This window comes from Benincasa hispida, unplaced genomic scaffold (genome assembly GCF_009727055.1).
Source record: "Benincasa hispida cultivar B227 unplaced genomic scaffold, ASM972705v1 Contig557, whole genome shotgun sequence".
In the NCBI taxonomy this organism is placed as follows: domain Eukaryota; kingdom Viridiplantae; phylum Streptophyta; class Magnoliopsida; order Cucurbitales; family Cucurbitaceae; genus Benincasa; species Benincasa hispida.
In genome coordinates, this window is record NW_024064924.1 from 372,516 (window position 1) to 425,749 (window position 53,234).

General features: G+C 36.6%; 1 protein-coding gene and 1 pseudogene across 2 annotated transcripts; one reads left to right on the forward strand and one right to left on the reverse strand.

Annotated features, from left to right (window-relative positions):
- The first annotated feature begins 9,861 nt into the window (after nt 1–9,861).
- On the forward strand, nt 9,862–25,162 carry LOC120069714 (annotated as a pseudogene).
- LOC120069733 (protein REVEILLE 6-like) lies at nt 24,945–28,951 on the reverse strand. Of its 2 annotated transcripts, none has more exons than XM_039021523.1 (8): nt 28,719–28,951; nt 28,330–28,387; nt 27,356–27,479; nt 27,115–27,252; nt 26,637–26,741; nt 25,927–26,036; nt 25,746–25,805; nt 24,945–25,257 (listed from the first exon to the last, which is right to left on the reverse strand). In XM_039021523.1, the coding sequence occupies exons 1-8, from the start codon at nt 28,856–28,858 to the stop codon at nt 25,213–25,215; spliced, it is 780 nt and encodes a 259-aa protein (XP_038877451.1). In that variant the 5' UTR covers nt 28,859–28,951; the 3' UTR covers nt 24,945–25,212. The 2 variants fall into 2 exon arrangements, with proteins under 2 accessions (XP_038877451.1, XP_038877450.1); XM_039021522.1 differs by having other exon boundaries at nt 27,115–27,270; nt 28,719–28,949.
- Between the last annotated feature and the right edge of the window lie 24,283 nt (nt 28,952–53,234).

Genomic DNA, 53,234 nt, shown 5'->3' on the forward strand with positions numbered 1-53,234 from the left:
GTTTTTTTAACAGCATGACTAGCTCTTTAGTTCAACTATTAGCTTCTGAAGAACTTAACGGCGATAACTACTCAACATGGAAAACAAATCTGAATTCAACACTAGTAATAGATGACCTGAGATTTGTCTTAACTGAGGAATGTCCTCAGGCCCCTGCCTCGAAAGAAGCACGAGGTAAATATGATTTATTAATTGCTGAAAAATGTTTAGTGGAGTATGATACCTCAACCTAGATATTGGATTCAGGAGCCACTAATCATATTTGCTTCTCTTTTCAGGAAACTAGTTCCTGGAAAAAGCTTAAAGAAGGCAAGATCACCTCAAGTTTGGAACAGGAGAGGTTGTCTCGACCGAAGCAGTGGGAGATTTGAAGTTGTTTTTCAACGATAGATATATCATACTTAAAGATGTTTTGTATGCTCCTAAAATGAGACGGAATTTAAATTTGTTTTGCTATACTTGAAAACAACTTATATAAGTTAAGACCAACTAAAGCAAAATTTGTCTTAAATATTGAGATGTTTAGAACAGCCGAAACTTAGAATAAAAGACAAAAAGTTTCTTCTAATGCCTATCTATGGCACTTAAGACTTGGCCACATAAATCTCATAAGAATTGATAGATTGGTTAAGAATGGACTCCTAAATAAGTTAGAAGACAATTCTTTACCTCCAAGTGAGTCTTGTCTTGAAGGAAAAATGACTAAGAGATCTTTTACTGAAAGAGGTCTCAGGGCCACAATACCCTTAGAGCTCATACATTCAGACCTCTGTGGACCAATGAATGTCAAAGCTCGAGGTGGGTATGAATATTTCATTAGTTTTATTGATGATTATTCAAGGTATGGTCATATTTACCTAATGCATCACAAGTCTAATTCTTTTTAAAAGTTCAAAGAATATAAGGCTGAGGTTGAAAACTAGTTAGGTAAAACAATTAAGACACTACGATCAGATTGAAGTGGGGAGTACATAGACTTAAGATTCTAGGACTATATGATAGAACACGGAATTAAGTCACAACTCTCTGCACCTAATATGCCACAGCAGAATGGTGTATCTAAAAGAAGAAACAGAACCTTGTTTTACATGGTTCACTCAATGATGAGCTTTGCTAAGTTACCTGATTCCTTTTGAGGACATGCATTAGAGACTACTGTCTATATTTTGAATAACGTTCCCTCTAAAAGTGTTTCAAAACACCTTATGAGCTATGGAAAGGGCGTAAAGGAAGTTTACGTCACTTTAGGATTTGGGGATACCCAATACACGTGTTGGTGCAAAATCCTAAAAAATTAGAACGTCGTTTAAAACTATGCCTATTTGTAGGTTATCCAAAAGAAACAAAAGATGGTCTATTTTATGATCCTCAAGAGAATAAGGTATTTATATCGACAAATGCCACATTCTTAGAGAAAGACCACATAAGAAGTCATCAATCTCGCAGTAGACTAGTATTGAATGAAATTTCCAAAAACACTATAGATAGAGCTAGTTCATCTACTAAAGTAGTAGATAAAACTAGTACATCTAGTCAGTCACATCCTTCTCAAGAGTTGAGAATGCCTCGACGTAGTTGGAGGGTTGTTCATCAGCCTGATCGTTACTTGGGTTTAACAGAAACACAAGTCGTCATACCTGATGACGGCATAGAGGATCCCTCGACCTATAAACAGGCGATGAAAGATGTGGGCCATGATCAGTGGGTCAAAGCCATGGACCTCGAAATGGAGTCTATGTACTTCAATTCTATTTGGGAACTTGTAGATCAACCAAATGATGTAAAACCAATTGGTTGTAAGTGGATCTACAAAAGAAAACGAGACTAAGCCGGTAAAGTACAGACTTTTAAGACTCGACTTGTGGTAAAGGGTTATACTCAGAGAGAGGGAGTGGACTATGAAGAAACTTTCTCTCCCGTTGCCATACTTAAGTCGATTAGAATACTCTAATCCATTGCCACCTTTTATGACTATGAAATTTGGCAGATGGATGTCAAGACAGCCTTTCTAAACGGCGATCTTGAAGAGAGTATCTATATGACTCAACTAGAGGGGTTTATTGCATAGGGTCAAGAACAAAAGGTTTGTAAGCTTTAAAAATCCATTTATGGGTTAAAACAAGCTTCTAGATCTTGGATATAAGATTTGATACTGTGATAAAATCTTATGGCTTTGTACAGAATGTTGACGAGCCTTGTGTTTTACAAGAAGATCGTCAATTCTACTATAGGTTCTTAGTTTTATATGTTGACGATATTCTATTCATTGGGAATGGAATAGGTTACCTAACTGACATCAAGAAATGGCTAGCAACGTAGTTCCAAATGAAAGATTTAGGAAATGCATAGTATGTTCTCGGGATTCAGATTATTCAGAACCGCAAGAACAGAACACTAGCCATGCCTCAAGCAACTTATATAGACAAAATGTTGTCTAGGTATAAGATGCAGAATTTCAAAATAGGTCTGTTACCTTACAGATATGGAATTCATTTGTCAAAGGATCAATGTCCTAAGACACCTCAAGAGGTTGAGGATATGAGACGCATTCTCTATGCTTCCGCAGTAGGGAGCCTGATGTATGCAATGTTATGTACTAGACCTGACATATGCTACGCAGTAGGGATAGTCAGTAGGTATCAGTCCAATCCTGGATATGATCATTGGACTGCCTTTAAGAATATCCTCAAGTATCTTAGGAGAACGAGGAACTACATGCTCATGTATGGTACTAAGGATTTGATCCTTACTAGATACACTGACTCTGATTTTCAAAACGATAAAGATGCAAGAAAATCTACATCGGGATCGGTGTTCATTCTGAATGGAGGAGCAGTAGTGTGGAGAAGTGTGAAGCAAAACTGTATTGCGGACTCCACAATGGAAGCTAAATACGTAGCTGCATGTGAAGCAGCAAAGGAAGCAGTATGGTTGAGGAAATTCTTGACAGATTTGGAAGTCGTTCCAAATATGCATCTGCCTCTCACTCTATATTGTGATAATAGTGGTGCAGTTGCAAATTCAAGAGAACCAAGAAGCCACAAGCACGACAAGTATATTGAGCACAAATACCATTTGATCCGGGAGATTGTACATCATGGAGATGTTGTAGTGACCCAGATATCTTCTGAGCAAAACATTACTGATCCTTTTACAAAGGCCCTCACGACTAAAGTGTTTGAAGGTCACCTATAGAGTCTAGGTCTACGAAGTTTGTAAACTAGGACAAGTAGGAGAAATTTTGGGTGTATGCCCTAGTTTATTGTATTCATATGTTTATTGTACTTGATGCTTGATTTTATGAAATGAATTATGGATGATATGCGATGGTGAAATTGTATTGTGCACTCAAGTTTCCTCAGTAGAATCCAAGTGTAAATTCCACTGAGTTTCCCAGTAAGTCTAGGGTCGAACTCAGGGACTTGTGAAAACAGGTTGCATTGGTAATTTTTATGAAAACTCTACAGTAACCAGATAAATAAATAAATTGTTAGGATTTTTGTTTGCGTTAATAAAAAATAAACAAATGCGACGGAGTTTGAAAAGAGTTGATAAATGGGAAATGCGATGAGTATACGGTGAACAGGTTGAGAAAAGTTTCGGCTAACACATCCTAGGATGCATTCATGCTATGCGATCATGCAATATGCATACAACAGCAAACCACCTCTCGGTGCGAATGCCATGGCTTCTAAGGCTAGAACGCATGCGATATATGCGCTAAGTCTATAGGACCTACACATAAGCCTCTATTTTTATTTGTGCGATGACGAAATGACGCACACACAAATAAGGTGATCACATAATATCATTCCCATCTCTAGGATGCATGTGATGCAGGTTGATAAACAGAGCTTATCTCTAAGTCCCTATTTCTTGTTTATGTAGTTCTAATCTTGCTCTCTCGAGTCCAGATTCTAACCTAGCTCTCTCGAGTCATTAGGCTCTTTCTTTAGATTCTCTCTCAAGTAGCTCTAAAGGGTATTTGGCACAACATAAAACAAGACAATTGCAAGCAATGAACTTCCTAGGTCATGTTAGCTTAGTTCTTCTCAACCCATTCAACTAGTTTAGCTACTCAAGCGTGCTAAGAGAGTGAACAGGTGTAGAAATAGAATTTCTATTGTATAAATATAAAGATGAAGTACAAAATAATAATGCAAGTATAGAATAATGGGCCTGGTAGCAATCTCTTGCTGCCCAGGCTTTTACATTGTTTTTCTACTCGTGCTCAAAAGATAATCTCGCTCTTGCGAGATTCGGCCCGCTCTCTACTTCTACGCCTCAAGGTTGTCTCTCGAGTTGCCTTAAGCGATCTCTGGCATCACCACTCTTCTCTTGCTCCGCCTTAAAACGAAAGGAAAACTATGAACAAAGACGAGCTGAGGTCTCAAATTCATAAACTGGTGAACTGATTAACTGATCAACTGATCAACCCCTTTTTTGAAGGATGCCCTTGGTATTTATAAAGCATCCAGGGTGAAAGGCGGTTTCTCTCTCATGATTGTACAGATGGGACGACTTTAATTCCTGACTGATGCGCCAAATAATTGTCACCGAAAAGATTAATGTACTTGTGATCATCATCGGCTGTCAACTTAATTTGGATTTGACTGTCATCAGCTTTCTATCCCATCGCGATTAATTAGCCTTTCACCCAGATACGCCCACCATGTTGCGCTGACCAAGTTACGGCGATCCTTCTCAGGCGAATATTTGCAAACACGATCATCGCAAAGCCTTGCGGTAACGCTGCACTCGACCAATGATTTCCTAAGATCTCAATTTTTGCCTTGCGTCATCGCATATTCTACAAAAAAAATATAAAAATCAACTGTTCTAATGTGATGAACGAATACGACCGCATTATAATATACTTAATGCTTTTTGGACGCAATTTAACATGTTTTATCAAAGCAAGCCAACATTGTTTAAGAACTTAGCACTATGATAACGTGCATTTTTGCCTGTTATCAGTACTCATATATTCAACATTGTGATACTCTACTAGGAGTTTTAGTCCAAGTGGGATTTTTGCCTGTTATTAGTACTCATATATTCAACGCTACGGACGCGACCCGCTTTGTGGAATGGTCACAAGTATTGTGATTTGTCACAGATGATCTGATCCTGATCATTCGTGTTGGGGACATGCGAGCGGGGGCGTCCTATACAAAGAGTTTGTATAAGACCTGACCACGAAGTGTTAACGTCTCGTGATATAACCCCGTTCATGAAAGAGACTTCACTTCAATAGGATGACCATAGGTAACATGACCTCAGTCCTGAGTGAGTTGGGAACTCCTCCCATTGAGGGCGGTACTTTGATTTGAATGGGTGCGAGTGGCCAGGTCGCCGATTGAAACCTACCATTTTGGGGATTCTTCTAATTTGGGAGCTGGGAACTTAGCTACACATGATGGAATTCACTCCTTCCCTAAGGCAGGGGTAAGTAGATAGATAGCTCCCTTAAATGTTGATTTTGGGGCTTGAACGATGTGACGTCACACACCTTCTCTTGGCCCGAGAGGTGTTCACACATAGTAGGACTATATTGTATTGTTCATTAGAGGAATCGGTGATACTTAAGAAGTGAGATGTAACTACAGGGGCATAACAGTAATTTGGCCCAGCTGTACTTACGAGCATCTGTGAAGGGTCATTGCACTCATGATTGGTTATATTCGATGGACACAGAAATATATCTGTGGTAAGAAGAGTTCAGTTGTTGGTCTTTAGTGGAATGCCTAACAGTTAACGGATGGTGGATCCTGTGGCTAAAGAGTTTAGTCAGCTATTCATGTACCATTGGAGCTTCGAGCCACAGGTCCATTAGGTCCCCTGGGTAGCTTAGATAGAGTTGAGAACCAGTATTTGGGTTAATTTGAAATGTTCAAATTGATAAGAGGAGGTTCGGTTATATATGATATAATTGGACTGGTTAATTATATATGATATAATTGGCTAAATGCATGAGATACATTATTTTGGAGGAAATTAGATATAAATAAGATTTATATCAAGTAGAGGAGAAAATACTATAGTAGATATGTGATATCAAACTATAAAGTATAAATATAATATGATTTCATTAAATAATTAATTAATTGGTTAATTATAAGATATTATGCCAAAACTTTCGCATTTGGACGTGGGTTAGTGAGCAGCGTTGGTTATTATAACCGATGAGTTAAAATGAAAATAGTTTTCATTTTCGCATCGTTCGATCATTCGCCCAAGAGAATTCGTGGAGTGCACGTTGGTGAAAGAAAACGATCGATCGAGAGCCTATATGATAGTCTCTTCTCCGCCTAAACGATCGTCCATCTCGCGCTAAACGATCACATACTCTCGCCTACACAATCAGATAACTTCTCTAAACGATCGTATAGTGTGCCGATTTAACTAAACGATCGTACACCTTTTCCTAAACGATCGTTCAGTAAATCCAACACGATCGTGTAGCTCCTTTAGACGATAAGCATTTCTGCTATGTGATAGCGACCTTCACCCTCCCACTTGCTTATCACCTACACGATTCGTATTTCCTTTGTCCTCTACCAAACTCACCAGAGCCCACCCTTTTGGTTTTCACTCCGAGAATACTCGGGGCTCATTAGTGGTGGTGTCGTCCCCGTTGCGATCGTGAGTTCGCGTTGATTGTGCTGCTGCAGTCGACGTTTCCACCGGGCGTTGGTAGATCATTTGAAGGGTTTCCACTGCGTTGGAGTTTTGAAGTTTGAAGATAGTCTTCAGCTGGTATAAAACTCTTTCTCTTATGATTTTGTTGTTCATAGCATGCCGTTAATTAGAGTTTATTTGTATAACTGTATGTGTTGAATGTATAATGTTATATTTCGGTCACGGTGATATCAGAGCGATCTGAACGCGCTTCTGGAACTCTGCGTTATGAGATCCTTCACTAACTTATTGTTATTCGTCTATATCCATTAACAGAAAAATATATCTACAGTAAGAAGAGTGTAGTTATGGATCTTTAGTGGAGTGTACCCACAATTAACGGATATTGATTAATTTAATTAATGATTTTAGCCAATTAATCTCATATTATTGGAGTTTTTGATCTGTAGGTCCACCAGGTCCCCTTGTTAGCTCACTAAAGGATATTAAAGAAGAATGATTTGAATTGTTCAAATCAATTTGAGAAAATTGTATATTAATATGATTAATATGTAATTGATTGTGGATGTGATCTATAATTTAAATTAAGTTGGAAAGAAACATTTGAATACGATTCAAATAATTAATTCAAGTGAATTAGATTCACAAAGAATTAATTAGTTTATAGAGAGGTACTGCACATAAACATACGATATTTATGGTAATTAAATAGATACGTTAAATTGGATTTAATGTATAAAAGGTTATTTAATTCTTGTGCTAATTAATTAAATAAGTGTTATTTAATTAATTGTGCACAAGGGTAAACTGGGAAAGATTTGGAGAAGGGCCAACCCTTCTCCATATAAAGTCTTCCTTATGGCCCTTTTAGGTCAAGATTCATTTTGCAATTTTTACCCTAGCCACCAAAGAAATCTTCTTTACTCTCTTCGAAGAATTCTCTCCTCTTCACCCTCTTCTAATAGTTGGATACCACCTATCATTCTATTGGAATCCTAGAGAATAACAAGATTATTCTCGTGGTCGTATTTAATATTGTTCGAAGAGACATTTTGTGTTCGAGACCGTGTTTGTTGAAAAAGCAAAAGGATCGTTCTAGAAGCTCGGGAATATTCAAAGGTAAGAATGGTTCTTCCTTCTTATTTCCCTTCTTCTCATGCATACTTTTAACATGTTTATCTTTCTATATTCTATTTAGAACACCGTTTTTTTGTTTCTTTAAAAAATTAAATTTTGAGATGCAAGGTATTCATATGCTTCTGCTCGGGATTCGATCTCAACAATTGGTATTAGAGTAAATTTCTTGCATCTTTATTCTTCAAATTTTTTAAGCAAAAAATAGTTTAGAGATGGGTTATTTAAATCTGAATTTTGAATGAAAGTTTGTAAGATTGAATGTTTTCAATTTTGGCACTTAGTTTACTTTTAATGTGATTAAAATGTAAGGGCCCGTTGTATTTTTTGATCATTTATTTTTTTCTTCGAGTTTGTAAGTTTGTCCTGATCGAAAAAAAAAAAGTGTAAATGAAAGTGATCGGAAGGCGTAATGGAACCTTAATTTAATTAATTAATTTTGCATTAAGGTACCAAAATTAGTCCAATTTTTGTTGTTTAAATTAATTTAATTATGCATTGGATGATTCATATCACATATTGTATGTTATATAAATTAAAAAAATTCATGTCTTGGGATAAACATGTACATGCTTCATAATTAAATATAAGGGTTATATTTTATGGATGCATGATTAAATTAGCATGCTCATGCATCATGATATAAGTGCTATGTTATAATGATGCATCATGCTATATTATAATTGTTATAGTGAATGGTGGAATGATGTATGTGAATGCTTGATTTTCATGTATGATTTATATAAGTGTTATATTTATCAAATGGAAATGGAATTTGCATCGAGCATGACATTACTTAAATAAATATAATTGTTGTATTTAATCAATGTCATTAGATGCAAATTTATAAGTTTTATAAAGCATTAAAATATAAGTGTTATGTTTTTAATGAGATTGATTAAAATCTATAATCAAGAGTTGCATGCAAATATAGGCCCAAATTAATTTTAAATGGTTTAAAATTAATTCATCTAGACTTATGTTAGAAGTTTTTCTAATGAGATTAGGAACATGTTAGTCTTTTAATTTTTTTTTAATAGGATTAAAATGAATTCCGTTAAAGATTAAAATTATAAAATAATTACCCATAAGGCACCTTTGTCTAAGGAACATTATGTCAAGGTGGGGTTATTTAAGCTGACGAAAATGGAATACCTCCACCTGGGAACCGACTTGGAAGATGAATTGGACAAATATTTTATAAGTATGCAATAAAGGATTGATTATATTAAAGAGTTTAATAAATGAAATCAAGTATTGTTAAGTTATTCAATATAAATGTTATATTGAGCAAATTAGAAGGACTTAGATAAATTCATTAGCCGATTTTTAACTAAGTATAATAAAATCCTAAAAATATTAGAATACTTTAGTGGGAGGAAATTGGTATATGTGATATATCAAATTTCAGCTCTCACGTCCCTAAAAGTTCACATAGTGAGATCTATGCTCGGCTTCGTGGCGCCCTAGGCACGACCTCCCTTCGGAGAGCGTTTGCATGGGTCAATAGCAAGGTGAATGGGGAAAGTGTTCATAATAAGTGGGAGAGGGACGCGTGTCAACTATCCTATGGTATCCTCCATTAGGTTGCACTGTGAGGTTCCTATGGTCCTCCTGATGTCACCCTGGAGCGACCATCCATTCGGAGGGCCTAATCATAGGAATCGGAACAACGCAAACTCTAATAATGGTTACTGTTTCTTAGGTTAATCTTCAATAGTTGTCTTTCCTTATGGTAGCCTATTGAAGCGTACCTCTGGGATCCGAAAATAAGGGTCATACTTACGGAATGAATTAAGCTAGTTAATGAATCATTGACTGAAAAATGGTAGCTAAAAACTATAGAAATAAGAGTTATTCTCGTATTAGTGATTAGCTGAGATTGTCCCAATTCAGCGGAGGAGTAGCTGACAATTCTTCAGTGCCGGTTGCTCTAAACCTCTAAAGTATCATTGCAAAAACTAAATCAATAGTTTAATTAGGGTTCTATATTTACATGTGTTTTCCCTAAATTGATTGGATAATTAAGTAATGAGTTAAGATAAATATAACTAATACGGTCAATTTTTTGTCATTCGTTTTAGCATGATTTCCACAATCATTTCATTGTCTAAAAATGAAAAATTAACCGGTGAAAACTATGTGACATGGAAATCTAACCTGAATACGATTCTGATTATTGATGATCTGCAGTTCGTCTTGACAGAGGAATGTTCTCCAATCCCCACTCGCAATGCATCTCAAGCATTCAAGGATGCTTATGACCATTGGATGAAGGCCAATGATAAGGCCCGAGTCTACAATTTGGCAAGTCTGTATAACATTTTTACCAAAAAGCATAAGGCCATGATGTCTGCCTGTCAGATCATGAAGTCCCTCCAGGAGATGTTTGGACAACCGTCCATTTAGATCTAACACGAGGCCTTCAAGTACATTTACAATGCACGCATGAAGGAAGGCCAGTAAGTGAGAGGACATGTTCTCGACCCGATGGTCCAGTTCAATGTCACCAAAATGAACGGTGTGGTCATCGACGAGCAGAGTCAGGTGTCCTTTATTTTGGAATCTTTTTCGAAGAGTTTCCTTCAATTCTGCAACAATACGGTTATGAACAAAATATAACCCATGACTACCCTTCTTAATGAGTCAAAGACTTATGCATCCCTTATGAAAGGTTAAGGATTGGTAGAAGGAGACACAAATGTTGCCCATTCCAAGAAGTTCCACAAGGGTTCATCCTCGGGAACCAAGTCTATTTCTTCATTCTTTGGTTCTAAGAAGATCCAGAAAAAGAAAGAAGGGAAGGGGAAGGCTCATGCTGCTGGAAAGAGTAAGGGCAAGGCCAAGGCCGACAAGGGCAAATGCTTCCACTATAATATGGATGGTCATTGGAAACGCAATTGCCCCAAATACCTTGCTAAGAAAAAGAAAGAGAAGGAAGGTAAAAGTGATTTACTAGTCTTGGAAACTTGTTTAGTGTAAAATGACCATAATGCATGGATACTTGATTCGGGGGCCCCTAATCATGTTCTTTGTTCTTTACAAGGAATTAGTTCCTTCCAATAGCTTGAAAAGGGTGAAATGAAGCTCAAGGTTGGAATAGGAGACACCATTTCAGCTCGTGCAGTGAGAGCTGCTAAGTTTTTTTTTTTTTTTTTTTTTTTTGGAAATAGATTTTTGTTTTTAGAAAACATTACATTGTTCCTAAAATGTAACAGTCGTACTTTGTTTCTTTTTCATCTAATGAAGTGTTCATTATGAAAAATGGTGTGACTATCTATCAGCTAAACTAGAAGACAACTTATATGTGTTAAGGCTAGCTGAATGAAAAACAGTTTTAAATCATGAGATGTTTGAAACTGCGAATACTTAAACAAAAAGGTGAAAAAATTCTCCAAGTAACAATGATACGTATCTTTGGAATTTTGAGTATAGGTCACATAAATCTCGATAGGATCGAGATATTGGTAGAAAATGGACTTCTAAGTAAGTTAAAAGATGATTCATTACCTCCATGTGAATCGTTTCTTGAAGGAAAAATGACTAAAATATCTTTTAGTGGAAAAAGTTATAGAGCAAAAGAGCTCTTAAAGCTCATTATTCGGGTCTTTGTGGTTCAATGAATGTAAAGGCTAGAAAAGGGTACGAATACTTCATTTCTTTCATAGATGATTATTCGAGATATGGTTACTTATACCTAATGAAACATAAGTCTAAAGCCTTTGAAAAGTTCAAAGAGTATAAGACTGAAGTTGAAAACCTATTAAGTAAAATGATTAAAACACTTCGATCTGATCAGGGTGAAGAGTACATGGATTTCGAATTCTAGGACTATTCATAGAACATGAAATTCAATCCCAACTTTCAGCACCTGGTACACCTTAGTAGAATGGTATATCATAGAGGAGAAATAGAACTTTATTAGATATGGTTCATTCTATGATGAGCTATGCTCAATTGCCTAACTTGTTGGATTTTTTGCCCTAAAACTCATAGATAGTAAATGTTATTAATTGACCATGATCAATAAAGAGTTATAAATATTAAATCAATACATGTTATTGTTTGTATTGTTGTCTATTTTGTCAAAATTAACCCTAAATCCAACAAATGAACATCCAAGGTTGCCTTATAAGTCTTGAACTATATGTGGAGACATACAGGGATCAATGTTCAAAATACAACCTAAAGGGTCTATAGTATAGGGATAAGGCTGGGTACCTTATCTTGGTAGCACTGTGGATACAATCTACTTTGTATTTGATACAAACGTAATGATCCAACGCATTCGTGTAGGTGACCTGTGATTGAGGGTATCCTATGCAATGAATTTTTATAAGACTAGACTGCGAAATAGTAACCACTAGATGTAACACCGTTGACTAGTTAGGTTTCTATTTCAATAGAATGACCTAGGCGACTTAGTCTTAATCCTGAGTGTATTATGAACTCCTATTTACGAGGGATTATCCTTTGATTTCCATGGGTGAGAGTGGCTAGTTCATTGACCCAATATGCCTATCATTTTAAGGACAAGACCGAGTAGAGAGCTGAGAACATAATAATACAAGATGGAGTTCACTCATTCCCTCCTTGGGGGTAATTAGATGAGTGTTCCCTTAAGTTGTGTCTTTGAGACTTGAGCAAAGGGCTGCCCTTTCATTGGCCCAAGAGGGATTTGTGTTTATTGGTTGGACCATAAGCAAGTTGTTCATTAGAGGAACACTGATACTTAAGAAGCTAGAGGTAACCCAAGGGTAAAACAATAATTTGAACCAGTTGGAGTTACGAACACTGGTGAAGGACTAACTTGTTTGTATTGGTCTATATTTGTGGACACAAAAATCTATCTGTAGTGAGAAGAGTGCAGCTGTAGGTATTTAGTGGAGTGTACCTACAGTTAACGAATATTGATTAACTTGGTTAATGAGTTTAACCAATTAATCTCATATCGTTGGAGTTTCTGATTTACAGGTCCAGTAGGTCCCTCGTTAGCTCACTAGAGGATACTTAAAAGGGATAATTTGAATTGATCAAATTAATTTGAGAAAACTATATATTAATGAGATTAATATATAATTAAGTATGGATATGATCTATAATTCAATTGGAGCTTCTGATTTACAGGTCCAGTAGGTTCCCTCGTTAGCTCACTAGAGGATACTTAAAAGGGATAATTTGAATCGATCAAATTAATTTGAGGAAACTATATATTAATGAGATTAATATATAATTAATTATGGATATGATCTATAATTAAATTGGAGTGCAATATTTGAATAAGATTCAAATTAGTTAAATAAGTGAATTAGATTCACAAAGAATTAACTAATAAAGAGGTTTTGCACATATACATGGGATGTATATGATAATTAAATGTATACATTAAATTAGGTTTAATATATAAGTAGTTATTTAACTATTGTGCAAATTAAAATTTGTGCAAATTAAATAAGTGTTATTTAATTGGGCTAATTGATTAAATAAGCGTTATTTAATTAAATAAATATTATTTAATTAATTATAGAAAAGCAAAATATGTTGGGAAAGGGGTTTGGTCCTTCTCTATATAAAGACCTCCCCATGGCCCATTGGAATGCACTGAATATACAATTTTGATTGCAGAGAAACTCTGACAATACACAACTTTTTAGTGTTATTGTGCAGAATTTTTTCTAAGCCATAAATCCTTTCTACTCTCCAAAACCTCATTCTCTTCTCCCTCTCCCAATAGTTGGATACCACCTACCCTCTATTGGAATCCCAGAGAATAACGAGGTAACTCTCGTGGTAGTGTTCAAGATCATTTAAGGAGTTGTTCGTGATCAAGACCGTTTGGAGATTCGTTCATTGGAACCTTGAAAAGGATTGTTCATGGCACTTAGGGAATCTACAATGGTAAAAATTGTTCTAACCCTTTCCCTGATAGCATACCAATTTACGTGTTTATCTATTTCGTCTAGTACAACGATTTTTTTTATTGTAAAAATTGATTCACGTGATATAAGACGATCTCACATGAGAATGCTTCCACTGCGGGATTTGATCCCTACAGTTTGTGGGTATGTAATAGAGATTGCAATTCACATCTTGAACAATGTTCAGTTGAAGACTATTTCTGAAACACCTTTCGAATTGTGAAGGGGGCGTAAACCAAGTTTACATCACTTCATAATCTGGGGTTGTCTTACACATATGTTGGTGACAAATCCTAAGAAGTTGGAACCTCATTCAAGGTTATGCCAATTTTTTGGTTACCCGAAGGAAATGAGAGGTAGTCTGATCTATGACCCTCAAGAAAATAAGATGTTTGTATCGACAAATGCTACATTTTTAGAGGAAGACCATATGAAAGATCATAAAACACATAGCAAAATAGTATTAAGTGAAGCTAATGAAGAATCAACAAGGATTGTTGACGAAGATAGTATTTCATCAAGAGTAAATGAAGAAACCAACACTTCCAGTCAGTCTCGTCATTCTCAATCGTTAAGAGCGCCTTGGCGTAGTGGAAGGATTGTGATACAACCTGACTGTTAATTGGATTTAACTAAAACTCAGGTTTGCATACCAAATAATGGCATTGAAGATCCATTGTCCTATAAACAGGAAATGACTGATGTAGACAAGGACCAATGGGTTAAAGCCATGGACCTTGAAATAGAGTCTATGTACTCCAGCTCAATATGAGAGTTTGTAGATCTACCTGAAGGAGTTAAAACCATAGGATGTAAATGAATCTATAAAAGAAAGAGAGATGTAGGTGGAAAGGTACAGACATTCAAAGCCAGACTTATAGAAAAGGGTTATACCTAGATGGAAGAGGTTGACTATGTGGAAACTTTTTCCCCTGTTGCTATGCTTAAGTCTATAAGAATGCTCTTGTTTATAGTCACATATTATGACTATGAGATATGGCACATGGATGTCAAGACTGCTTTTCTGAATGACAATTTTGAAGAGAAAATCTTTATGTCTCAGCCCGAGGGGTTCATACCCCAAGGTCAGGAGGAAAACGTTTGCAAACTAAATCGATCCATATATGAGTTGAAGCAGACGTCCAGATCTTGGAACATTAGATTTGATACAGTAATCAAATCTTTTGGTTTTGATCAAAATGTTGATGAACCTTGTATCTATAAGAAAATCATCAATGATTATATGGACGATATCCTACTCATTAGGAATGATGTGGGGTACCTTATTGAATTAAGGAATGGCTGGCAGCCCAATTCCAAATGAAAGATTTGAGAGAGATACAATATGTACTTGGGATCCAAATCATCGGGGATTACAAGAACAGAATGCTGGCTTTGTCTTAAGTAACTTATATCGACAAAATGTTGACTCGATATTCGATGTAAAACTCTAAGAAGGGTTTATTACCTTTCAGGCATGTGGTTCACTTGTCTAAGGAATAATGTCCTAAGACACCTTAAGAAGTTGAGGATATGAAACGTATTCCCTATGCCTCAGCTGTGGACAGCTTAATGTATTCTATGTTTTGCACCAGGCTAAACATTTATTATGCAGTGGGAATAGTCAGTAGGTACTAGTCCAATCCAAGGTTAGACCACTAGACTGCGGTTAAGAACATTCTCAAGTATCTTAGGAGAACGAGGGACTATAAGCTAGTGTATGGAGCTAAGGATTTGATCCTTATGGGATACACCGACCCTAATTTCCAAATTGACGAGGATTCCAGAAAATTCACGCCAGGATCAGTGTTTACCCTAAATGAGAAGTTGTAGTATCGCGTAGTATCAAGCAAGGGTGTATTGCAGATTCCATTAGAAGCTGAGTATGTAGCTGCTTGTGAAGCAGTAAAGGAAGTAGTTTGGCTCAAGAAGACTTGCCCATCACCTTATAGTGTGACAATAGAGAGGCAATAACCAACTCTAAAATACCTCATAGTTACAAACGAGGAAAGTATATTGAAAGGAAATATCACCTTATACGGGAGATTGTGCAACGAGTAGATGTGATCGTTACAAAGATTGCCTGAAAGCACAACATTGCTAATCCATTTACGAAGGCTCTCTTGGCTAAAGTGTTCGAGGGTCATCTAGAGAATCTAGGTCTATGAGACATGTACATTGTATAATCTAGGGCAGGTGGGAGATGTGTAATAGGTATATGGATGCCCTAGTTTATTTTATTTATTTACCATGTTCCCACTGTTTTGGATTATGATATTATGTACAACCCATTGATTAGAGTTTTAGTTCAAGTGGGAGTTTGTTGAGTTTTATGCCCTAAAATTCGTAGATAGTAAATGTTATTAATTGACCATCATCAATAAAGAGTTATCGATGTTAATTCAATAAATGTTATTAATTATATTGTATTTTATTTTGTCTTCATAACCCCAAATCCAATAAACTAACATCCAAGGCTGCTTTATAAGTCTTGAACTGTATGTAGAGACATATAGGGATCAACGATCAAGATACAACCTAAAGGGTCTATAGTACAAGGATAAAGTTGGGTACCTTGTCCTGGTGACATTATGGATACGACCCACTTTGTATTTGATATAAAGACAATGATCCAATGCATTCATGTAGGTGAATGTGAGTGGGGGTATCCTATGTAATGAGTTTTCATAAGATTGGATCGCAAAATAGTAACCACTAGATGTACGTCGTTTACTAGTTAGGTTTCTATTTCAATTAGATGACCTAGGTAACTTAGTCTTAATTCAGAGTGTACTATGAACTTCTGTTCATGAGAGATTACCCTTTGATTTGTATGGGTGAGAGTGGCCAGTTTTTCGACTCAACATGCCTACCATTTTGAGGAAAAAATCGAGTGGAGAGTTAGGAACATAATAATACAAGATGAAATTCACTCCTTCCCGACTTTAAGGTAAGTAGATGAGTGTTTCCTTAAGTGGTGTCTTCGGGACTTGATTAAAAGACCCTACCCTCTCATTGGTGCGAGAGAGATTTCTGTTTATTGTTTTAACTATAAATAGGTTGTTCATTAGAATAGCATATGATACTTAAGGAGTTAGAGGTAACCCAAGGGTAAAAACAGTAATTTGACTCAGTTGGTGTTACGAACACTCGTGAAGAAGTAACTTAATGAATATCAATCTTTAGTGGAGTGCCTGATATTCAATGAATATTGATTAGTTTAATTAAAGAGTCTAATTAATTAATCTTATATCATTGGAGCCTCTAATTTGTATATCCATAAGTTCTCTTTGTTAGCTCACTAAAGAAAAAGATGAATTATTTTAATTGTTCAAATCAATTATTGGAATAACATATTAATGAGATTAATATGATATGATTAAATTTTAAATCTGGTATATAATTAAGAGAGAAATATTTTAATAAGATTCAAGTATTAAATTCTTATGAATTTGATTCATAAAGAATTAATTAATTAATTTTGAGAAGTGAAGGCAAATAAACATACGATGTTTATTAATTAATTAAATATATATTAAATTGGATTTAATATGGTTATTTAATTAATGTAATTAAATTAGCCTTAGGGTAATTTTGGAAAGTTATGGAGAAGGTCTCCATATTAATTTGTTATTTTGCTCAAATTAGGGCAAAGGAATTCATTTTGGTGAAATGAAATTCCACCCTCCAAATTAATCTCGTCTCAAAATTTCTCTTTTCCATATTCTCTATTCTTCTTCCTCAAGGTGTAGAGACCATTCTTCTACCATTTTATTCTTAAGAGAATAATGAGGTCTCACTTATGGTAGTGTCCATTATTCGTTGAAGAATAGTCCTGGAGAAGACGATGAGGACATCGCGAAAAGTTAGGAAATCGAAAAAGGTATGTGATATTCTTCTTTGCCTTTTTACTCTTCAATTAGCATGCTGCTTTATTACATGTTTATCCCCTATTTGGTTTTGTTTCATATGTTGATTTTGTTTCATTTAAACCGAAAATCAAAATGCAAGGCATTCATACACTTCCACTCGGGATTTGATCCCAACAGATGATGATGCTTTAGCTCAATAGGGGAGTATCGTGTTCCTTCTCTCGTTCTTCCCTTTTATGAATTAGAACTCCATTGATTTCGTTTTATGTTTTGTTTTTAGTGCTTTTTGGTTAATTTTTTCTTTTATGCTAGTTGTTATTTTTATTTCTGCTGAGTCTTATTTATAATGACTGCTATTATGAAACTTTTGATTGCGTGCTGTTTGGTTGTTGTGCAAAGATGCTCTTTGTTAGCTCTAAAAAAGAGCTAATAATATATCCTTAATCCTACCATCATTGAATAATTCTTATGCCTAAATTGTCTCATTTATAGGTAAATTGATCGCGAAGAGAAAACGCGTCGTTTGAATGAAAATAGAGCAAAAAAGAAGCAAGAACGGGAGTTGGATACACCATGTTGAAAGAAGACATCAAAATTACAAAGCTGCCCCTGAGGGTAGCATCGCAACTCTCCCTTGACCTTTGCATGACGGTGAGAGGCAGCAAGCATCAATTTTGGGACAAGTAGTCAGCGTCGCAACGCCATGCCAATTCTCCAGCTCGCGCTATTGGACAGAAGCATATGAATAAGGCAGCATTGCAATGCTGAATAAGGCGTCGCAACACTACGAACTCTAATGGATGAGTAGCTTCCGTTGCGTGCAACACATTGTCACATCAGCGTTGCACCCCTCCCTTGACGATTGAGGTCTATTTCGATAAGGGCGTCATAACGCTCTTGGTAGCATTTTGATGTTGTGATCGTTTTACAAATAGAGGATCTCGATTCCCGCTGAAGGGTGAAAAGAAAATTTACGAAGGGAGAATGACTTAGGCCACGATTGGGACGATGTTTGAGGAGTTTCCACCTAGATTTTTATTCTTTCTTCTCATTCTTTTAATCTTTTCCATTTATGCCTTTCAACTTCTCAATTTTTGTTGTTGATTTGAGGAAGATGCAAGGTTAGGTAATTTTCTTCTTGGGTTTAGTTGTTTGTTCAATTTCTTGAAGTTTTCTAATTAATAATGTTGAATTCTATGAACTCTTGGGTTTGATTTGAATTATTTTTAATGGAATTTGATAGAATTGGTCTGACAAATCGCTTTTATTAGATTCTTGTTTGCAAAATATTCATAGCACTATGCATAATTGTTGATTACGTTGCACGAATTAGGTTTACATGTGTCAGCTAAGACTGTTATGATCTCATGCATGTTCGCCCTAGTTTAATCTTGCCTAATGAACCATGCTATGAGTATATAAGGCTCCACTCTCCCCGTAAGGCTCCATTAGCCTGGGCGAGTATAGGGTTTCCAACTTGGAGATGTCACAACGCATGAACCCTAATCGTAATGTGAATTAGTTTTTTCTTGGATTTCGTTGAGAAAGAAGAGTTAAAATTAATTTAGAGTTAATTTGATTAATCTCAAATTTGGCTAATTGGACTATTAGTGTCACTAATAGGTTGTGAAGTTCATGGATTCGGCGTTATTTATTAGCATCTAATGATTGGACATACAAATTATTCTCAAGACCTTTTTTATTGATTCACTTCAACACAATTGTGTGTTTAATCTCGACGTGGATTCTTTGCATGTTTGTTTTTAATTCAGTTATTTACAAACGAAACCAAAACCCCTTGTTATACGAAATTCTTTAATCAACCTTGCTAGTTCATTGTTTCCCTGTGGATTCGACCTTGTTCTTACTAATTTTACTGCACTTTTGGTATAAGTCTTAGGTTCGGTGAATATATTTCTTTTATTTAGTACGAGTTCGTATGCGACAACGTATCTATTAAACCTGACTACGAAAACTTTTCATGATGATACTTAAGGCATATCTCTTTTCTGTGTACCTTGCTTTCAACCCAAAAAAGATGCAAAACCAAGAGTTTCATATTTGTCTATTTGTGCAAATCCTTTCTAGACTAGTCTCCCGCATGTCCACTAGTTTTGTATACCAATAGATCCTAGTCATATATTTTGCAACCAAGCCAAAGCATCATTATCTTGTTTTTGCCCCTTTCATAGGTTTTCTTTCTTAAGCAATGAGGATATCATTTATTTAAGTCTTTAAAAAAAAAAAAAAAAAAAAAAAAGGAGGAGAGCTAGGATGACACTCCTTCTTTCTAAGGTGGCCACAAAAAGTAGCTAGAAGTGGAACACGATATACTTGTGTTCTCTTTACGTGAAAGGTTAGCTTGAAAAGTGAGGGTTTTGCCTCAAGTGTGATACTTGCCCGTAGTCAGATACTCGTAGGTAAATCATGGGGGCAATCTAGAACGAAGGCGAGAATGACACCGAGGATAGTTCCTAGGCAAGAGATCTTTGAAAAATTAAGGAAAAAAAAAAGAAAAAAAATGTGAAGGCTAGTAAGATGTAAGCCTTAAGGCCAACAAAGTGTAAGTTTGAGGGAAGGAGGGAAAAGTTCCTTTTGTAATCCATATTAATTTGGTGTTAAATAAGGTTCTGGCATGTTGTAGATCCCCCTAGGGTCAATGATTGATAGCTTAACTAGTTTGGCATGTTGGTTGTTAATAGGAAAGTTGGGCCATGAAACTTTTGTGAGGATTCTAAGGGAGTTTGTTGTTTGGCTAGCTATTGGATTAGAGACCCCTTCTGAAAGTTGTTTTCTTTGCACTGATCAAACTGAGCATGCATATTTAAGCTTTGGGTGTTGTTTTTTATAATATTTTCTTGAGGGGAAGAAAAGATTTTAGTTTGGGGATGTGATTCATGCTGTGAATTACATGCGTTTAAGCCATTTTTATGCACCTTTTACTAGGAAAAATGACTTATTGCACGAGTTTTCTCTTGAATTTTGGCTTAATTCACAAAAAATTAGCTCTTGAAGGTCTAATTGGGATTTAATTGTGATATTTGATGATTTGGAGCTAATTTGGTGAATTTTGGCAATTTGCAGCAGCTTTTACAGGGTTTTAATTCAATGCGCCCGCAACAATCTGATGTGGCCACAGGCCCCAAAGTTCCAGATTTTGTATCAGTCAAGATTAGTTCCGATTTTCTTGAATATATCAATTGTTCAGTCCCAATTTTTCCGGGAAGTCGCTCTGACCTTGAATTCCAGTCTTCCCTAACCACTTTAGGGATTATAAAAGGGATGGAAGCCCTTCAAATGGAGATCATCAACTCCTTGCCCGAACCCATTTTCTTTATCATTGTTTCTGTTATTTTTTAGCAGTCACCTTGGGTTCATTTTCACGTTTCAAGTTAGAACCTTGATGTGAGTGCCGGGGAATGATTTCCACCTTGGAAAAAGGGAGATTATCTTAGAGAAAGGCTTGGAACTTGAAGATTTATCTCAGGTTCATTAGAATTGCAATTTTCTAGCATTTCTTTTCTTTTATTTATTCCTTATAATTATTTTTATTTCCTTTTTCTCTTTTCAATCAAACTCTATTGTAGCTTAAGTAATATTGCACTTCACACTAACTTGATTTATGCATTCTCTTTGTTGAAATTAAAGTTAATATTGATAAATTAAATTGGCTACTTAATTTAACAATCTAGTGGAGCTTTAGTGTAGAGAAAGTTAGAGTGTAAACGGATCTCACAAAAGGATATGGAATCAAGAGCCTAGGAAAAGGAGGTTCACGTCACGTTAGTTAGGAGGGTCATGTCACCTTAGGAATAAGAAACCCCATAGGGTGAAGAAACTAAAATTAAATTATTATAGGGTTCAACTACCCACGGGAACATTCGGTAGTAACTACTCAGAACTCCTAAAGGAACTGGACACCCGATCGAATAGGTGTAGATTTCTGCCCATGCATATTTCACTGTCTTAGTGTGATGTGGCCGCATCACTTTTGAATAGAGTCCAAAAGGTTGAAGCATTGTTAGGCCTGTTCGATTACCATTATTTACTGTTTTATTTTTTTTTACCTCAATTTATACTCATTCACAACACAATTCATTCTGGTTACCTACAATTGCATTAAATTTATAGCTTTGATCAAACTAAAACTACTGCTAGTCTTGTGGGCTCGATACTCGAAATATATACTTCAAGATTATTACTTCTTCGACAGTATATGCTTGCACTTAGACCTCGCTTTTTTGTAGAGGGTCAAATTGAGTTCAAGGCAATTCTCTTTGTCCTAAAGAGAGCTCCATTTGAACTTTTCGACAACCGTAAGAAAATGAACAATATAAACGTCTATGTCAAAAGAGTGTTCATCATGGACAATTGTAAGGAGCTGATCCCTGAGTACCTTGGATTTGTGAAAGGCGTGGTCGATTCTGATGATTTTCCACTCAATATCTCACATGAAATGTTGCAACAGAACAAGACTTTGAAAGTGATAAGGAAGAATTTGGTGAAGAAGTGCATAGAGATGTTCAATGAGATTGTGGAGAACAAAGAGGACTACAATAAGTTTTATGAAGTATTTTCTAAGAATTTGAAGTTGGGTATCCACGAAGATATCCAAAACATAGCCAAATTGGCTAACTTGCTTTGGTACTACTCCACTAAGAGTGGAGATGAAATGACAAGCTTGAAGGACTATGTCACCAAGATGAAAGAGGGTCAGAAAGACATTTAGAGGAATTGCCAGTTTTGACCCAAAAAGCTTTTTCCCATTCAAACGTAAACTCATTTATAAAATGTACTTTTAAACCTCTTTTCCAACTTTTTAGACTTTAAGTGGAGGGACCCGCCACATAAAATACAATGTTGCCCCTCAATAGAATTCGAAAGGACAAAGGTTATCGCAAAGACTTCTTCTTCCCTGAAAGTTAGGGTTTTCTACTTTTTCTTCTTGTTGAGTTTTCAATGATTGTTGGAGTCTCTTCTCGCAAAGACTCCACTACCTCTGTAAAGAAGACCCATATTTCGGGGTTTTTAGATGTCTTCCATTTCCCCTTCACCTGATTCAGATCTTGTCTAGCATAACTTGACTAGTTTGTGCAATATAGAAATGCTTTAATCGATTCTATTGTCTATAGGAGGAGTCTGTGTAATTTCTAATAGGAATGTGTTGTGAAAAACCCGAAATTATTTTTTTTTATCAACAATATATTTGCCATTTCATCATGTAAAATATGTGGGGTAAGGGGGTAAATGTTCATATGGGTTTGATTTCACATTTTTTAGTGTATTGAATTTCACGAGACAAATATCTCGTGAAGTTGTTGCCAATATTTGTCTCGTGAAGTATTCACACCAGTGGAAAGTTTGTAAAATAGTTCGAAAGCTCTCTGTCGTTTGTCTCGTAATGTTGTAAGTTTGTCTTGTGAAGTTACTTCACGAGACAAAAGATAGAAATCAACCCAACTTTACGGGAGAAAAAAGTCAGTATTTTGTCTTGTAAAGTTCAGTTGATTTCTGTCTTTTGTCTCGTGAAGTAACTTTACAAGACATATATATAACTTTACGAGACAAACGATAAACTATCTCATTTGTCTCGTAATGTTGTAAGCTTGTCTTATGAAGTTACTTCACGAGACAAAAGACTTACTTATGAACTTAATTTTATGAGACAAAAGACCGTATGTAGTCTTGTAAAGTTGAGTTGATTTCTATCTTTTGTCTGGTGAAATAACTTCACAAGACGTTTAAAATATTACGAGACAAACAACAAAGAGTACAACTCAAGCTATTTTACAAACTTCACGAGATGTTGTGAATACACCTAAATAACTTTGGTGATGACTCTTTGGCTAGCAGGGTCTTTTCTCCTTCATAACGTAAATAAGTGAAAAAGAAGTAACAATTTCGTTGGTTACTGAAAACTCTTTAAAAAGTAATTTTTTTTCTCCATTTTGCTAACTTTCTAAAAAAATAAAAGACTATTTTTCAACGTACTTGTCTCTTTCGAAACTCTAAAAAATGAAAGAAATTATTCCTCTGAACTTGGGATCCTCTGAAAAGGATTATTGGTATGAAGTTGGGACCCTCACGTAATACATTTCTATATTGAAAACAAAAAGTGAAACTCAAGAATGAAGTTTCTAATTTAAGATATGTGAGTTAGGTAAGTTCGGTGATTTTATATTAGAGGCTTGACCATTTATTGAGGAACAAAATTGTGCGTGATGGATTCCCTCTAAAAGTCCGAAAAGTAGAAAAGAGATTAAAAAAGTACATTTTATAAATGAGGTTACTTTTTAAATGAAAAAAAAAAAAAAATTGGGTCAAAACCGGTAATTTCTCAAACATTTACTACATTACTGGTGAGAGCAAAAAAGCAGTAGAGAATTCTCCTTTCTTGGAGCGCTGAAGAAGAAAGGCTACGAGGTGCTTTTCATGGTTGACGCCATTGATGAATACGCCGTCAGACAACTGAAAGAATATGTGGGCAAGAAGCTAGTCTCTGCCACCAAGGAAGGAGTTAAACTTTATGATGAAACCGAGGAAGAGAAGAAAAAGGAGAAGATTTGAGAACCTATGTAAGACCATCAAGGACATCCTTGGCGACAAAGTAGAGAAAGTTGTGGTCTCCGACAGGATTGTGGACTCTCCTTGCTGCTTGGTCACCTGTGAATACGGTTGGACGGCGAACATGAAGAGAATCATGAAGGCTCAAGCTCTCAGAGACAACAGCATGGGGCTTACATGTCAAGCAAGAAGGCAATGGAGATCAACACAGATAACGGAATCATGGAGGAGCTAAGAAAAAGAGCCGAGGCAGTTACGACAAATCTGTCAAGGATTTAGTCATGCTTCTCTTCGAAATTGCTCTATTGACTTCTGGTTTCAGCCTTGATGATCCTAACACATTTGCTGCAAGAATCCACAGAATGTTGAAACTTGGCCTTAGCATTGATGAGGAGGAAAATGAAGGAGATGATGCAGACATGCCTGCTTTAGAGGAAGATGTTGCTGAAGAGAGCAAAATGGAGGAGGTAGACTAAGCCTTTATAACATCAGCTTACAATTTCTTTAGCGGTCTTCGTGTTGATATTGAGATGTCTGTGAATGTGTTTTGAGGAAGTAAATGTTCGTGTCAGAGTCATTGATCAGCGTCAATGTCCGTTTTGAGTCTCCCTCCTTGTTCTACATTCTCTCTTGTATTCAAGAAACAAACGTAAGTGCTAAAGAGTGTTACTCCAATTATATAACCAGATACCTTTCTTTTGCTGGTCATCATCTTCTGCATATTTATCTTCTATGTGTCTTGAAAATCAGTTCTACAAAACAATATTCCAAATATTCTTAAAAAAGTATTAAGATATAGTCGTAACCTGTAGAGGAAAAGATGATTCTCCTATTATTATAGTTTCGATATCAAAACTTAGAACTATACGCTCAGAATGGGAAGCAAAGGTATATAGAGAATGTTTCTCAATCTCTTGCTCTAAGAAGTGATAGTGGGCGAATATACAACAGTAGTACAAGACTGGGTATCTAGTGCAGTAGTATTAAGGAAGACTCAATTAGGTACAATTTGGTGAAGTAGTAGAGCTGGCAGTTGTCATTTCCATCTCCAACAACGAGATTCTCCAGCTTTCTTGTTATTACTAACCATATTCCATGAAGGCATCATATGATGAGAGGACCCTTTTCTGCAAGATAACATGTAATTAACATATTAATTAAAAAAAATGAAATATGTTTTCCCGGAAATGGAGTATTTCTCGTTTCAGTGTTTTAAGGGCGGATAGTTAACAGTAAAATAGAAGGGTTCTAGATGATGTGGCAAAAGCACAATTCAAATTTGGTGAGACTTTATAAAAGGGAAAATGCATATTAAGAAACTAAAATCATGACTTCAACTTTTTTTTGTAATTGCAGGTGTGGCAATCACATAGAAATCAGATAGCAATCATATAAAAATAAAATAGAAATCAAATTTTCAGGCGAAAGTTTTTTTGCCATGTTTTAAAAAAAAAGCAAAACCTAGAGACACGTGCCCAATTTTCAATTCATTTTTTATTAAAGTTGCAATTGCCCCTTTATAAAACGCGTAAATTGGACTTCGAATGGTCAACAAATTTTTTTCTCATAAGCTGTCTGCAAAAGCAGAATTTCGTTATGGCAGTTATAAACTCACATGCTCCTCAAAGTCAGGGCTGGTGAGATTAATGGCCAGGTTTCTCATCAGCAACAGCACCTGGAAGGAATGAGAATATTAGAATGTAAGCTGTTTTAAAGCATATGATTTGGTTTATAGGATGTTAAGAAGAAATTATGTTTGTGGAGTGGAAGCAATGAAATGGGGATGAAGAACATACGGTTTCGACGTCTATTTGGTCCATCTGTTCTAACCTCTGCACATGACCTGAGGCTTTTGGGTCGAACACGCTGCCAATGAAGTTGTAGACTTGACCAAAATCTGGCAATACTGCATTGAATTGAAGACTAAAAAAACATCAAGGGACATAGTAATATGTAATGGAAAACTAAGAAGCATCTTCAGGACAATTTTCTATGGATCTACAGCATTGAGTAAAGGAACTGAATTTTGTAAATGCCGGTTTCTCCCGACAGTAAAAGCTACCGTTTGTGAAGTGGACTACAATAACCTGAAAGTAGTAGCTTCACTCAAGTAATTATTTTACACGTGAGAGAGTTCCATTTGTACCGCTTGGTATATAGTATAAACCTCAAACGTAAACCAGTCCCGCGAAAGCAGTATGACAGAAACTGAGGAAAATTTTTGGTTAAATACAATATAGAGATGCTTTTTGGAACATTGGTTATAAAGAAATTGGATGACTTTTCCAAACTGTTTGTATTGATCCTCAGGAGACTTGGTATATTACAATTTTCTGCTTTAATTTGGAGCGTTTGTTCTGTAAAAGTCATGTAAATATTCGTCTTCTATTGCTGCTCCTTAATGGAGCGCGCTTTCCTTTCTGAAACTTGGTGTACCATTTTCTTCCCAACGAGTAATCAGGCAAAAAAAAAAAGAAAAAAGGAAAACGTAACCATCAAAACTGACCTCTCAACTGAAGGTTGTTGTGTTCCTCGATGCTTGAGTTAGTTGGAAAGCGTGTTTTTGCAGTGCGGTCTGTGCTACTGGTACAATTGTTATCTATAACTTGCCCTGCAAACATAAAATGGAAAGGAAACATGACTATAACCCTTTGATTTTTTATTTTTAAAAATCTGGATTGTTTTCTTGCTAAATTCCAAAAACAAAAACAAAGTTTTAGGAATGTTTTCTTTTCGTTTTCAAACTATGTGATTTTTTAAAACACTCGCATTTAATTTTCAATTAAATGTTATAAAACGGGAATCATAGCATTCCAAAACAAAATGAAAAAAAGTTCGTCAGTTCTTAAGTAATAAAATTTCCAACCCCTCTCCGTTTCAAGAAAACTAAACAAAACCAAGAAAAAGTTGAATGTCTAAACAAAACCACAGAACTTGTTCTGATTCAAACTCGTTTGTGATTTCACAATTCAAATCTCTTGCACCTTGAGAGCAATTGACTGTCTGGATAGAGTTATCCACCCTGGATGACATGGCAGAAGCAGATATGAAACTCGCTGGAGTAGAAGAGGAATCTGGCTTTATATTATATTTCGGTTCAACAGGGGAAGATTGAAATGGTCCTGACAATAGTGCAAGAGCTGAGACCACAATGGGTTTATTATAAGAAAGCTTTATCAAAATTACACTGTCAAAAGAAAAACTACAGATTGAAATTGTACCGACCATTTTTTGAAGCTTTTTGAGGATATGGATGAGCAGCTTTCCTCTTTGGTCGTGGAGGAGGCAAGTGTTCACCCGTCCCACTCTTTTCAACCTTCAGGAAGTACTTCTGAGCGTGACTACGTATCTAACAAGAAGCATCATCTTCAGACAACTTATTATAGAAGAGCCAAAACTTGAAGCATTCGAGCATTCTTCAAGATATACTGTACCTGTTAGCAATAAAAATGAATAGAGCACGAAATTGAAGGGAAAATTAGATAGAATGGAACATTTTGAATGAAGATTGTTCCAATAAAAGAACTAAGGTCCTGATAGTTCATAATTGTTATAGTGTATGGGTTACAATAGTCTATGAGTTATAATAGTCTGTATTTAAGTATAAACTACAAATAAAGATGGAAGATGACTACAAAGTAAACATCCTGAATATTGAGTATTTTCAAATAGTTTTTTCATAACTAAATGTGGCTTATAATAATTGGAACCTCAACTATTATAATAGGAGATCCAGATATTAAGTGGACTATAATATCCAACTCAACCAAACAAGTTGGAAGCCAAACGCCTCCTAATTCATTCAGAAGCCAAATCAAGAAAGAAGTGGCAAAAGGTGGTTACCATGTTAAATCACCTCTAAACGAAAAGCTTAAATAGAAATTAATTAGAGTAAATTAATCACCTCTAAATTAATGAGTTAGTTTCATATAATTCTATCCAAGTCAGCAGGAAATAATAACTTTATCAATTATTTTCCGAATTGTACGAACTTGAGAAGATGATAAACATTGGAATTGATTTCTTTCAATCAAACAGAACAAGATATAAAAATTTACTTCATAATCTTTATATAATATGAAGATCCAATTTCCAGAACTTGTCTATTATCTTAGAAACGGTATTGAAAAACAAAGATGCCAGAAAGAATGAAAGCATTCCCAGAGTTGTTCATTAGATTTGTACAAATAAGACATTACCTGAATGACAGTCTTCGATCCAACAAAAGCCTCAATCTTCTTCCAGTCACGATCAAAGCTGAAGCATAGAATCAAAGAGAAAATGCACGAACAATTAAAGTCCAAACAAAAACAAAACAACAATTCAAATGTATCGGCACATTTCTTCCCCATATCACTCCAAATAATCAAACAAACAGATCAAAATTCCTCTCCCATTGAAAGTAAACCAAACGAACAGTTGAATACTCCAAAATCACTTCAAATCAAAGATGATGCCGGATTCGAGCACACAATTCCATAGAGACACGAAGTGTTATCAACGAGGACAAAAATTCAAATCAAATAAAAAAAGAGAAAATCACGAAGACGAATAACAACAACAACAACAAAGAAAGCGGAGATTATACAGTTGAATAGCTTCGAGGAACTTATCGTGCTCTGGCTCAGTCCAGCTCTCTCTGCACTTGGTGATGGTGTAAGGCTTCCGAGCTCTCTTCGATAGGTCATCTCTCAACGACGCCGTAGCAGTGTCAAACGGTAACGCCATTCGTACGGATCCTACATCCGGGCTCAGCCCGAGCGCGAGGTTCGAGAAATTGCTTCTTGCAGTTGCCAGTGCCGTTGATATTTTCGTGCAGATACTTAAAACTTATCGGATGCGCCGGCTGTAGATTTAACATAGTGGAATCACAATTAGAAGCTGCCACGTGGTTTATTTTGCTTGAGTCATTGCGGAATAGTTGTGTGGTGGCAGGGTAGAGGATTGTGGCTGGGAGCATGGAGGGAAAGAAGGGAACCGTTGCATGGGAAGTGGAAAATGGATGAAAGATAGTGCCCTTATCAACGGGTAGACACGTGTCAGTCTATGCCTTGGTGGCTTAAAAAAGTGGTTTTTAACGCATCTAGTGGAAGATATTTTTATTGGGACCCACTTACGAACTCGAATTTGTGCCACTGATCCGACATTCGGACAGTTTATCCATTGATCTTTTGTGCAAAATTCGTTGATATTTTTTGGGTGAATGCTACGTTATCCAGCTGCGGATTTTCGTTAATTGATGTTAAATTAAATTTATAAATATAACCATATAATGTAAATTGTTATGAAATTGAAGATTACAACGAGAATACGGATATGAAAAATATAATATAATAATATTTATATATAATAATAATAAATAAATAAAAACTAAAATTATAAAATAAAATAACTAAAAACATAAAATAACCAAAATCATGAAATTGAATAATATAAAAATTAGTGGAAGTGGAATTCTCACAAATGTATGTGTGATAGATCTACCAAATGTCACTATTTATAGACACAATAACAAGTAGGATGTGGACTTACATGGATACCAAACATGAATAACTACAAGGCACATCGACAACATGAATAGTAACACGTGACTTTTGAGATACTAAGCAATGAGCATCTATTTTCAATTATAATATTCATAATACTCCCCCTTAGATGCCCATATGTATATATGAAATATGCGTCGTTAAAACCTTACTAGGAAAAACCCAATGAGAAAAATCATAGTGAAGAAAAAAGAGTACATATTTCATATAATACATACTCCTAAAAAAAATACAATATATTTTACTCCCCCTCATGAAAACATCATTTAAGATCTCTGAGTCGCCGCATTCCAATGTTGTGTACAAATTTTTCAAAAGTTATGATTGATAATGCCTTTGTAAATAAGTCTGCTAAGTTATCATTTGGACAAATTTGTTGTACAGTGATGTCGTCATTTTCTTCAAGATCATGAGTGTATAAAAGCTTCGGTGAAATATGTTTTGTTCTATCTCCTTTAATATATCCTCCTTTGATTTGAGTTATGCAAGTAGTATTGTCTTCATATAATATTGTTGGAAGGTTTTTATTAGAAGACAAACCACACGTTTCATGAATATGTTGAGTTATTGACCTTAGCCATACACATTCTCGACTAGCCTCGTGAATTTCAAGAATTTTAGCATGATTTGAGGAAGTGGCCGTTATAGTCTGTTTCACCGATCGCCTTGATATAGCAGTTCCTCCATATGTGAACAAATAACCTGTTTGAGATCTAGCTTTGTGTGGATCAAATAAATATTCAGAATCTGTATAACTAACTAGATCAAAATTTGATTTATTTGAATAAAACAAACCCATATCGATTGTTCCTCGGAGATAATGGAGTATATGCTTAATTCCGTTCTAATGTCTTTTTGTAGTAGAAGAACTGTATCTAACTAATAAATTTACTGAAAATGCAATATCTAGTCTTGTATCATTAGCAAGATACATAAATGCACCAATTGTACTAAGATATGGTACTTTAGGACCAAGAAGTTCTTCATTATCTTCCGAGGTCGAAATATATCTTTCTTTATATCCAATGAACGAACTTTCATTGGAATATTTAATGGATGTGTTTTGTCTATATAAAATCTTTTCAAAATTTTTCCTATATAAGTCGACTGATGAATAAATATTCCATCTGTTAAATGCTCAATTTGCAAACCAAGGCAAAATTTTGTTATTCTGAGATCTTTCGTCTTAAATTCTTTCTTAAGAGATTCTATTGCCTTTAGAAGCTCTTCAGGAATTTTAATTATATTCAAGTCATCAACATATATAGTATATAGTTATAATAGAAAATTCTGATTGTGATTTCTTTATAAAGACACACGGACATATTGGATTATTTTGATATCCTTCTTTCAATAAATATCCACTCAGGCGATTGTACCACATCCGTCCTGATTATTTCAATCCATATAGTGATCTCTATAACTTTATTGAATATCATTCCCGGGAATTTGATGTATATGTTTCAGGTACCTTAAATCTTTCTGGGATTCTCATATAAATATTATTATCAAGAGATCCATATAAATATGCTGTGACTACATCCATAAGATGCATATTCATACTTTTATACACATTCAAGCCAATTAAATATCTTAATGTAATTGCATCCACCACCAGAGAATACATCTCCTCAAAATCAATACCACGTCTTTGTGAAAAACCTTGTGCAACTAATCTTGCTTTATATCTTATGACTCCTTATTTCCATTTCTTTTCCTTACAAATACCCATTTTTATCCCACAAATTTAACATTGGTGTTCAGACTACAGGTGGGGCACCAAACGAACCCCATTCCCAAAATCGTCTGTGCGCACGACTTTTTCTCATCGTTCTAAACCTTGGGTCTGTCTTCAAATTTTTGCCCGCCGGAAAGTTTGCCCACAAAAATTCCAAAAACTTGACGTTTTGAAAGTGAGTTTAATTCTGCCTTGATTGCTTCTTTCCACTTAAGCCAATCTTTTCTATGTCGACATTCTTCAACAGATTTTGGTTTAGGATCCTCATTTTCAGATATAATAACAACAACAACATTATACGCAAAAATGTTGTTAATAATTATATTGGTTCGATTCCATATTTTTTCTGTCATGACATAGTTTATTGAAATTTCATTATTATCTTTAGGTATTTCACCTTCCTCACTAGTCATGTCGATGATTTCTTTATGGATATTTACATCCTCAATTAAGTCTTCTTCATTATTAATTATTTTTTGTTGTCGAAATTTTTTATCTTTGGAATCCACTGGTCTACTACGCTTCTGGCGTGTTCCAGACTCATTAATGACAACTTATTGTGTTAGGATATCAAATTTTGATGGAACATTTGTAGCTGGTATATGTGACTTAGTTACTTTCTTTGCATCTATAAATGCATTTGGTAATTGATTTGTTATATTTTGCAAATTTTGTGAACTTCAAGTTCAGATTGACCTGTACGGGAATCTAAATGAGACAATAGTGATGCATTCCATATAATTTCTTTTTCCAACTTCTTAATTCCTCCTTCTAATGTTGTAAAACTTGTCTCATTAAAATAACAATCAACAAATCATGCAGTAAATACATCATCCATCAGGGGCTCAAGATATTTAATAATTGATGGGGAATCATATCCAACATATATTCCTAACCTCCTTTGAGAACCTATCTTAATACGTTTGTAGTGGAGCAAATGGAACATATACTGCATATCCAAAAATTCTCAGATGGAAAATATTTGGCTCATGACCATAAGCTAATTGTAATGACTCTAGAAAGGTATGCTCTATTAAATCGCCACCTGTTCAACATAGGGATGACCCTGAAAAGGTCCAACCACCCTATTTGATCAACATACACCTGGAAAGGTCTGCCCTATAATATTGCCACCTGATCAACATAGGGATAACTCCAAAAAGGTCCAACAAATCTATTTGTTCAACATAAGGATGACTCTAGAAAGGTCTAACAATCCCATTTGGTCAACATAGGGATGACCTCGAAAAGGTCCAACGACCTTATCACTCTTATCCCTTTTTTTTTTTTTAACTATCTTTGAACCATGTCGTTGAGACTTATTCCTTTATGGTGCTTTTTGTAGAACGATGATTTACTTCACCGAACACATATTGTCTAGTGAAAGATACCTCGTGATTCTTGGAGGCAGAGGTCAGCCAATAAAGGATGAACTTAGTTTTCTCGTGGAAAAGTCATTAGCTGGCCCCTTCATAGATTGCTGATTTGTGTACTGTGGTGCCCAAAAAACTCTTTCTTATATGGGAGCCATTTTTTTTGTTCTTTTTTTTCTTAATGACAAAGTCTAATGCTTGAAGCTTCCTTTAACTTTCTACTTTTTAATGCAACTGAACTAATATATATATATATATTTTATCATGTAACAGAACTTAAATTTCTTTAAGCTGCCTATGTACCCTTTATAATGAGAGTGATCAAGTCATAATGTAGTTCACATTTTTTTTTTGGGTCGTTCACCTTTTAAGCTCATGCAGGCAAGGAGAAACATACAGTTTATACTCTTACAACAAGGAGTTCCCCTGTTTTTTTCTTTAATTCATTAAGCATAAAACTTCTTAAGAAATTTGCCATTGATTAGGTCGATTCTTAATCTGTCTTGATCAACGGTTTTGTATGCTCCATTTGTGTAGACCTCTTTAACAATGTAGGGTCCATCCCATTTAGGTGTGAACTTATTTCCATTATGTCTTGTCGTGATAATGGGTCTTCTTATAGCAAGCACTAGATCACCGACTTGAAAAGATCGAGGCTTTACATGCTTATCAAAGGCTTTAGACATTCACACTTGGTAGCAGTCCAATACTTGTTGAGTTTTAAGTCATTTTTCATCAAGTGCTTCCAATTTTTGAAGACGTAGCTTGACATTGTCTTCTGTAGTCAATCCCTCTTGTACCACCATCCTTAGTGATGAAATTTCTCTTTCCAGAGGAAAGACAACATCTACCCCATAAATAAGAGAGTATGGAGTGACTCCTGTAGGGTACGATAAGTGGTTTAATAAGCCCACAATGCCTCATCGACCTTCTCTTGCCAATCCCTTTTTAACTTAGAGACAATCTTCTTCAGTAAGTTGCACAACGTTTTATTGAATGCCTTTGCCAACCCATTTGTAGCAGGTTGTATATGGATGACTTGAACTTCTCATACAACCTATCCATCAAGCTATTGAAGAACTGCCTCCCATTATCTATCATGATTCGATAGAGGATACCATATAATAGATGATATGAGTTTGGATAAAGTCCACCATATTTTCTTTCTTAGCTTCCCTCAAGGAGATAGCCTCAACCCACCTTGAAAAGTAATAAATGGTTGTGAGGATGTAAGAATGTCCCGCTGATGACTTAGGTGTTATAGGACCAACAAGATCAAGCCCTCATGCTTCAAAAGGCCATGAAGCTATAGTCGGATGCAGAGGCTCGGACGGTTGATGAATGAAGTTTGCATGGTATTGACAAGCCTCACACTTCTTTGTGTATTCCATTGAATCTTAGATCTTCCCTGGCTAGTAGTAACCTATCCTCTTCAGCTGGAACTGTAGCTTTGGTCCAGATTGAAGCACGCCGCATATGCTTGAATACGTTTCTTCCAAGGCCTTTATTGAGTCCTCTTCGACACTGAAGAAAGAGCCCTTCTAGAGAGTGATGGTATAAAACCTTTTTCTAATAAATGAATTGTGCAGCCTTCCTTCGAATCTCGATTTTATGGTAGGGATTTTTCGAAAGCCTCCCATGCTCAAGGTAACCTATGATCGGTTGCCGCCAATCTTCCTCATCAATTAAGTAGACTGGTATCGCATTTATTTCTTCACATGCGGTCTCAACCGGAGGTATAACCCACCTTCGACAAAGCGATATGCTAAGAGAAAAATTGTCTAAAATCATCAAGGCAGTAGCCAAGTTCGCCAAAGCGCCCACCTTCTTATTTTCTGTCCTCGAGACATGCTCTAGTGTCACATTTTCAAATTTCTCCATCAAATGTCTGGTATAAATTAAGTAAGGCTTCAAGTCATCATTCTTCACATCGTATTGGAGTAAGAGCTGATTGATTATCAACTTTGAGTCACCAAATATCTCTATGTTTGCCACTTCAATCTCCAAAGCAATTTAGAGGCCGATTATCAAGGCTTGGTATTCGGTGACATTGTTTGAGCACAACTCAGCAAGCGTGAAGCTATAAGGCAACATATGTTTCTCTGGTGAAATGAGGACGATGCCTGCCCCCGCACACTTCTCCAGGCTGCACCATCAAAGAACATGATCCAAGGCCCTGTGAATCTATGAAGAGAACTTCATCATCGGGTAAGTCTTCACTTAACTTCCAATATGATGGAATTTGGTGATCCGCCAAGAAGTTGGCCAATGTTTGTCCTTTAATCATCTTTTGTGGCACATAAATAATATCTGAAACATGATTTCCCATTTAGCCAAATGCCCTGAGATGATTGGCCTAGATAGAATGTACTTGATGGGGTTAACTTTCCCAATTAAACGAACTATAAACGCCTACATTGTGAAACCCAGATTTCCATTTTCCCTAGTTAAGCAGGTGGTTAAGGGAATTAAATAAGTGGAAGTTAAATCCTATGTTAAAGAATAGAAAAATTAGTTAAATCCTATGTTAAAGAATAGGAAAATTCTAAGTGTTTAAATAAAGATTGTTTAGTAGCTTTGAGATAAGCTTTAACTAGTAGAAATTTGGCTAAGTATAACCCATGCGTTGGAAGCTAGAAAATTGATTGAGTGTTGTTCCATGTGTTGGCCTTGCTCATTTAGAGGTTATTTGGGCATTGAAGGAAGCCAAAGTATGGCCAAGAGAAACGCATGCAGCAACCAATGTCTTGAGAGGTTAGAAAAACGCATGCGACAGCCTCAAGTTACGTGGACAAGGGCGCTGGGCGTTGGAGTTGCGCGCACTGGTTGATCGTGTAGTAAAAGGAGCAGTGCTACGTGATGGATGCGGTGATGCTACGCGATGGATGCAGCGATGCTACGCGATGGTATGCACTCGCATTGATCATGTATGCGGTGATGCTAGACGATGGTATACGGTGATGCTACGCGATGGTATGCGCCCACATTGATCGTGTATGCAGCGATGCCAGACGATGGTATGTGGCGATCCTACACGATGGACGCGAAAATACTACATGATGGACGCGGCAATGCTACGCGATGGTATGCGGCAACACTATGCGATGGTGCTATGCGGCGGCCTTGCTAAAGGATGAGCTAGGCGATGAAACAAGCTATGGTGGATGCATGGTGAATTGTTCTTACGTTGCTAAGGCTTGTGGTAATAAGGTTTATGAGGTTGGTTGCGTTGGTCATGTGCAGGAGACTACGGATGTTGATGATCAACAAGGACATATATGCGTTGGTCATAAGGGATGCGTTAGCAAGAGCCTAGGCGATGGTAAGTTATACCATGAGGCGTTGAGTTGAGAACTAGGTTGACCCAAAGGTTGTTATGCGTTGGTGATATACTATGTACCGAGGACATTTGAGGCATGTTGACGCATAGGACAAGGCTTGAGCAAATAGTATGTGGTGGAAGAGGGTTGGTCATAATCCTAGTTGAGTGCATAAGGCAAAGGTAAGCCATGCGGTAGAGGGCATGCAGCCAAGGAAGAGCCTTGCGAGCATCTAATATATGCGACCAAGTTGCGTCAATGGGATGCACAAGGTAAGGTTGCATTAATTGGAAATGGCATAACTGAGGTTAGTAGGTCGCATATGGGGAAAGGTGCTAGGTAACAATGGCTTGAAGAGTGTTATGTTGAGATTTAAAGACACCGCAAGGGCACAAGGTAAGGTTGAATGAACACATATGAAGTTAGAAGGACGCATATGAGGGATGAATGCATATGAAGTTGGATAGACACATTCAAGGTCGTCATCCGGACATGTAGCTTGTTAGGATGAAATCTTAGGCCTTAAACAAATGAGGTGGATGCACAAGAAGACATGCAAAATTGGTGGCTATGCGTTGGTAAAAGAGGAGCAAGACACCTTGGATGCGATGACGCAAGGTTGCATTAATAGTGTAAGGAAAAGATACTTGGACATGTGACCAAGTAGGAGGTGTCGGCCTTAGAGAGATCTTGGACGCCTATAAATAGGGCCAAGGACTTCAGACCATAACTCAAATTCTCTTCAAAGGACATTCAGAAGAGTGTATGAAGGCCAATTATGAGGAATCTATGCATTGATGGAAGAACACATGTGTAGGTAGCAAAAACCATGCGTCGGTCATGAAGTTCCAAGAGAAGGAGATGTTGTCGGACAGGAAGGTCTGGAAGTAGCATCAACTTGGGACGAAGAGTCTCCAAGAATACTCGTGTGTTTGGAGTGATTTCAAAGCCACCTGAAAGCTAAAAGAGTCTAGTTTTCAGGATAGGGCTGCCAGAGAAGAAGCTCTAAGGAATCGGGCTGGAGAATGAGAAAAAGACAGAAGGGTCGAGTTGTTGGGTAAGATTGAGCCAATCTTGATGTTTTGAAGATTCCGGCCAAACCACGAGGAGTTTTGAACTAAGATTTTGAGGTTCAAAAGAGGAGCCCGGGAAGATCAAGTAATTTTTAAGAGAAAGATTCCTATCCTTACCAAGGTGAGTGGTACTTTCCTTTAAGTATTAAGCAGGGAGCTATGTGCACATAGGAGACATAGAGAACAAAAGAAAACGCATTAGTGTAATCATGATTAGTATTAGTTAACTATCACCGTGTGTATAGGTAGAGAATTGACTCATTCTAAATAGTTATCAGTTTAGCTATCTACCATGCATGTAGATAGAAGTTGAGACCAGACTCATTCAAGGCGGAGGTTTGAGTACTAACCTCGTATTTATGATATGCTTATTATTATGAGTTGAAATAGACTCTAGAAGTTGCTTATCACTCACTGAGCTTTTGAAGCTCATTCTTTTCTTTCATGTCTTTTCTTCCCAGTTAGCGAAAGGTGAGAAGTTCCAGGGTACTACTAAGGTCAAGGTCTTCCAGAAGCCATAGTTACACTTCCAGAGGGTTTTAAAGAGTTGTTGTTGTAAACTTTGTTGTTAAGTCTTGGAGTTGTATAAACATTACATTGTTGTAATAAAATGGGCCTACTTAATCAGTTGTTGTTATCTCTTTGGCTTAAAAGTTTATTGAGTGTAGTAAAGAGGTTCAGTTGGATAGTAGGCATCACTAAAGGGTGGTATCTATGGTCCCTCACGCCTCTCCTCGGGCTCAGGAGTGCGAGCTCGGGGCGAGGTGTGACATGCATGTAGTGTCTCAACTTGTCGATAGTGAAGAAGAGTGCAAGACACATTTTCTCAATATAAGAATAATTGATTTTAACTCCATTTAAAGTCTTGCTTAGGTAGTATAGGGCCCACTCTTTTCCCTTCTCTCCCTTTTGCGCCAATAATGCCCCCAGCGATCTTTCTTATGTGGCAATGTATAATATCAACGGCTTACCTACCACAAGAGCACCTAAGACAGAAGGACTAAACAAGTACCACTTTATGCTATCGAAAGCATTCTAGCAGGCCTTGTCCAATTCAAATTTTTCTCCTTTTCTCATCAGTCTTTGAAAAGGTTGACATCGACCAGCCAAGTTGGAAATAAACCTTCGAATGTAAGCCAGATGCCCCTGAAGACTTTTTAACTCATGTAAATTCTTTGACCTCGGCATCTTCTGAGTGGCATCGATCTTGGATTGATCTATCTTGATCCCTCGATGCCTTACAACGAAACTAAGAAATTTTCCCTCGATGCCTTACATTAAAACCAAGAAATTTTCCTGGGGTTACATCGAACGCGCACTTGAGAGGGTTCATCCTCAACTGGTATTTTCGCTGGTGATTAAACACGACTTTCAGATCCTCTAGATGATCTTGTCATTTCTTGGACTTGACCACAAGATCATCCACATAACATTCTACGTGTTTGTGCAACATGTCGTCAAACACCTTTTGCATGGCGCGTTGGTAAGTAGCGCCAACATTCTTCAATCCAAAGGGCATTACCTTCTAGCAATATATTCCTTTTGGAGTTCGAAAGGCCGTCATTTCCTCATCAGCAAGAGCCATTCATATTTGGTTATACCCTGACGACCCATCCATAAAGAATAGGGCCTCATGTTCTGTTGTCGTATCAACCATGATCTCCATGATGGCAATGGAAAATTGTCTTTTAGACATGCACTGTTTAGATCATGAAAGTTCATGTAGACACGAAGTTGTTCGTTTTTCTAATCGAGACAATGTTAGCTATCTGCGTTTGGTATTTGACTTCACGTATAAACCCTTCTTTAATTAACTTATTGACTTCAACTTCGATCTGGGGAATAAGTTATGGTTGAAAGCGTCAGACGTAGTTTATGATGAATAGATAGAGATGCGCTAATGAAAGTCAGACGTAGTTTCTCCATTGTGCCCAGATTCACTTCTTTGACATCATCCTGTTGGGATTGGTGTCCCTTCTCCTGAAGTCTCATTGTTTGTAATTATACACATTGTTTATGAATAAAATAAGTGTTATTTCATTCTGGAATTTACTCATATCCAATAAACAAAGCTCTATGGTTATATTATGTAAACTTAAGCATGTATATGAGATATACAAGTGGATCATGCCTTAAGTGATAACCTAAATAGGTTTATAGTATAAGGATTAAGGTGAGATACCTAATCCTGGTGACACTACGGATATGGCCCACTTTGTAGAGGTTTACAAGTGTTGTAAACTACTACAGATGGTAGATCCTAACCATTTATGTAGAGACATGCGAGCGGGGGTGTCCTATACAAAGAGTTTGTATAAGATTGGACCATGAGATGATTCGTCTTTGTATATAACTCTATTGATACTGGAGACTTACATCTCACCTAAACGACTATAGGTGACATGACCTCAATCCTGAGTGTTTTGGAAACTTCTGCCTTTGAGGGCGGTCCTTTGATTAGTATGGGTGAGAGTGGCCAGATTGCCAACTCAACATGCTTACCTTTTTGGGGACTTGTCTGATTTGGGAGCTGGGAACTCACTTACACAAGATGGAATTCACTCCTTCCTCGAAGCAGGGATTAATAGATAGATTGCACCCTTAAGGGCTGATTTTGAGGCTTGAACATAGTGGCCACAACTTCTCTTTGGAAGAGAGGACTCAGTCATAGTAGGACTATAACTTATGTTCATTAGATTGATCAATGGTACTTAAGGAGTTAGATGTAACTACAGGGGCATAACGGTTATTGGCCGAGCTGTACTTATGAGCGATCTGTGAAGGGTTGTCGCACTATTGATTGGTTAAGATGATATATCTATAGTAAGGAGAGTTCAATTGTCGGTCTTTAGTGCAGTGCCTGATAGTTAACGGATGGTGGATCCCGTGACTAAAGAATTTAGTCAATTATTCATGTACCGTTGGAGCTTCGAGTTATAGGTCCATAAAGTCCCATTAGTAGCTTAATGGATTCAAGTTGAGGATCAGTTCTTAGTGTTGATCTGAAATGTTCAAATTGATAAGAGGTAATTCGATTATATATGATATGATCAGTGTGGTGTATGAGATACATCAAGTGGAGGATTAATGTAAATGAGATTTACATTAAGTGCCATGGAATAGAAAAAGTGCTATGGTTTATATGTTTCATGAGATGAAATATTAAAACTATAGGTTATAAATATATTATGGTTTATATGTTTCATGAGATGAAATATTAAAACTATAGGTTATAAATATATTATGGTAAGTTAGTTATCATTTATATTTATAATAATATTAATTATTGGATAATTATCTCTTTTTCTCTAATAATCAATTGAGTGGGAGGTTATTGGTGGTTTCATGGTAACCGTGAGATAAAAGGAAAAATGTTTTCCTAATTTTAGTAAGATTTAAAAAGTTGTGAATTTGGATTTCCAATCTTGGAAAATACTCACGAAAAAGTTGTCAAGTAAATCAGATTTACTTAACGATAGCTTGGAGTTAGCTAAATGATTGTGGAGTGTTTTTACACGATAGACACTTAGCTAGACGATGAGCTAAACGATCGCATAGCTTTTGCTAGATGATTGCATAGATTTTACTAAACGATTGGTCATCGACCTATACGATAGGTTGTTTCATCTCCCACTTGCTCAATCGTTTACATGATTATTCTTCCTCCGGTTTTCTACCTCTAACCAAGTCCATATAGAGCCCACCCTATGGATTCTCATACCGAGAATACCGAGGTATTGTTGGTAAATGTCATACTTAACTCGACACAATCGAGGTTCTGTGGAGGCCGTTCACGGTGTTTGGGGTGTTCGTAACCTTAGCGATCTTTTTGTTCGAGTTCGCTGTGATCGTGTAGTATAGTGGTCGTGTTGGACGAACGTTCCTGTGTTGCTGTATTGCTATGATCGAGCGTTCGTGATCAAGGAACTTGAAGATGAGTCTACAAAGGTTTGTTAATTCCTTCCCTTGATCATGTAGGAAAACATGTTGTAATTTCTATTTCATGCATAACCGTATGTTTCCATTTGTGACTGTAATTGTTGTTCATATACGATTGAAATTTGGAAAGATCCTTCCGCTGCTAATGGAAATCCTTGTGTCCAATTTATTTCACATCCACTGTGGACTGACCACCATCCTCCAGACCTAGTGGTACATCTTCCACTTCCTTTTCGACCATATCAATCTTTGGATTCTTCGGTGATGGTAATGTGGTGACATGAAGTTTCACCTTTCTCCTGCTCTAAGCTTCCATTTTGAGAGTTGGTGAAGACAACGTCGCGCCTTTTCACCTTTAGTGAACATTCGCTTGTGTTTAGAGTGACGGTCTTTCTTTTCATTCGTGAAGTCACGGTACTACGAATGTCTCTGTCACTTCTTGCCTCACAAGATGATTTCTCGTCTGATGGCCTTTCAGTATCCTTATGGCCGAGGCATCGCCAGATTGACGTGTAAGGTATCAGCTCCCTCTTTCTTATGGCTATATTTGGGATGTCAATGCGAGCTTCTCCCTTACCTTTTATCTCATTGGAGACATGTCTGCTGAAATGATCCTCAATACCCTCTCGCTTAAGGCGATAAAAAACGGGCGTGCGGAGTTTTTCTTTGCTTTTCTTTGAAACCGCACCTAATCTCTTGAAGGCTGATAGTCACATCACCATCAGAGATTGATAGGCGATCTCCCTTTCTCCTTCATCAGGCAAAGTCATCCTTCGAAAGGCTGACAGTCGAGTAGATTCGAGGGTCGTGCATAAACTTTCTCTCTCCGCTTCCATCATGCTCAATCTCTCAAAAACCAAAGCGCATGCGACAGATGATCTGATACGATCGAAGACTGAGGTTTTTTTTATCCTTGCCCTCCTTTTCTTCTACATCATTGACTCCTTTTGTAGTTTTATGGTTGTTGTCGACTACCTTTTCCCCTACCTTTCTGGTTATGCGAATTGGCTCTGATGATTTATGTCCAAGCCCCTTTCTCGACATGAGTATAGCGTGCCCCTCTTGCAAAAGCATCCTTTGGGTCGAAGAAAGCTCGGGTTGCTCATAAATCTTCAAGCTTTTAAACTCAATATGAGTCAAGAAGTCATATCCCGCCTTCGCCAGTAGTTTATAAGCTTTAGGATCAGATCTGTCTTCTGTTTGCTTTTTGGGCAGATTTAGCTTTGTCAAGTCCCCATTGGTTTGTGGATTTCCTGCTTCATTATCGATGTGAGTGGTGTAACAAAAATCTCCTTTAAGATTTAAATATCATCGACCTGCAAACCTTTTGAGCATTCCGTAAAAGGTGACTCTCCCTTTTCGCGTCTCGACAAAGGGACATAGTGCAAAATTGGAGGACTTTGAGCCTTTTCATCCTTCAAAATAGGCGTCTCTCCAATGCTTGTGGATGTCTCATTTCCTCTTTTGCTGGAGGTATATACCTGTTGCCCATTTCTTTCCCTGCATCTACTTATGACTTTGACCTGGATTCACCTACTTTCGTTATTAGTAGAGCCTCTGCAGGCATTGCCTCACTAACGCTTTCACTCTTCAAATAAAACTTTGCATCTGCAAAGTGAAATTCAACTTCTGAAAATGGATTAGAGTTTGCTTCAACTTTCTTAATTCCATCCTGATAGAACTTGAAACATTGATGCAACGTCGAGGTTATCACACCGTTTCCGTGAATCCATGGACGTACCAGTAGTAACTTATAGGTGGTCTTCGAATCTATAACATGAAACAATGTGTCAGCCTTCAGGTCGCTAATGAGAAGTTCTAATAGTATCATGCCTATTGCCCTTTTGTTGCCTTGGTTAAAACCTTAAATCACCAACTTGCTATTTGATATTTTCTCCATGAGGATGCCCAATTGTTTCATAGTTGTCTTAGGCATAATATTGACGGCTGATTCATTGTCGATGAGAATTCGACCAACTTTCTGTTCTCGAATGTATCCCAAGACCTACAAAGGCCTATTGTGCAAGTTTGATCCCATAGATAGATCTTCATCTAAGAAACCTATACACGTACAACACGAGGCATATGCATGCGCTATAGAGGTCAGTACACCAGATGTTTGAATTCTAACAATGCGTCGATGAGGGTTATCTTGGTTGCTTAAGGGAGTGATAATAGGTCATCTAAGCTGAACGATGGTAAGTCTTTTGATCCTTCCATTGTCTTGGACAAACCTAAAGGTATATCCTCTTCTTCTGTCGTGCTGACAGCGTGACATGTAACAACCTTTGGCATTTTTCTCGAACCTTCGCCATAGAATTTCTCCGGAAGAAAATCCGCTAACGTCACCTATCACCTAGGTTGAAGGAAGTCCTCATCTTCCTCCTCAACAAGCTTAGGATTCCGAGCCTTCTTTTTTTCCTTCATTTTCTGAGTCTTGCTCCCTCTTATGTAACTCCGATAGAAGGATAGACTTTTTTGGATAGGACTCGGCTTTCTCTTCTTTCAGCGTATTACAAGAATCTAGTCTTCGTTATCGTCGCTATCAACGTGTTCTTCTCTATTTTGAAAATCCGTGACTTGGATCTCTTGCTGAAACCATATAACCACAGGTGCGAGGGTCCCAAACTGGACCAAGCTCTCTCTTTCATCATAACATATAATCAATTTCCGAGTGCTCAGAGTTACTGCGACAGTGACGTGATTTTTTTGAGCAACCTCGTCTAGATCTAACTCAACCTTACTCTCCCGAGCCAACCTTCGGATCAACTTCTTTAGCACGAAGCATTTTTTGACCTTATGGCTAATGACCCTGTGATACTTGCAGTACTTAGGATCATTTACCTTCCTTGCTTGTTCTAGTCATTTATATTCCAGTAGCTGGATAAGCTGCTTTTCTAGTAGTTGCTCAAGCATATCTGCGACATCAGAGTCAGGAAACAGATAGACTTTTCCTGCATCTCCTTCAAAGTCAGATAATGTTTTTCGCCTCCATTGTCTTTCTTTTCAATTTTCTTCTCCTTCCTTTTCGAAGAAAACTTCAACGGGGTTGCATTAACGACCATTGATTCCTTTGCGACACCTTTCACAATATTTTTAGCGCCCTTTATCTTTTTCTTATCTTTTTTCATCTTGGGGATCAGGAAATCCTTTGTTCCCCTATTGGTGATACTCAACTCCATATCATGGGTGTGAGTCGCCAATTCTTCAAACGTACGGGGCTTTATTCTCTACAAAAAATATAAAAGTCCCTAGTGCATACCTTAGATGCACATTTCTATAGCAGACAGTTTGGTGAGTCAGTGTCACACTTCCTCGCAGAGTACCTTCTTAACTTGGAAGAGAATCTAACAGTAGCAGTTATCACCCCTTTTACTAGCACTTACTGCCTACTAACCTGCTTACCTGTCTCAGAAACCCTGGAATACATATATGTATACTTATAAACATATTGAATAGATTAACCAAAACTTAACTTTCTTACATCAACAGGGTTCTATAGGCACTATTCACATTCACAACTATGTACATTACAAAACCTAGTGAGCCCAACATACACCCTAGTCCCTGTATGAACAAAACATGTGTACTAGTACTTATAGAACAAACACCTAGACTTCTTTAAGCTTGAGTCCTTGAGTGGTAGAGCAGTAGCAAGGCTGTCTTTTGAGGAGTTGACTGCTACCTGCGGGGAGGGGGGGGTGAAGGGACGTTAAAAACAGGGTGAGCTATAAGCCCAGTGAGTGACTTAAATAAAACATAAATCTTATGCTTAAAACTGGAAACTAGAAAATTGAATCATGAAAACTAAACTGGCCAAGCAAATATGTACATAAAACTTATAAACATATAGTAACTGAAAACATAGCTAAACTGATCCTTAGTTGAGAGAACCCTTTTGTTCAACTCTCAACATTGACTCTACTTATGTGCACGTGGTTCTAGTTAAGTATCGTCGTACCTTAGGTACTGCCACTCAGATACCTTCTCAGTGTCCTTCAGTATCGAGCTACTAGGATACCTTTTTTATGTCCTTTAGTATCGAGCATAACGTGGTTTTAGTTAAGTACCGTCATACCTTAGGTATTACTGCTCAGATACCTTCTCAGTGTCCTTCAGTATCAAGCTGCTCCGATACCTTCTCTATATCCTTCAGTATTGAGCTTAACGTGGTTCTAGTTAAGTACCATCATACCTTAGGTACTATTACTCAGATACCTTCTCAGTGTCCTTCAGTATCAAGCTATTTAGATACCTTCTCTAAGTCTTTCAGTATCGAGCTTAACATATCCTTAAAGAACATCTCTATTATACATGCTTACTGAAAATATGATATTATAACATAACTTTAACTTAAATTTCATATGTACATGGTTCTTTAACGCATGCTTATAAACATCAAAAGTACATATACTTAGATATAACAACATGTACTTTATACTTTGCATGTGCTATAGAAACTTCCTTTAAGAAAACTAGCATGCGTTAGCCCACCTTACTAAAACATGCTTCACAAACTTTATAAACTAGCATGTTTTCATAACTTAGGAAAACTAGCTCGTTTGGTACTTCTTGTAAGATAGATTTAAAAAACATTTAAAAACAATCATAGTTACTCACGGCTTTGGCAATCTTCCTAAGGTTGATAAGCTTCTCCTATAGTGTCAACCCTGTGGACATAACAACATATTTTAGCTTCCAACAAGTGTCTCCCCTTTAAGACCAACTTTTCATAATTAAGCTCATATTATACTCGGCATATTGAATTTACCTTCCAATGCCAACTTCCCTAGTTGTTGAACTTAGGATTTTTCTTTAGGTGTTAACTTGGCTTATGCGGCAATCCTTCCTTCAACCATATCAACCGAGCATTAATCGTCCAACCTAGGTGCCTTACATGCTATCCAACCTTGCAAGAGTCTTCCCTTGGACGTCTAGGTTATCTATGCTTGCCTACATAGCCCCATGGCCAGCCCAAGGCACGCTGAAGCTCGCTACAGCCCGTGCATGCTCGACCTCCTTGAGTTGCCTGCTTGTTCAACCCAAACAGCTATCTGCTTGTTCAAAAATTTCCAGGTTCAATTTATAATTCGTATAACTCATGATACAGACCTTAGCTCAGAAAATTTCCTTCTACAAACTTGTTCACTATTGTCTTAGAAAGCTTACCTCAAAATTTGGGCTTAGAATTCTTCTTCATTTTATCAAAAGCTTCAGACATTGACCACTGGCTCCGATTAAATCGAGAACTTGAACTCTCTGAGATTTCTTTGTTGTCCGACCTTCTTCCTTCGAGGTTTTTTTTCTCTGATGGCCTCAACACAGAAATAGACTTCTTCAGCTTTCAAATGACACTGAAATGTTTCAGATAGCATGAAAAAATTGTCCAAATAGAGCCTTTTAAGTTGAGCTGCTTGATTGTCCTTCCTAAGCAGCTACCTGCTTGTTAAAAAATTTTCAGGTTCAATTTCCAGAGTAAATAACTCGAATTCTAGACCTCATCTTAAGAAAATTCCTTCTATAACATTGTTTAGAATTGAGTTAAAAAATCTTACCTTAAAATTTCAGCTAAAAATTTCTCATGATTTGATCGAAAATTGCAAACACTCGACACTAGCCACAATGACCATTTAAAGTCAGCCTACATATTTATGTCTACGGCTGTGAGCTGCTATTATTTACTAAATTGCCACCTAGCCCACACTCATGGTCACTTGCACAAGCCCATCGCCAATCCTTAGGCCATCACCTAGGCAGCCTTCCCTCGCCCTTGTCTAGCCATGCCACAACCTCAAGCCATGCCTTGCCTTGCACATCACGATCGCCTAGCCTCATTACACGGACCATAACTTAGCCATCGACAAGCTCACCTAACCTCTAATGACAATGTCATTGCCCACTAAGCCTTCTACCAATGCTTGTGGCATCCTATGCCTAGCTCCACCCTTAGCCAAATTTCTTACTTGCTAGGCTACTACTTCTATCCATCCGAAGCCCACAGTTTGCAATACTTAGGACCTTCTTTCAACACTATTTTTATTCTTCAATTTTCCCTACAAATTAGAATTAACTCATATTTTGACCCATTTATCAATCTAATCACATTATTAAACATAGTTAATTAGGACAAATAAAGCTCGGGGTTTATAGTCGGACTTTGCAGTTCAGACTCAGAGCTCTCCATCCATTGATGTTGTCGATGACTAGCTCCTTTTTCCATTGCTTGGCATTTGTCAGCTCCATCATGCTAACAGTGCGTCTGGTGTTGTAGAAATGGTTCAAGAATTCACTTTCAAGCTGCTCCCAACTTTCGATTGTCTCATGCTCTAAGTCAGTGTATCAGTCAAAAAGCATTTCCTTTGAGGGTTATGACAAACTGCTTGACTAGTAGATTTCCTCTAGTTCTCGCATTATCGCATGTCTCCACAAAGTGGGCAATGTGTTGCTTTGGGTTGCCCTTTTCATCGAAATGCTGGAATTTTGGGGGTTGGTACCCAACAGACATTCTCAAGCTGTCAATTCTCTGGGTGTACAACTTGGAATACATAAAAAAGGTTTGAGGCGGGCCTCCATACTGCACCCTTATAGAAGTCATGATCATATCCTATAGCTGTTGGATCGACAGAGAGGCAACAAAAGTTGATTGTTACAGTTGGTTTTACTGCAGCATGGTATTCCCTTTGTCATTTGCTTTGATAGTAGAAGCTTGGCTTAATTCAACAGCTTTTCGACTGCATCTGTTCTCTCAAGGAAGCGATCCCATGATCTTGCTCCTCAATGACCTTCATTAGAAAATTTATCTTTCCTTCTATTTCTGCCATGGCCGCCTCGGTTGTTACTCTGCCATCATGACAGAAATCACATATAGGTGTGATTCCCGTTTTTACTTACTAGAGGCAAAAGTAGAGTTTTCAAACAAGAGATTTTCCTTGATGACAATCCCGCATTTAGGAGATTATGTTATCTATCTCAGGATGTTGTGTGTGATGACGAAACCTTGATTTTGTTTCTATATCACCTTCTTTGAATGACTACGGGTGATAGGTCCCATGTAGGAGTCACTTGCAGCTTTACATTGGATGCAACTTTCTTTAGTGCCATTGATTTATTTGGATGTTGAAAGAGAGATGAGAGGTAGAGTGTTGGGTTTTATGTCCTAAAACTCGTGGTTTGTAAACCGTAAAACTTATTCTGAAAATTCAATAAATTATTATTGAATATATGAATTGCTTATTTCATTTTAGAAATAAATCCAATAAACTAAAATGATCCATGTCTATTACATGAGTACTTGAACTTTATGTGGAGATATAAAAGTGGATCAGGTTCAAGTAAATAGTCAAAATAGTCTATAGTATATGAATAAGGTTGGATGCCTTATTCTGGTACATGAGAAGTAGGGGCGTCCTGTGCAATGAGTTTGTACAAGATTGGACCACGAAATAAGTCACTCTTACTTTATAATGCTGTTTACTGTTTAAGACTGACTATTTCAAAGCAATGACCTAGGTAACTTGACCTTAATCTTGAGCTAACTATGAACTCCTGTTTATTTGGGATTATTCTTATATTTGCATAAATGAGGGTTGGCTTAATAACGCCGGCTCAATAAACCTCCATTTCAGGGGTAAGACCAGTAGATAGTTGGGGACATAGGGTGCAAGATGTAATTCACTCCTACCTGGAGGTTGTTCCCTTAAGTACTGACTCCAGGTCTTGAACAAGGGGCCCCACCCTCTTACTGGGCTGAAAGGGACTCAGTTTGTTGATCGGATCACAAACCAATTGTTCATTAAAAGATCAGTGGAACTTAAGGAACAATAGGAAATCTCGGGATAAAACAACCATTTGACCCAACCGTTATTACGAACAACCAGTGAAGGGTTAATTCGGTGTTAATTCGGTGTAACCCAGTAGTTAACGAATGAGGGTTAATTCGGTGTAAAGAGTTTAGTCAATTAATATTGGATCGTTGGAGCACATGATCTATAGGTCCACGAGGTCCCCCTATTAGCTCACAAATGGATTAGCTTTAGAGTAGCATGATAAGTTAATTTGAAACATTCAAATTAGAATTAAGGAAATTAGTAATTATAATGTGATATAATTATGCGTTTAATTTTGGAATTAAACGGAATTGGAGAATCAATTAATATTTAAATATACTTTAAATATTAAATTCATGAATAGAGATTCATAATGGTGGAATTAGTGTTAAATTAATTTAATATTTGATCTTAAATTAATTAGAATGAATTAATTATTTATTATTAATTTTATTAGATAAATTAACTATTGAATTAATTTTGTAAAATTAATAAAATTTTATTTCTTGAAAAGAAAATTAATTTTGGAAATTAATTTGAAAATCAAAAGATGAAAATGAAATGGAAATGGAAAAATCTCAAAAGTGGGATTTTTCCACTTTCTAAGCAAGAAGCTCACTCATTTTCCATTTCCAAACTTGAGTCAATATTCCAAGCATGAGAATCGGACATGCATGTGATAGGTTTTTGCTAAAAAAACTTGAGGTTGAAAAAGGCCTTGAGGTGGTTCATGAATTGATTTCAAGGAGATTTAAGCTTAGATTCAAGAATCAAGTGTTTCTTCGAAGGTATGTCATGAAACCCTCTTATTAGTTTATGAGCATGCTTAATTTAAAGTCAAAATTAATGAATTAGAATGCTTAATGATCCATTTTTCTTCTGCTGTATGTTTTCTTACTCCAAATAGAGAGTTCCCACTGAGCGTACCAATTTGTTCGCACGAGGCTTCTGGAGAAACTTGTTTCGTGGAGTTGAACTTGAGTTTGTGTTGGTGTAGATGTTGATTTGATACGCCGTGGTTCGATATCTAACACTTGATCCTTTAATCCTCTCTCAGTTGAATGTGTGTGCTTAGCACGTGACGTTCTTGAAGTCAAAATCTTGGAAGAGTCTTTTTCTGTCTTCAAGGAAGTGTGCAAGTTTAGGAGTCTAGGAGTCTTTTGATTGTAGGTGAATTCTCTTAGGCTTTATGAAATGTAGAGTTGTTAACCCCCACAAATTATGAGAGTTCCTCTATTTATAAAGTTCTTTGGTGGACCTTGTGGGCTTGGGTTTGGTTGGTCCATGGGCCTGGCCCTTGGGCCTGATTAGTTGGGCTTGGGCTTGGTTGGTCCATGGGCCTAGCCTTTGGACCCAATTAGTTGGATTTGAGCCTGATTTGACATTTGGGTCATTCAGACGATTTTTGGGCTTAGTTAGACTTTAACCCAAATAATAATATCAAATTGGGCCAAACTAATCTTATATGTTTCAATGACCATGATGAAACCACGTGGCATCATCAGAATTTATCTTCAACATCATTTTGGGACACATGTGAACTCCTAATTGATCCTAAATTTGATGATTTGAAATTTCATCATTAATTTAGTGATGATGTGGCAATTTGTGATTGGTCCAAATACAATAATTGTGAGGATTAAGAATCAAACTTTTGACCTCTAGATAGGAAGATCATGTTAATTACAGTTGAACTAATCTCACTTTGGCCGATTCTTTGACGTTTAAATTTCTAGCTAAATCCATAGTTTAACTAACATAAAATTTGTATTATAGTCCTTAAAATGTACGATTCATCTTTTCATATGTTTAAAAAAATATTTTTAGTCTCTAGGTTTTGGATCTAGTTTCTATTTGGTCCACAGGTTTCAAAAGTCTATATTTTTAGTAATTAAGTTTTGAATTTGACTTCAATTTATTCCTATGTTCTCAAAATGTTTCAATTTTACACTTTAGATTTGAATTTTATTTCAATTTGGTCCTTAAGTTTCAATATTTAAATTTTTAACATTGATTTCTTACTAAATACTCACGTTTAGTTTCTAGTATTAATATCTATTAACTAATTTAAAAGAAGTAAAAGAATTATCATGAATTAAATTTGACTATTTTTCATCGCTATTTAAGTTAATTTTAAATTTTCTCTTCATAATTTTTTTAGATTAAATAATAGAAATAAACGCCAAAGAAAAAGGGAGTATTTAGTAAAATAAAGGTTCAAAGTGTAAATCTTGAAATCGATGGTCTAAAATGAAATTAAACTCAAAATTTAAGAGCTAAAAGTTTAAAATTTTGGAACTTAGGGACCAAATGGAAACTATATCCAAAACCTAGGGAAAGAAAAACAATTCAAACACAATTAGTACATAAAAATAGTAGCACACATTAAAAACAAACACATACACACACATATATATACATTTAATGTGAAGGGATCAAACTTTGAAGTTGATAGTACAAGTTCATGAATCATGCCAATATAAGTATCAATTGAGTTATACTCATATTGGCATTAGAAATATGAAAATTTTCACAGATAGGAAAAAATGTCAAACTATTTACAGAAATAGCCTAAAAAAAGTCACTAATAGACACTAATAGACATCTATCAGCATCTATCAGCGATAGAATTTTATCAGTTTCTATTATCGATAGGAATCGATAGATTTCTATCATCCTCCATCAGTTTCTATCAAAGATGTTGGGGTTAATGCCCTAAAGTTTCTTGTCCTATAGTTTGTAAAAAGTTTATACGAACACTTGTGATGTATAATATATAATATTTTACTTCATTTCTTGATTTTGCTCAGTTGTTTCTTTTATTTGCTTTACCACATACCAATAAACATAAAATCTCTGGTTATCTATATGTAACTTAAGCATGTATGTGGTGACATACAAGTGGATCATGTCTTAAGTGATAACCAAAATGGTTTATAGTATATGGATATATGAGGGAAACCTTATCCTGAAAACGCTAAGGATGTGGCCCATTTTGTGGAATGGTCACAAGTGTTGTGATTTGTCACAGATGGTCTAATCCTGATCATTTGTGTAGGGGACATGAAAACGGGGGCGTCCTATACAAAGAGTTTGTATAAGACCTGACCACGAAGTGTTAACGTCTCTTTATATAACATCGTTCATGACAGAGACTTCACTTCACTAGGATGACCATAGGTAACATGACCACAATCTTGAGTGAGTTGGGAACTCCTGCCAATGAGGGTGGTCCTTTGATTTGTATGGGTGCGAGTGGCCAGGTCACCGACTCAAACCTACCATTTTGAGGATTCGTCTGATTTGAGAGCTAGGAACTAAGTTATAAGATGGAATTGACTCCTTCCCCGAAGCAAGAGCAAGTAGATAGATAGGTCTCTTAATGGCTGATTCCAGGGCTTAAACGATGTGGCGCCATACACCTTCTCTTGGCCCAAGAGGTGTTCACACATAATTGGACTATGTTGTATTGTTCATTAGAGGAATTAGTGGTACTTAAGGAGTGAGATGTAACTACAGAGGTAAAATGGTAAATTAGCCCAACTATACTTACGAGCATCTGTGAAGAATCATCGTACTCATGATTGGTTATATCCGATGGATACGGAAATATATATGTGATAAGAAGAGTTCAGCTATTGGTCTTTAGTGGAATGTCTGGCAGTTAACGGATGGTGGATCTCGTGGCTAAAGAGTTTGGTCAGCTATTCACATATCGGTGGAGCTTCGAGCCACAGGTCCGTAAGATCCCCTTGGTAGCTTAGATAAAGTTGAAGATCAGTTTTTGGGCCAGTTTGAAATGTTTAGATTGACAAAAGGGAGTTCAATTATATATGGTTAATTATATATGATATAATTGACTAAATGTATGAGATACATTATCTTGGAGGAAATTAGATATAAATACAATTTATATCAAGTAGAGGAGAAATTACTATAGTAGATATATGATATCAAACTATAGGTTAAGAATATAATATGATTATAGTCATTTATTGATTAATTGGTCGGTTATGTGATACTTGACCAAAAATTTCTCCTGAATCGTGCGACAGTAGGAAGATCAATTTCGGTTATTGTAATTGAACAATAAAATGAAAATTGGTTTCATTTTGAAATTAGTTCGAAAAAATTGCTCACGGTGTGGAAACTTCACGATCGCTTAGTTGAGAGCCTATACGATAGTGTCCATCGCCTAAACGATCGCACACCCGTACGCACTAAACGATTGCACATCTTCTCTAAACGAACGCTTACCTTCTTCAAATGATCACTTAGCGCACCGAGAT

Coding starts and splice junctions, on each gene's coding strand:
- LOC120069733 (XM_039021522.1), bottom strand. CDS start 28,858: ATGGCGTTACCGTTTGACACTGCTACGGCGTCGTTGAGAGATGACCTA. Junction 26,037..26,636: donor CAACAACCTTCAGTTGAGAG/GTCAGTTTTGAT, acceptor AATTCAATGCAG/TATTGCCAGATTTTGGTCAA. Junction 25,806..25,926: donor ACCAAATAGACGTCGAAACC/GTATGTTCTTCA, acceptor CATTCCTTCCAG/GTGCTGTTGCTGATGAGAAA.